We start from the raw sequence: 69727 nt of genomic DNA on the forward strand, positions 1-69727 counted from the left end.
AGGTTACAAGGTGATCAGGTTGTCCCATGGGGGGCTCCCAGTCTTCATCCCCATTTTACAGACGAGGGAACTGAGGCCCAGAGAAGTGAAGTGACTTGCCCAAAGTCACACAGCTGACAAGTGGTGGAGCTGGGATTTAATAATCATAATAATGATGGCATTTATTAAGCGCTTACTATGTGCAAAGCACTGTTCTAAGCGCTGGGGAGGTTACAAGGTGATCAGGTTGTCCCATGGGGGGCTCCCAGTCTTCATCCCCATTTTCCAGACGAGGGAACTGAGGCCCAGAGAAGTGAAGTGACTTGCCCAAAGTCACACAGCTGACAAGTGGTGGACCTGGGATTTAATAATAATAATAATGATGGCATTTATTAAGCGCTTACTATGGGCAAAGCACTGTTCTAAGCGCTGGGGTGGTTACAAGGTGATCAGGTTGGCCCACGGCAGGCTCACAGTCTTAATCCCCATTTTCCAGATGAGATCACTGGGGCACAGAGAAGTGAAGTGACTCGCCCAGAGTCACACAGCTGACAATTGGCAGAGCCAGGATTTGAACCCACGACCTCTGACTCCAAAGCCCGGGCTCTTTCCCTTGAGCCACGCTGCTTCTCTTGACCTCTGGCTCCAAAGCCTGGGCTCTTTCCACTGAGCCACGCTGCTTCTTAGTAAACGCTTAACAAATGCCATCATTATTATTATCCGGGCATTGACGGGAGGGGGAGGAACTCAGGCAGGGCAGGGGCAGGGGCAGGGGCAGGGCAAGGGTGAAAGGTCAAAGGTCAGATTGGCCCATGCCACGCTCTCTCCAAGGACCACGAGAGGTTGCTGTCAGCTCACCAGCTTTTAATGCCAACGGGTGCCCGATGCCAGGTGGTGGGAGGGCCGAGAACGGGGGGTGTCAGAGAATGGGGGGCAGACAACCAGGGGGTAGCGGAGAATGGGGGGAAAAGAACCAGGGGGTGGCAGAGAATGGAGGTGGCAGAAAACTGGGGTGTGCCAGGGAATGGGGGGCAGATAATCGGGGGTATTAGAGAATAGGGAGGCTGGGAACCGGGGGGTGTCAGAATTGGGGGAGCAGAGAACCGGTAGGTGTCAGAACTGGAGGGAGAGAGTCGGGGGCTGTCAGAGAATGGGGAGGGGCCCCGAAGCAGGGGGGGGGGGTCAACTAAGGGGGGGCAGAGAGCCAGGGGGTGTCAGAGAATGGGGGGCAGAGAGCCAGGGGGAGTCTGAACTGGGGGGGCAGAGAACCCGGGGGTGTCAGAGAATGGGGGGCAGAGAGCCAGGAGGAGTCTGAACTGGGGGGTCAGAGAGCCAGGGGGTGTCAGAATGGGGGGCAGAGAGCCAGGAGGAGTCTGAACTGGGGGGCAGAGAGCCAGGGGGTGTCAGAGAATGGGGGGCAGAGAGCCAGGGGGAGTCTGAACTGGGGGGGCAGAGAGCCAGGGGGAGTCTGAACTCCGGGGGCAGAGAGCCAGGGGGTGTCAGAGAATGGGGGGGCAGAGAGCCAGGGGGGTGTCAGAGAATGGGGGCAGAGCAGGGGGTGTCAGAACTGGGGGGGCAGAGAGCCAGGGGGAGTCTGAACTGGGGGGGCAGAGAGCCAGGGGGAGTCTGAAGTGGGGGGGCAGAGAGCCAGAGGGTGTCAGAGAATGGGGGGGCAGAGAGCCAGGGGGGTGTCAGAGAATGGGGGCAGAGCAGGGGGTGTCAGAACTGGGGGGGCAGAGAGCCCGGGGCATCAGAGAGCCGGGGGGTGTCAAACAACGGGGTGGAAGAGCTGGGTGGGTGGGAAGGCCAGGGGCAGGGAGCCGGGTTGGGGGGCGATTCCTCGGGCCCCGCCAGTGGGGTCCTGGAGAAAGGTTGGTGGCCTCCGGCGGGAGAGTGGGGCTCTCACAGCCGCTCCACGTAGAAAGCCTTGCCCAGCAGGCCGAGCTCCCGCTGGTGCTCCCGGTGCTCCATCTCCAGCAGGCGGAGGAGGGCGGCCTGGCGGACCTGGGGGGGACGGGGAGGGGGCCCCGAGGTCAGCGGACCCCCTCCCACAAACTGGACACACTCCTCCCCCGCCCTTGATCCCGGCGAGGAGCAGCTCGGAAGTCGGCCTGGAGGAGGGGGCCCTCCATCCTCTGCTCCCCCATCCCAGTATCCTCTGGTCCTCTTCTGCTCCCCATCACCCCCTCTGCCCTACCCTCCGGTTACCTTGCCAACTTGTACTTCCCAAGCGCTTAGTACAGTGCTCTGCACACAGTAAGTGCTCAATAAATACGATTGAATGAACAGTGCTTCGCACATAATAATAATGGTAGTTATTAAGACGTATTAAGCACTTACTATGTGCGAAGCACTGTTCTAAGCGCTGGGGAGGTTACAAGGTGATCAGGTTGTCCCACGGGGGGGGCTCACAGTCTTAATCCCCATTTCACAGATGAGCCAACTGAGGCACGGAGAAGTGAAGTGACTTGCCCAAAGTCACACAGCTGACAGTTGGCAGAGCTGGGATTTGAACCCGTGACCTCTGACTCCAAGGCCCGGGCTCTTGACGCTGAGCCACGCTGATTGAATGAATGAATACGATTGAATGAATGAACACAAATGAATGAATAAATAAATACGTTTGATTGAATGAATGAATACGATTGAATGAATGAATAAATACGATTGAATGAATGAATGAATACGATTGAATGAATGAATAAATACGATTGAATGAATACGATTGAATGAATGAACACGAATGAATACGATTGAATGAATGAATACCTCCTTACCTTCCCCACAGCGCCTGTATATATGTATATATGCTTGTACATATTTATTACTCTATTTATTTATTTATTTTACTTGTACATATCTATTCTATTTATTTTGTTTGTTAGTATGCTTGGTTTTGTTCTCCGTCTCCCCCTTTTAGACTGTGAGCCCACTGTTGGGTAGGGACTGTCTCTATATGTTGCCATCTTGTACTTCCCATATATACCTGTATATATGTATATACGTTTGTACATATTTATTACTCTATTTATTTATTTATCTTACATGTACATATCTATTCTATTTATTTTATTTTGTTAGTATGTTTGGTTTTGTTCTCAGACTCCCCCTTCTAGACTGTGAGCCAGCTGTTGGGTAGGGACTGTCTCTGTGTGTTGCCGAATTGTACTTCCCAAGCGCTTAGTCCAGTGCTCGCACACAGTAAGCGCTCAATAAATATGATTGGTTGATTGATTGATTGATTCCCAAGTGCTTAGTCCAGTGCTCTGCACTCAGTAAGCGCTCAATAAATACGATTGATTGACTGATTGATTCCCAAGCACTTAGTCCAGTGCTCTGCACTCAGTAAGCGCTCAATAAATATGATTGATTGACTGATTGATTCCCAAGCGCTTAGTCCAGTGCTCTGCACACAGTAAGCACTCAATAAATACGATTGATTGATTGATTGATTCCCAAGCACTTAGTACAGGGCTCTGCACACAGTAAGCGCTCAATAAATACGACTGATTGATTGATTGACTCCCAAGCGCTTAGTACAGGGCTCTGCACACAGTAAGCGCTCAATAAATACAATTGATTGATTGATTGAATACGATTGAATGAATGACTGACTAGGATTGACAGAATGAACATGAATGAATACGATTGAATGAATGAATACGCTTGAATGAATGACTGAATAGGATTGACTGAATGAACACGAATGAATACGATTGAATGAATGAATGAATACGATTGAATGAATGACTGAATAGGATCGACTGAATGAACATGAATGAATACGATGGAATAAATGAATGAATACGATTGAATGAATGAATGAATACGAATGAATGAATGAATGAACAAGAATGAACACGATGGAATAAATGAATGAATACGATTGAATGAATGAATACGATTGAATGAATGAATACGATTGAATGAATGAATGAATATGATTGACCGAATGAACACGAATGAATACGATTGAATAAATGAATGAATACGATTGAATGAATGAATGAATACGAATGAATGAATGAATGAACACGAATGAATACGATTGAATAAATGAATGAATACGATTGAATGAATGAATGAACACGAATGAATACGATTGAATAAATGAATGAATACGATTGAATGAATGAATGAATGAACACGAATGAATACGATTGAATAAATGAATGAATACGATTGAATGAATGAATGAATGATTGACTGAACACGAATGAATACGATTGAATGAATGAATGAATGATTGACTGAACACGATTGAATAAATGAATGAATACGATTGAATGACTGACTGACTGACTGAATGAATGAATGAATGAATGAATGAACGAAGAGGCGAAGCGGGAGACGTGCCGGGCGGGGAAGCGGCTCTGCCCGCGAACCTGAAACGCTCCCGTCTGCGCATGCTCCGTCCGTGGCGCAAGCCCCGCCCATCGTCCGAACCCCCGCCCCCTGACGTGCACCCCACCCTCTTACGCACTCCCCGCCCCTTTACGCACGCGCGCCCCGCCCCTTCACGCACGCACGCACGCACGCCCCGCCCCCCGGCTCACCTTCAGCAGCTGCTTGTTGGCGAGCGCCACCTCCCGGGCGAGGGTGGCCCGACGCGCTCTCAGGGCCTTGAGCTCTCCCTGCTCGCCCAGCCTCGCCGCCCGCAGGCTCTGCCGCCGCATCGTCTCCCAGCTGGACCGGACGGGCGGGGCAAGGGTTAATACGAGCATGGACCCCCCCCAACCCCCACCCCCGTCTGCTTATAATAATGATAAATAATAATAATAATAATGATGGCATTTCTTAAGCGCTTACTATGTGCAAAGCACTGTTCTAAGCGCTGGGGGAGGTTACAAGGTGATCAGGTTGTCCCATGGGGGGCTCACAGTCTTCATCCCCATTTTACAGATGAGGGAACTGAGGCCCAGAGAAGTGACCACCCCAGCGCTTAGACAAGTGCTTTGCACATAGTAAGCGCTTAATAAATGCCATCATTATTATTATATACATAAGTGTTGTGGGGGGAGAGCAAAGGGAGCAAGTTGAGGTGACTCAGAAGGAAGGGGAAGATGAGGAAAAAGGGGCTTAGTCTTCCCAGAGACTAAGCACATATTTGAGTACATAGTAAATGTTCAACAAATAATAATAAAAAATAATGATGGCATTTATTAAGGGCTTCCTATGTGCAAAGCACTGTTCTAACCGCTGGGGAGGTTACAAGGTGAACAGGTTGTCCCACGGGGGGCTCACAGTCTCAAACCCCATTTTACAGATGAGGGAACTGAGGCCCGGAGAAGTGAAGTGACTTGCCCAAAGTCACACAGCTGACAATTGGCGGAGCTGGGGTTCGAACCCATGACCTCTGACTCCAAAGCCCATGCTCTTCTCCACTGAGCCACAGTCTAGAAGATAATGATAATCTTATAATAAGATAAGATAATGATAATGATAATCCCAACAGCCCGCTGTTGGGAAGGGACCGTCTCTATATGTTGCCAACTTGGACTTCCCAAGCGCTTAGTACAGTGCTCTGCACACAGGAAGCGCTCAATAAATACCATTGATTGATTCCCAAGCGCTTACTACAGTGCTCTGCACACAGGAAGCGCTCAATAAATACGATTGAATGAATGAATGAATAATAATAATGATGGTGCTTGTTAAGCGCTTACTATGTGCCAACCAGTGGTCTCAGCGCTGGGGTAATAATAATAATAATGGCATTTGTTAAGCACTTACTATAGTAACAATATTGGCATTTGTTAAGCAGAGAAGCAGCGTGGCTCAGTGGAAAGAGCCCGGGCTTTGGAATCAGTGGTCATGGGTTCAAATCCCGGCTCTGCCGATTGTCAGCTGTGTGACTTTGGGCAAGTCCCTTCATTTCTCTGGGCCTCAGTTCCCTCATCTGGAAAATGGGGATGAAGACTGTGAGCCCCCCGTGGGACAACCTGATCACCTTGTATCCCCCCCAGCGCTTAGAACAGTGGTTTGCACATAGTAAGCGTTTAACAAATACCAATATTATTATTATTATTATTACAGATGAGGTAACTGAGGCTGAGAAGTGCAATGACTTACCCAAGATCTCACAGCAGACAAGTGGCGGAGCGGGGATTTGAACCCAGGTCCTTGACAGATCCCCCTGCTCTCAACACGTCCTCCCTCACGGGGGGTGGGAAATCGCCCCCTCCCTCTTTTCCTCGCACCTCTGTACCCATTCATTCATTCATTCATTCATTCAATCGTATTTACTGAGCGCTTACTGTGTGCAGAGCACTGGACTAAGCGCTTGGGAAGTACGAGTTGGCAACACATAGAGACGGTCCCTACCCAACAGTGGGCTCACAGTCTAGAAGCCCATGGTACAGAGCTCAGCATCCCCCCAGGAAGGAAAGAAGGGGTACCCGAAGACCTGCCCGGGTTGGGGGGCTCTGAGGGGGTGGGCCAGTTTCACCCCCCACCCCAGGGAGACGGGGGAAGGGTCTCAGTGGAAAGAGCCCGGGCTTTGGAGTCCGAGGTCGTGGGTTCAAATCCCGGCTCCGCCACTTATCAGCTGCGTGACTCTGGGCAAGTCACTTCATCATCATCAATCGTATTTATTGAGCGCTTACTGTGTGCAGAGCACTGTACTAAGCGCTTGGGAAGTACAAATTGGCAACATCTAGAGACAGTCCCTACCCAACAGTAGGCTCACAGTCTAGAAGGGGGAGACAGAGAACAAAACCAAACATACTAACAAAATAAAATAAATAGAATAGATATGTACAAGTTAAATAAATAAAAAAATAGAGTAATAAATATGTACAAACATATATCCATATATACAGGTGCTGTGGGGAAGGGAAGCAGGTAAGATGGGGGGATGGAGGGGAGACGAGGGGGAGAGGAAGGAAGGGGCACTTCCTTGGGCCTCAGTTCCCTCATCTGTAAAGTGGGGATGAAGACTGTGAGTCCCCTATGGGACAACCTGATGACCTTGTAACCTCCCCGGCGCTAAGAGCAGTGCCTGGCACATAGTAAGCGCTTAATAAATGCCATCATTATCAGCGCGAAGAACAGTGCCTGGCACATAGTAAGCGCTTAATAAATGCCATCATTATCAGCGCTTAGAACAGTGCCTGGCACATAGTAAGCGCTTAATAAATGCCATCATTATCAGCGCTAAGAACAGTGCCTGGCACATAGTAAGCGCTTAATAAATGCCATCATTATTATACTCCCTGGGGGTCAGTTACCTCAGGCAGGACTTCCGGAAGGCCACTTCCTGCTCGAACATCTGTGGGGGAAAGGTCTCTCCCAGTCAGCCCACCCTGCCCACTCTCTCCTCCGTCCCACCCCAGGAGGGAGCCGGGCAGGGGGCACGTACCCTTACTGGGGGTCGGGGAAAGGTTTTGGGGTGCGGGGGACAGCAGGGAAGGGCCCAGGGAGGTAAGGGGGGGGATGATTGGAGAAGGCCCGGAGCCCCAGGGATGGGGAGGGACAGTGTGGGAGAAAGGGACAGGATTTAATAATAATAATATTATTTTATTTTATTTAATAATAATAATGATGGCATTGGTTAAGCGCTTACTCTGTGCCAAGCACTGCACTAGCTAATCAGGTTGGACACAATCCCTGTCCCCCATGGGGCCCACACTCATCCCCATTTTACAGACGAGGTGACTGCGGCACAGAGAAGTGAAGCGACTTGCCCGAGGTCCCCCAGCGGATCAAGAAGCAGCATCTTCGGAGGCGGAGGGCGTGGGTTCTAATTCCGACTCCGCCGCTTGTCTGCTGGGTGACCTGGGGCAAGTCGCTTCGCTTCTTTGGGCCTCGGGTCCCTCATTTGGAAAGTGGGGATGAAGGCTGTGAGCCCCGTGGGGGACAGGGACTGTGTCCAACCTGATGACCTTGTATCTACCCCAGTGATTAGAACAGTGCCTGGCACATAGTAAGCACACAACAAATACTATAACTATTATCATTATTATTATTATTATTAAGTGGCGGAGCCCGTATTGGCTTCAGGGGAGGGGGGAAGAGGACAGGGGCCACTTGGGGGGGAGGGGGGAAGAGGACAGGGGCCACTTGGGGGGGAGGGGGAGGAGGAAGAGGAGGAGGGGGATGATGAGGAGGAGGAGAGGGAGGAGGACGAGGAGGAGAGGGAGGAGGAGGATGATGAGGAGGAGGAGAGGGAGGAGGATGAGGAGGAGAGGGAGGAGGAGGATGAGGAGGAGGAGGAGAGGGAGGAGGAGGAGGAGGATGAGGAGGAGGGGTAGGAGGATGAGGAGGAGGCAGAGGAGGAGGAGGGGGAGGGGGAGGAGTTGTTAATTAATTTATTTATTTTACTTGTACATATCTATTTATTTTATTTTGTTAGTATGTTTGGTTTTGTTCTCTGTCTCCCCCTTTTAGACTGTGAGCCCACTGTTGGGTAGGGACTGTCTCTATATGTTGCCAGCTTGTACTTCCCAAGCGCTTAGTACAGTGCTCTGCACACAGTAAGCGCTCAATAAATACGATTGATGATGAGGAGGAGGAGGAGGAGGAGGAGGAGAAGGAGGAGGTGGAGGAGAAGGATAAAGAGGAGAAGGGGGAGGAGGATGATGATGAGGAGGATAAGGAGGAGGGGGAGGAGGAGGATAAGGAGAGGGAGGAGGAGGATGAGGAGGGGGAGAGGAGGAGGAGGAGGAGGGGGAGGATGAGGAGAAGGAGGAGGAGGATGAGGAGGGGGAGGAGGATGATGATGAGTATAAGGAGGAGGAGGGGGAGGAGGAGGGGGAGGGAAGGGGGAGGATAAGAAGGAGGAGGAGGAGGAGGGGGAGGAGGATGATGATGAGGAGGAGTATAAGGAGGAGGGGGAGGAGGAGGAGGATGATGAGTATAAGGAGGAGGAGGGGGAGGAGGAGGGGGAGGGAAGGGGGAGGATAAGAAGGAGGAGGAGGAGGAGGGGGAGGAGGATGATGATGATGAGGAGGAGTATAAGGAGGAGGGGGAGGAGGAGGAGGATGATGAGTATAAGGAGGAGGAGGGGGAGGAGGAGGGGGAGGGAAGGGGGAGGATAAGAAGGAGGAGGAGGATGAGGGGGAGGAGGAGGATGAGGAGGAGGAGGAGTATAAGGAGGAGGAGGAGGAGGAGGGGGAAGAGGAGGAGGAGGGAAGGGGGAGGATGAGGAGGACGAGGACGGGGGTCTCGGGGCGGGAGTCTCGGGGGCAGGTTTGAGGAGTCGTCCGGCCGGCCGCCCGTCCGCACCTTCTCCTGGTTGATCATCTCGTCCAGACTGTAGTACTTGGGTTTGAACGCCATGATCCCAACCAAGCCTGCGGCTCCCGCCGCTCCCGGCCGCTCCCCTTGGCGTCCCCGTCACCATGGCGACGGCCCCACCCTTCCGACCTCATTGGGCCACGGCGTTGTCATGGAAACCCCCCTTTCCATCCCGAAGCTGGGGACGGCCTGATCCATAACCCATCAGTCCATCGTATTTATTGAGCGCTAACTGGGCGCAGAGCGCTGGACTGAGTGCTTGGGAGGCACTGGAGATGGCATTTATTAAGCGCTTACTATGTGAAAAGCGCTGGGGAGGCTACAAGGTGATCACGCTGCCCCACGGGGGGCTCACAGTCTTAAGCCCCATTTTATAGATGAGGTAACTGAGGCACAGAGCCGTTAAGTGGCTTGCCCAAAGTCACACGGCTGACAAATCAGCCTATTTCCTGAGCGCTTTCGTAAATCTGTAAAGTCAGCTATTTACTGAGCGCGCCTAAATCCGTAAGATCCTCCTGTTTACTGACCGCTTTCGGAAATCTGTCAAATCGTCCTATTTACTGAGCGCTCGTAAATCCCTAAAACCGTAATGACTGAGCAGTTTTGTAACTTTTTAAAATCAGCCCATTTACTGAGCGGTCTCGTAAATCCCTAAAATCAGCCTATTTACTGAACGCTTTCATAAATCCGTCAAACCGTCTTATTTACTGAGCGCTCTCGTATGGGTTTTGTTGCCTGTCTCCCTCTTCTAGCCTGTGAGCCCGTTGTTGGGTAGGGACTGTCCCTATATGTTGCCGACTTGTACTTCCCTAGCGCTTAGTACAGTGCTCTGCACACAGTAAGCGCTCAATAAACGCGATTGAATGAATGAATGAATGAAGTGGTGGAGGCGGGATTTGAACCCATGACCTCTGATTCCAAAGCCCGGGCTCTTTCCACTGAGTCACGCTGTTCTGATAACACTATAACAGATTCCCTGTCCACCATAATAATAATAATGGTATTTGTCAAGCGCTATGTGCCAAACATTGTTTTAAGCGCTGTTTCGTAACAAGTTTACAGTCTAGAGGGGAGACTGTTACTTATTTATAGCCAAGTCCGAGACTGTTCATTTATTTATTCCTTTACCTATTTTAAAGATCTATTTATTCATTTATACTAATATCCGTCTCCCCCTCTAGACCGTAAACTTATTGCGGTCAGGGAATTTGTCTGTTAAGAGTGCTATATTGTCCTCTCCCAAGTGCTTAGTGCAGTGCTCTGCACATGGTAAGCGCTCAATAAATGACTGAATGAATGAATGACACTAATATCAATAAATAAATGAGGAATATGGTTGTAAGTGCTGTGGGGCTGGGAGAAGGGATGAATGAAGTCAGGGGAGACACAGAAGGGAGAGCCTAATGGTGGGGGTCTTCAGTACCCCAATGCCCCCATTCCATCCTCTGGTCCTGCCCATCCTCTTGCAGGCCCTGCCCCCAGCCCCTTTTTTTCTTCATCATCAATTGTATTTATTGAGCGCTTACTGTGTGCAGAGCACTGTACTAAGCGCTTGGGAAGTACAAGTTGGCAACATACAGAGACAGTCCCTACCCAACAGTGGGCTCACCTGGTACTTGTTCATCATTCATTCATTTAATTGTATTTATTGAGCGCTTCCTGTGTGCAGAGCACTGGACTAAGCGCTTGGGAAGGACAAATCGGCAACATATAGACAGGGTGCCTACCCAACAACGGGCTCCTGGGCACTTAACTTCTCTGGGCCTCAGTTCTCTCATCTGTGAAATGGGGATTAAAACTGTGAGCCCCCAGTGGGACAACCTGATCACTTTGAAACCTCCCCAGCGCTTAGAACAGTGCTTTGCACATAGTAAGCCATTATTATTATTTTATTATTATTTGTTGAATGTTTACTATGTACTCAACTATGTGCTTAGCCTCTGGGAAGACTAAGCTCCCTTTTCCTCATCTTCCCCTTCCCTCCGAGTCACCTCAACTTGCTCCCTTTGCTCTCCCCCAACTCTGCCCAACAACACTTATGTATATAATAATAATAATGATGGCATTTATTAAGCACTTACTATGTGCAAAGCGCGGTTCTAAGCGCTGGGGTGGTTACAAGGCGATCAGGTTGTCCCACATGGGGCTCACGGTCTCCATCCCCATTTTACAGATGAGGTAACTGAGGCCCAGAGAAGTTAAGTGACCTGCCCAAAGTCACACAGCTAAGTGGCGGAGCCAGGATTTGAACCCATGACCTCTGACTCCAAAGTCCGGGCTCTGTATACATCTTTAATTCTGTTTACATTGATCCCTGTTTACTTGGATTGATGTCTGTTTCCCCTCCTTTAGACAGTGAGCCCGTTGTGGGCAGGGATTGTCTCTCTTTATTGCGGTATTGTACTTTCCAAGCGCTTAGTACAGTGCTCTGCACACAGTAAGCACTCAATAAATATGATTGAATGAATGACTAGGTGCCAGGCACTGCACTAAGCACTGGTGCAGATACAATATAATCAGGTTAGACATTGTCCCTGAACTGGAATGCCCTCCCTCCTCATATCCAAGGTACAATAATAATAATAATGGCATTTATTAAGCGCTTACCATGTGCCAAGCACTGTTCTAAGCGCTGGGTGGGATACAAGATGATCAGGTTGTCCCGCGTGGGGCTCACAGTTCTCACCCCCATTTTCCAGATGAGGTAACTGAGGCCCCGAGAAGTGAAGCGACTTGCCCAAGGTGACACAGCAGACACATGGTGGAGCTGGAATTCGAACCCATGACCTCTGAGTCCAAAGCCCAGGCTCTTTCCACTGAGACACAATGCCTCTCCCCCCCTTCAAAGCCTAACTGAAGGCCCACCTCCTCCAGGAGGCCTTCCCAGACTAAGCCCTCCTTTCCCCTTCTCCCACTCCCGAGTCCCCCTGACTTCCTCCCTTTATTCATCACACCCCCTCAGCTCCACCGTACTTGTGTACATAGCTGTAATTTTTATTTATTTAGTCATATTGTATCTTTCTTAGACTTTTACATCTCTTTTGAGACTGTGAGCCCAAGGTGGGCCGGGGATGTGCCTGTTTTTTGTTCTCCCAGGTGCTTAGTACAGTGCTTTGCACACAATCAGCGCTCCATAAATGATTGAATGAAATGAACGAAGGTCCCACCTGGGGCTCGTCTTAATCCCCATTTTACAGATGAAGTAACTGAGACAAAGAGAAATGAAGGCCTCCTTCAGCAGACCTTCTCAGACCCGAAGCAGAGCGGCTTAGTGGAAAGGGCCCGGGTTTGGGAGTCAGAGGTCGTGGGTTCTAATCCCGGCTCGGCCACTGGTCCGCTGCGTGAGTTTGGGCAAGTCACTTCATCATCATCCTCAATCGTATTTATTGAGCGCTGTGTGCAGAGCACTGTACTAAGCGCTTGGGAAGTACAAATTGGCAACGTAGAGAGACAGTCCCTTCACTCCTCTGGGCCTCAGTTACCTCATCTGTAAAATGGGGATGAAGACTGTGAGCTCCATGTGGCACAACCTGATCACCTTGTATTCCCCCCTCAGTGCTTAGAACAGTGATTGGCACATAGTAAGCGCTTAACAAATGCCATCATTATTACCACTCCCTTCTGCGTCACCCTGACTCACTCCCTTTATTCACCCTCCCCTCCCAGCCCCACACCCCTTATGTCCATATCTCTCATTTATTTCTATTCACATCCGTCTTCCCGCTCTAGACCGAAACCTCATTGTGGGAAGGGAATGTCCGTTTATTGTTGTATTGCACTTTCCCAAGTGCTTAGTACGGTGCTCTGGAAACAGTAAGCGCTCAGTTTAAAATGGATCATCATCATCATCATCAATCGTATTTATTGAGCGCTTACTATGTGCAGAGCACTGTACTAAGCGCTTGGGAAGTACAAATTGGCAATGAATGAATGAATGAATGAATGAATGAAAGAAAGTGACTTACCCAAGGTCACAAGGCAGAGCCGGGACTAGACCTCCTCCAGACAGCCTTCCTGATCGATCTGATTTCCTGGGAACTTTGAGAACTGATTAAAGACAACTGTAGGTCTGCCCTATCTCTCCCATCTCCCTCTTTCCACATCTGGTGTGTGTGGGGGGAGGTTCATTCATTCATTCAATCGTATTTATTGAGCGCTTAATGTGTGCAGAGCACTATACCAAGCGCTCGGGGAGTACAAGTCGGTAACATATAGAGACAGTCCCTACCCAACAATGGGCTCACAGTCTCGAAGGGGGAGACAAGACAACAAAACATGTGGATAGGTGTCAAGTCGTCAGAACAAATAAAGAGCGCTTACTGTGTGCAGAGCACTGTACTAAGCGCTTGGGAAGTCCAAGTCGGCAACATCTAGAGACGGTCCCTCCCCAACAACGGGCTCACAGTCTAGAAGGGGGAGACAAGATGACAAAACAAAACATGTGGACGGGTGTCGAGTCGTCAGAACAAATAAAAGAGCGCTTACTGTGTGCAGAGCACTGTACTAAGCGCTTGGGAAGTCCAAGTCGGCAACATCTAGAGACGGTCCCTACCCAACAACGGGCTCACAGTCTAGAAGGGGGAGACAAGATGACAAACCAAAACATGTGGACAGGCGTCGTCGTTAGAGCAAATAGAATTAAAACTAAATGCACGTCATTAACAAAATAAATACAATAGTAAAGATGTACAAGATAGAGTAATAAATCTGTACAAATATATATACAGGTGCTGTGGGGAGGGGAAGGAGGTGGGGGGGGGATGGGGAGGAGGAGAGGCTCTCCCCCCATAGTGTGTCCCACCTCTCCTGGACGAGGACTTTCCCCACACCCAGTCCACCCCACCCGTGAAGACCAGACCCCGTAATAACATTATTATATTATATAATATATAATACACATATTATATATTATATATATAATAACATCATAATAATATTTGTTGAGCTCTACGTGCCAAGCACTGGAGTAGACACCAGTCAATCAGGTTGGACAGTCCCCGCCCCACCCGGGGCTCACCCTCTTCAACCCCATTTTACAGATGAGTGAACCGTGGCCGGGGTTGGGGAAGTGATTTCATTTCGCAATAGCTTTCTTTTATTTAAATAACCCGTTTACGAAGTCAGGCCGCGGCATCCGTCTGTCCGGAGAGACGGGGGTGTCCTTCCCCTTCAGGCCCTCGGCCTGGAATGACCCCCTCCCCGATTCAGGGGTGCGGGGAATAACCAACTTGAGGGAGGTGGGTGGGTTAAGGGCGGCCGGGACGGGTGGGGATGAGGCGGGAAGGGAGGAGTGGGTAGGTGTGGGTGCGTTTTTTGGGGGGGTACGGGGGGGTGTCTCGTCACAGGGTGCTTTCCAGTGTATTGTAGCTGTCCTTGAAGCTCTTCAGCTCCAGGAAATGCTTGGCCCTCTTGCTCCTGTGGGCGGGCGGGAGGTACGTCACCTGGATGGTGGAGGGCGACGAGGGCGAGGGAGCCTCGGGCGACTGAGTCAGGTCCTTGGCCGCCGTCTGGTGCTGCCGCTGGGAGCCGGACCCCCGGGCCTTGACGCTGGGGAGAGCGAGGCCGCTGTGAGCCCAATGTTGGGTAGGGACTGTCTCTATGTGTTGCCAATTTGGACTTCCCAAGCGCTTAGTACAGTGCTCTGCCCGTAGTAAGCGCTCAATAAATACGACTGATGATGATGACCATCTTACCTCCTTCCCTTCCCCACAGCACCTGTCTATATATGTATATATGTTTGTACATATTTATTACTCTATTTATTTATTTATTTTACTTGTACATATCTATTCTATTTATTTTATTTTGTTAGCATGTTTGGTTTTGTTCCCTGTCTCCCCCTTTTAGACTGGGAGCCCAATGTTGGGTAGGGACTGTCTCTATGTGTTGCCAATTTGGACTTCCCAAGCGCTTAGTACAGTGCTCTGCCCGTAGTAAGCGCTCAATAAATACGACTGATGATGATGACCATCTTACCTCCTTCCCTTCCCCACAGCACCTGTCTATATATGTATATATGTTTGTACATATTTATTACTCTATTTATTTATTTATTTTACTTGTACATATCTATTCTATTTATTTTATTTTGTTAGCATGTTTGGTTTTGTTCCCTGTCTCCCCCTTTTAGACTGGGAGCCCAATGTTGGGTAGGGACTGTCTCTATGTGTTGCCAATTTGGACTTCCCAAGCGCTGAGTACAGTGCTCTGCCCGTAGTAAGCGCTCAATAAATACGACTGATGATGATGACCATCTTACCTCCTTCCCTTCCCCACAGCACCTGTATATATGTATATATGTTTGTACATATTTGTTACTCTATTTTACTTGTACATATCTATTTATTTTATTTTGTTAGCATGTTTGGTTTTGTTCTCTGTCTCCCCCTTTTAGACTGGGAGCCCAGTGTTGGGTAGGGACTGTCTCTATGTGTTGCCAATTTGGACTTCCCAAGCGCTTAGTACAGTGCTCTGCACGTAGTAAGCGCTCAATAAATACGATTGATGATGATGATGATGACCCCCCCCTCCCCGCCCCGTTGCCTCCCGCCCGGCCCCTCCGACCCCCTTGGTGCCCCCTCCCCTCGCGCCCCCGGCCCGGCTCACGTGGCGGCCAGCTCCCGCAGGGCCTCCTGGTAGCTCAGGTACTCGCTGCGGCCGAAAGCCTGAGGGAGCGACGGGGAGGCGGGTCAGTCCATCGTACTTACTGAGCGCCTACTGTGAACAGAAAACTGTAACGGGCACGTCACTGGCCCACAGCGAGTTTACAATCTAGGGGGGGAGACGGACATCACACGCTGAACGACGGATATGGCGACGATGGCATTTATAAGCACTGGGGAGGCTACAAGGTGATCAGGTTGTCCCACAGTCAATCCCCACTTTACAGATGAGGTCACTGAGGCCCAGGGAAGCGAAGTGACTTGCCTAGAGTCACACAGCTGGCAAGCGGAGGAGCCGGGATGGACAGAAGTAGCATGGGGCTGGGAGGGGGGATGAATGAGGAGAGCGAGTCAGGGTGATGCCGAAGGGAGTGGGAGAAGAGGAAAGGAGGGCTTAGTCTGGGAAGGCTTCTTGGAGGAGATGGGCCTTCAGTAAGGCTTTGGAGGTGGGGAGAGTCATTGTCTGTCATACAAAAGTAACTGTTGGATAGAAGCAGTGTGGCTCAGTGGAAAGGGCCCGGGCTTGAGCGTCGGAGGTCGCGGGTTCTAATCCCGGTTCCGCCACTTGTCTGCAGTGTGATTTGGGGCAAGACACTTCTCTGGGCCTCAGTTTCCTCATCTGTAAAATGGAGGTGAAGACCGTGAGCCCCCCGTGGGACAACCTGATCACCTTGTAACCTCCCCGGCGCTTACAACAGTGCTCTGCACATAGTAAGCACTTAATAAATGCCATCGTCACCACATCCGTCATTTATTACTTGTGTTATGTCTGTCTCCCCCTCTAGATTGTAAACTCATTGTGGGCCAGTAACGTGTCTGTTGTAGTTTTGCACATAGTAAGCGCTTAAACAGATGTCGTCAGTATTATTATTTTATGACAGAGGTGGTGAGAGAGACACTGGGGAGGACACAAGGTAACCAGGTTTTCCCATGTGGGGCTCACAGAGGAGGTGAGACCCCGGGGGGTGGCTGGCCGCCTCCCTCCCTCCCTCCGTGCCCGACTCGGCCCCGGCTCTCTCACCCCGGTGCCGTAGCGCGCCGTCTCGTAGCCGTCCAGGAGGGTGTCGACCAGGGCCTTGCGGACCCCCTTAAAGGGCGTGGCGGAGGTGCGCAGTTCCAGCAAGTAGGAGCGGAAACTGGTGCCCACCAGGGACCGTGGGTGCCGGCTGTCCACGTGGTGGAACGGGATCTCTGCCGGGGGCAGAGGGGACGGTGCCGCTGACCCCGGGCCCCCGGGCGGACCCGCCCGGGCACCCGATCTCTCCCCGTCGCGCCCGCCCCTCACCTGAGGTCCGGATGGCATCCAGGGCTTTCATCCGGTAAAGGTAGTTGAAACAGTCTGCCAACACAAGGCCGGCGTTAGACGGTCGGCTCCGGGACCTCAGGCCCTTTTCCGATCGGTCACCCCACGGCTCCCTGCCCTCCCTGCAAACCCGCCGGGCCACTGCTCTCCCCATCTTCAAATAATAATGATAACGGCATTTGTTAAGCGCTATGTGCAAAGCACTGTTCTAAGCGCTGTTCAAAGCCTCCTGAAAGCCCACCATATCAGTACATATTTATTACTCTATTTATTTATTTATTTTACTTGTACATTTCTATCCTATTTATTTTATTCTGTTGGTATGTTTGGTTCTGTTCTCTGTCTCCCCCTTTTAGACTGTGAGCCCACTGTTGGGTAGGGACCGTCTCTATATGTTGCCAATTTGTACTTCCCAAGCGCTTAGTACAGTGCTCTGCACATAGTAAGCGCTCAATAAATACGATTGATTGATTGATTGAGGATCCCTTCCCTGATTAATGCCCGCCGCCCCCAACATCCCCGGCACACCCTCCTACCTCGGCGCTTCTGCGCCAACTCCGTCCCTGGGCATCTCCGGGCACCTGCAGCTGTTCTGCCCAGGTTGAGTTACACACCTGTTTCCTCACGCAGTCAGTCAATCGTATTTATTGAGCGCTTACTGCGTGTAGAGCACTGTACTAAGCGCTTGGGAAGTCCAAGTCGGCAACAGATAGAGACGGTCCCTACCCAACAACGGGCTCACAGTCTAGAAGGGGGAGACGGGCAACAAAACAAACATGTAGACAGGTGTCAAAGTCGTCAGGAAGTCGTATTTATCGAGCGCATGTGTGCAGAGCGCTCTCAACTCTGTGCTCAGTGTGGGCAGGGAATGTGTCAGCTGACTGTTGTATTGTACGTTCCCAAGCATTTAGTACAGTGCTCTGCACTAAGCCTCCTTGCTGACCTCCCAGCCTGCTGTCTCTCCCCACTCCAGTCCTCACTTCACTCTGCTGACCGGATCATCTTTCTACAAAAATGTTCAGGACACGTCATCTCCCTCCTCAAAAATCTCCACACAAAAACTCCTCACCACTGGCTTTAAGCTGTCCATCCCCTTGCCCCCTCCTACCTCACCTCCCTTCTATCCTTCTCCAGCCCAGCCCGCACCCTCCGCTCCTCCGCTGCTAATCTCCTCACCGTTAGGCCTCGTTCTCACCTGTCCCGCCATCGACCCCCGGCCCCCGTCCTCCCCCGGGCCTTGAATGCCCCCAATCCCTCTGCCCATCCGCCAAGCTAGCTCTCTTCCTCCCTTCAAGGCCCTGCTGAGAGCTCACCTCCTCCAGGAGGCCTGCCCAGACTGAGCCCCTTCCTTCCTCCCCCCCTCATCCCCCCTCCATCTCCCCCATCTTACCTCCTTCCCTTCCCCACAGCACCTGTACATATGTATATATGTTTGTACAGATTTATTACTCTATTTATTTTACTTGTACATATCTATTCTATTTATTTTATTTTGTTAGTATGTTTGGTTTTGTCTCCCTCTTTTAGACTGTGAGCCCACTGTTGGGTGGGGACTGTATCTATATGTTGCCAATTTGTACTGCCCAAGCGCCTAGTCCAGTGCTCTGCACACAGTAAGCACTCAATAAATACGATTGATTGATTTAAGGCAGTTCATCACCTTGTCCCCTCGTACCTCACCTTGCTTTTCTCCTTCTACAACCCAGCCCGCACGCTTCGCTCCTCTGGGGCTAACCCGTCCTGCCTCCGGCCTGAAACGCCCTCCCTCCTCACCGCTGCTTCAAAGCCTTCTTGAAGGCCCATCTCCTCCAAGAGGCCTTCCCAGACTAAATCCCACTCTTCCACATCTCCCACTCCCTTCTGTGTCTCCCTTTCGTCTCCCCGCCCCAGCTCCACTCCGCAACACATATATATTATCTGTAATTTTATTTATTTGTATTGACGTCTGTCTCCTCCCCTCTAGATTGTAGGCTCACTGTGGGCAGAGAGTGTCTCTGTTTGTTGTCGTATTGTACTTTCCCCAGTGCTTAGTGCTCTGCACACGGTAAGTGCTTCGTAGATACTACTGAATGAATGAGTAAATATGATTGAACGAATGAGTGACAGTACAGTAAGTACAAGGGGAAACGGTAGAGCATGGGCCTGGGAATCAGAAGGTTGTGGGTGAGCCCACTGTTGGGTAGGGACTGTCTCTATATGTTGCCAACTTGTACTTCCCAAGCGCTTAGTACAGTGCTCTGCACACAGTAAGTGCTCAATAAATACAATTGATTGATTGATTGATTCTAATCCCAGCTCTGCCATTTGTCCGTTGTGTGACCTTGGATAGATCACTTCTCTGGGCTTCAGTTACCTCATCTGCCAAATGGGGATTATTGTGAGCCCCACGTGGGACAAGCACTGCGTCCAACCCGATTTGCTTGTATTCACCCCAGTGCTTAGTACAGTGCTTGGCACGCAGTAAGCGCTTAACACCATAATTATATTACAACAATATAACCAACATATTCCCTGCCCTCAGTGAGCTTACGGTCAGACGACTACTCACTCTGTGGACACTCCCAGGTCCTTAAAACAGCAGTCTACACCCAGCGGGCACTCGAAGGCTACGACTGATTCTCATCATCATCATCATCAATCGTACTTATTGAGCGCTTACTATGTGCAGAGCACTGTACTAAGCGCTTGGGAAGTACAAATTGGCAACATATAGAGACAGTTCCTACCCAACGGTGGGCTCCCAGCCTAAAAGGGGGAGAACCCACGACCTCCTTCCTCTGCCCACCTCTGTGACCCACGGAGTGTGAGTTTCTAGACTGTGAGCCCACTGTGGGGTAGGGACCGTCTCTAGATGGTGCCAACTTGGACTTCCCAAGCGCTCTGCACATAGTAATCAATCAATCAATCAATCGTATTTATTGAGCGCTTACTATGTGCAGAGCACTGTACTAAGCGCTTGGGAAGTACAAATTGGCATCACATAGAGACAGTCCCTACCCAACAGTGGGCTCACAGTCTAAAAGGGGGAGACAGAGAACAGAACCAAACACACCAACAAAATAAAATAAGTAGGATAGAAATGTACAAGTAAAATAAATAAATAAATAAATCAATAGAGTAATAAATATGCACAACCATATATACATATATACAGGTGCTGTGGGGAAGGGAAGGAGGTAAGACGGGGGGATGCAGAGGGGGACGAGGGGGAGAGGAAAGAAGGGGCTCAGTCTGGGAAGGCCTCCTGGAGGAGGTGAGCTCTCAGCAGGGCCTTGAAGGGAGGAAGAGAGCTAGCTCGGCGGATGGGCAGAGGGAGGGCATTCCAGGCCCGGGGGACAATGGCGGGACAGGCGAGAGCGAGGTACAGTAAGCGCTCAATAAATACGATCGAACGAATGCTGTCACTACCAGATTAGCACACGCCGCCTCTGCGGGCAGGGAGCCTATCTCAACCGGACTTTCTCCTTGTCGTGCCCCCCAATCCCCGGCACAGGCCTCTGCCCACCGTGCAGCTCTGCTGGGCACTGCCCGGGGGGGCCCCCCGCCCCACACCTGCCACGGTACATTGGTTTCCTTGTGCCTCCAGCTGCAGCAGCCTGGCGTCATCCTCGGCGAGGAGTCTCGGCTCGTATTTGACGTCTTGGACCTTGGACAGGCGAATATCTATCTCCTCCTTCAAGTCCTGCTCCCATGGTGATGGGGGGAGAGAGGAGGCAGGATTACACTCCAACACGTTACCTGGCCAGTTGCCCAGCCCAGATAAACAGCTTGACCTATTGGCAAGATCACGAGCTTGAGAGTCGGAGGGCGTGGGTTCTAATCCCGGCTCCGCCACTCATCTGCCGTGACCTTGGGCAAATCACTTCACTTCTCTCTGCCTCGGTTCCCTCATCTGGGGATTAAACCTGTGATCCCCACGTAGGACAGGGACTGAGTCCACCTGATTACCCTGAATCTACCCCAGTGCTTGGCACATAAGCGCTTAATATCATCATCATCATCAATCATATTTATTGAGCGCTTATTGTGTGCAGAGCACTGGACTAAGCGCTTGGGAAGTACAAATTGGCAACATATAGAGACAGTCCCGGCCCGACAGTGGGCTCACAGTCTAAAAGGGGGAGACAGAGAACAGAACCAAACATACTAACAAAATAAAATAAATAGAATAGATATGGACAAGTAAAATAGAGTAATAAATATGTACAACCATATATACAGGTGCTGTGGGGAAGGGAAGGAGGTAAGATGGGGGGATGGAGAGGGGGACGAGGGGGAGAGGAGGGAAGGGGCTCAGTCTGGGAAGGCCTCCTGGAGGAGGATTAATACCATAATCATCAACAAATACCATAATTACTATTATTGTGGCAGGACCTGGGGTCGGTGAGCGGCTGGGGACGGGACAGGGCACACCACTGCCCACCCCTCCACCCCACCGGTGGTTCAGCTGCAGCTGGAAGGCTTAGGGTGAGAGGCAGCGTGGCTTAGTGGAAAGAGCCCGGGCTTGGGAGTCAGGGGTCGTGGGTTCTAATCCCGGCTCTGCCACTTATCAGCCGTGTGACTTTGGGTTAGTCACTTCACTTCTCTGTGCCTCTGTGACCTCATCTGTAAACTGGGGATAAAGACTGTGACCACCCCCACCAACATGGGACAACCTGATTACCTTGTATTTCTCCCAGTTCTTAGAACAGTGCTTGGCACATAGTAAGCGCTTAATATATTATATTATATATATTATATTATATATATATAATATTATATTATATATCACATCTTTACCCTTTCATTGGATGGTATAATAGTAATAATGGCATTTATTAAGCACTTACTGTGGGCAAAGCACCGTTCTAAGCGCTGAGGAGTTTACAAGGTGATCAGATTGTCCCACGTGGGGCTTACAGTCTTCATCCCCATTTTACAGATGAGATAACTGAGGCCCAGAGAAGTTAAGTGACTTGCCCGAAGTCACACAGCTGACAAGTGGCGGAGCCGGGATTTGGACCGTTGACCTCTGACTCCAAAGCCCGTGTTCTTTCCACTGAGCCACGCTGCTTAGTACAGTGCTTTACACCCAACGGGCGCTCAAGCGATGCTGTTACTATGACTCTGTACTCGACTCCACCCTGCCTGGAGACAGGGGCGCGGCCAGAATGACCTCCCGAGGCCCCTTCCCAGGGCAGACTGGGCCGGGCCCCCCCCTTGGCGTGTGTGTTTTGGGGGTGGAGGGGGGGAGAAAATGACCCCAGCCCCACCTTGGGCGCGTTGTGTCCCACCGGGACATGGGGACCCCGTCGGGACTTCATCGCAAAGCGCATAATTTGCCTCTTCACAAAGATGAACAGCAGCACGAACACCTGAGGAGGAGAATGGAAAGAGCCCGGGATTGGGAGTCGGAGGTCAGGAGTTCTAATCCTGACCCCGCCACTTGTCGGCTGTGTGACCTCGGGCAAGTCACTTCGCTTCCCTGGGCCTCAGCTCCCTCATCTGGAAAATGGGGATGAAGACTGTGGGCCCCATGTGGGATAACCTGATTACCGTGTATCTACTCCAGCACTTAGAACAGTGCTTGGCACATAGTAAGCGCTTAACAAATACCACCATTATTATTATTATTATGATTATTTTTGGCACATAGAAAGCGCTTAACAAATGCCATCATTATTAGCATTATTACTAGAATAGTGCTTGGCACATAGTAAGCGCTTAGCAAATGCCATCATCATTATTATTATTATTTTTGGCGCATAGTAAACGCTCAACAAATGCCATTATTAGTAGCATTATTATTAGAACAGTGCTTGGCACATAGTAAGCGCTTAGCAAATGCCATCATTATTATTATTATTATTTTTGGTGCATAGTAAGCGCTCAACAAATGCCATTATTAGTAGCATTATTATTAGAACAGTGCTTGGCACATAGTAAGCGCTCAGCAAATGCCATCATTATTATTATTATTATTTTTGGCGCATAGTAAGCGCTTAACAAATGCCATCATTATTATGATGATTAGAGCAGTGCTTGGTGCATAGTAAGCGCTAAACAAATGCCATCATTATTCTAATTATTATTAAAACAGTGCTTGGCACATAGTAAGCGCTTAACAAATGCCATCATTATTGTTATTATTAGAACAGTGCTTGGCGCATAGTAAGCGCTTAATAATGCCATCATTATTAGAACAGTGCTTGGCACACAGTAAGCGCTTAATAATGCCATCATTATTAGAACAGTGCTTAGCACATAGTAAGCGCTTAACAAATGCCATCATTACTATTATGATTAGAGCAGTGCTTGGTGCATAGTAAGCGCTAAACAAATGCCATCATTATTCTAATTATTATTAAAACAGTGCTTGGCACATAGTAAGCGCTTAACAAATGCCATCATTATTGTTATTATTAGAACAGTGCTTGGCGCATAGTAAGCGCTTAATAATGCCATCATCATTAGAACAGTGCTTGGCACATAGTAAGCGCTTAATAATGCCATCATTATTAGAACAGTGCTTGGCACATAGTAAGCGCTTAGCAAATGCCATCATTATTATTATGATTAGAGCAGTGCTTGGCGCATAGCAAGCGCTTAACAAATACCACCGTTATTATTATGATTAGAGCAGTGCTTGGCACATAGTAAGCGCTTAACAAATGCCATCATTATTATTATGATTAGAGCAGTGCTTGGCGCATAGTAAGCGCTTAACAAATGCCATCATTATTATTATTATGAAACAGTGTTTGGCACATAGTAAGCGCTTAATAATGCCATCATTATTAGAACAGTGCTTGGCACATAGTAAGCGCTTAATAATGCCATCATTATTAGAACAGTGCTTGGCACATAGTAAGCACTTAATAATGCCATCATTATTAGAACAGTGCTTGGCACATAGTAAGCGCTTAATAATGTCATCATTACTAGAACAGTGCTTGGCACATAGTAAGCGCTCAACAAATGCCATTGTTAGTATTATTATGATTAGAGCAGTGCTTGGCGCATAGTAAGTGCTTAACAAATACCATCGTTATTATTATTATTATTAGAGCAGTGCTTGGCACATAGTAAGCGCTTAACAAATGCCATCATTATTATTATTATTAAAACAGTGCTTGGACCATAGTAAGCGCTTAATAATGCCATCATTATTAGAACAGTGCTTGGCGCATAGTAAGCGCTTAACATATGCCATCATTACTATTATTATTTAAAACAGTCCTTGGTGCATAGTAAGCGCTTAGTAATGCCATCATTATTAGAACAGTGCGTAGCACATAGTAAGCGCTTAATAATGCCATCATTATTAGAACAGTGCTTGGCACATAGTAAGTGCTTAGCAAATGCCATCATTATTATTATGATTAGAGCAGTGCTTGGCGCATAGTAAGTGCTTAACAAATACCACCATTATTATTATGATTAGAGCAGTGCTTGGCACATAGTAAGCGCTTAACAAATACCATCGTTATTATTATGATTAGAGCAGTGCTTGGCACATAGTAAGCGCTTAACAAATGCCATCATTATTATTATTATTATTAAAACAATGCTTGGACCATAGTAAGCGCTTAATAATGCCATCATTATTAGACCAGTGCTTAGCACATAGCAAGCGCTTAACAAATGCCATCATTACTATTATGATTAGAGCAGTGCTTGGAGCATAATAAGCGCTTAACAAATGCCATCATTACTATTATTATTAAAACAGTGCTTGGCGCATAGTAAGAGCTTAACAAATACCATCATTATTATTATTATTAAAACAATGCTTGGCACATAGTAAGCGCTTAATAATGCCACCATTATTAGAACAGTGCTTGGCACATAGTAAGCGCTTAATAATGCTATCATTATTAGAACAGTGCTTGGCACATAGTAAGCGCTTAACAAATGCCATCATTACTATTATGATTAGAGCAGTGCTTGGCGCATAGTAAGCGCTTAACAAATACCACCGTTATTACTATGATTAGAGCAGTGCTTGGCACATAGTAAGCGCTTAACAAATGCCATCATTATTATTATGATTAGAGCAGTGCTTGGCGCATAGTAAGCGCTTCACAAATGCCATCATTACTATTATTATCAAAACAATGCTTGGACCATAGTAAGCGCTTAATAATGCCATCATTATTAGAACAGTGCTTAGCACATAGTAAGCGCTTAGCAAATGCCATCATTACTATTATGATTAGAGCAGTGCTTGGCGCATAGTAAGCGCTTAACAAATACCACCGTCATTATTATGATTAGAGCAGTGCTTGGCACATAGTAAGCGCTTAACAAATGCCATCATTACTATTACGATTAGAGCAGTGCTTGGCACATAGTAAGCGCTTAACAAATGCCATCATTACTATTATTATTAAAACAGTGCTTGGCACATAGTAAGCGCTTAACAAATGCCATCATCATTATTATTATTAAAACAATGCTTGGACCATAGTAAGCGCTTAATAATGCCACCATTATTAGAACAGTGCTTGGCACATAGTAAGCGCTTAATAATGCCATCATTATTAGAACAGTGACTGGCACACAGTAAGCGCTTAACAAATGCCATCATTACTATTATGATTAGAGCAGTGCTTGGAGCATAGTAAGCGCCTAACAAATACCATCGTTATTATTATGATTAGAGCAGTGCTTGGCACATAGTAGGCGCTTAATAAATAGGATCGTTATTCCTGTTATGATGGTTATTATTACCAGGCTGCCGTAGGCCATCACCAGCACCACGTTCACCCCCGACAGCCAGTTGCCGCCACTACCGCCTCCTCCTCCTCCTCCTCCTCCTCCTCCGTTGTTGGTGGCCGCCATTTCCCCCGGGTCCCTTCTCCTTCTACCCCGGAGACGGAGGCGGCGGCGTCGGTTGCCGTCTTCCCCGTCCCCTCCCGGCCATTTCCTCAGCGAGGCCGTCGAGGCCCAACTGGGCCCGAAAACATGGCCGCCGCCTGAGGGGAGGAGAAGAAGGAGGGGCGACGCGGGCCACGTGACCCGGGGCCGGCGTGGCGGGAGGAAGGGCGGGAAGCGCGCGCAGGCGCGCCAGGAGCGCGTCACGTGACGCCCGCGCCGGCGCGGATTGGGGGAGAGCGACGCGGCGGGTCACGTGCCGGGGGGGCTCCAGAGCGCGGAGGGGGGGCCTGGTCACGTGACGGGGGCGGCGCGGCCCGGGGTGTCAGTGTGGAGGAGGCTGAGGTAAAGTTGGGAGCGGCGGCGGCGGCGACGAGAGCGGTGCTGGCGGCGGCGGAGGAGGCGCCGGGTATTGTCCGCCACCCCCGGCGGCGCGGGGGTCCCCGTCCCGGTCTCCCCCCGTCCTCATTAAGCGGCCCGAGGGGCGCCTCCCCCGCTCCTCCCGCCGGGGCCCCCTTGGCCACTGTCGCCGCGGGGGACTCTGGGACGGCAGTGCGGCCTAGTAGGCCGCGCCGAAGCCGGGCCCTCGCGTAGGGCGCGTGGCCGGCGGGCGAGGCGCGGACCCCAGCCCCCTTTGTCACCCCCTCCTCCTGCCCCCCCCCCCAGACGGCAGGCCTCGGGGGACGCCTCCGCCGGGAAGCCCTCCCCAAAATGGGGGGAGGGGGCGGATCGGGCCGGCGCCTTGTTATTGTTGTCGTCCCCTCCCCGACCGCCGCCCTCGTGGCCCCGGCTTGGCCGCCTCAGGGGTCTCCGGCCATCTTGGCTTCCTTCTCGGGCCCTGGGGGGGCTCCCCCTCTTCTCCCCCCCCCCCCAAAAAAAGACCCCAAATTTCCCACCCCCCTAAAGGGGGTCGGGGTGATTTCGGGAACGAAGAGGAACCTTCTCCCCCGACCCCCGTGGGCGGTAGAAAAGGGGGAGAAAACCCCCCCACCACTCCAGTCAGGAAGGGGCTACTAATAATAACAATAATGGCGTCTGTTAATCAATCAATCAGTCCATCAATCAACCGTATTTATTGAGCGCTTACTGTGTGCAGAAAACTGTACTAAGCGCTTGGGAAGTATAAGATGGCAACATCATCATCAATCGTATTTATTGAGGGCTTACTATCATCATCATCAATCGTATTTATTGAGCGCCTACTGTGTGCAGAGCACTGGACTAAGCGCTTGGGAAGTGCAAGATGGAAACATCATCATCATCATCAATCGTATTTACTGAGCGCTTACTATCATCATCATCATCATCAATCGTATTTATTGAGCGCCTACTGTGTGCAGAGCACTGGACGAAGCGCTTGGGAAGTACAAGATGGCAACATCATCAATCGTATTTATTGAGGGCTTACTATCATCATCATCAATCGTATTTATTGAGCGCCTACTGTGTGCAGAGCACTGGACTAAGCGCTTGGGAAGTACAAGATGGCAACATCATCATCATCATCAATCGTATTTATTGAGCGCTTACTGTGTGCAGAGCACTGGACTAAGCGCTTGGGAAGTACAAGATGGCAACATCATCATCATCATCAATCGTACTTATTGAGGGCTTACTATCATCATCATCATCATCAATCTTTATTGAGCGCTTACTGTGTGCAGAGCACTGGACTAAGCGCTTGGGAAGTACAAGATGGCAACATCATCATCAGCAATCGTATTTATTGAGCGCTTACTATCATCATCATCATCATCAATCGTATTTATTGAGCGCTTACTTTGTGCAGAGCACTGGACTAAGCGCTTGGGAAGTACAAGATGGTAACATCATCATCATCATCGATCGTATTTATTGAGCGCCTACTGTGTGCAGAGCACTGGACTAAGCGCTTGGGAAGTACAAGATGGCAACATCATCATCAATCGTATTTATTGAGCGCTTACTATCATCATCATCATCATCATCATCAATCGTATTTATTGAGCGCTTACTGTGTGCAGAGCACTGGACTAAGCGCTTGGGAAGTACAAGATGGTAACATCATCATCATCATCGATCGGATTTATTGAGCGCCTACTGTGTGCAGAGCACTGGACTAAGCGCTTGGGAAGTACAAGATGGCAACATCATCATCAATAAATACATATTTATTACTCTATTTATTTTACTTGTACATTCCTGTCCTATTTATTTTATTTTGGTGGTATGTTTGGTTCTGTTCTCTGTCTCCCCCTTTTAGACTGTGAGCCCACTGTTGGGTCGGGACTGTCTCTATGTGTTGCCAATTTGTACTTCCCAAGCGCTTAGTACAGTGCTCTGCACATAGTAAGCGCTCAATAAATACGATTGATTGATTGATTGATCATCAATCGTATTTATTGAGCGCTTACTATCATCATCATCATCATCATCAATTGTATTTATTGAGCGCCTACTGTGTGCAGAGCACTGGACTAAGCGCTTGGGAAGTACAAGATGGCAACATCATCATCATCGATCGTATTTATTGAGCGCTTACTATGTGCAGAGCACTGGACTAAGCGCTTGGGAAGTACAAGATGGCAACATCATCATCATCATCAATCGTATTTATTGAGCGCTTACTATCATCATCATCATCATCAATCGTATTTATTGAGCGCTTACTGTGTGCAGAGCACTGGACTAAGCGCTTGGTAAGTACAAGATGGCAACATCATCACCATCAATCGTATTTATTGAGCGCTTACTATCATCATCATCATCATCAATCGTATTTATTGAGCGCTTACTATGTGCAGAGCACTGTGCTAAGCGCTTGGGAAGTACAAATTGGCAACATCTAGAGACAGCCCCTACCCAACGGTGGGCTCACAGTCTAAAAGGGGGAGACAGAGAACAAAACCAAACGTACTAACAAGATAAAATAAATAGAATAGATATGTACAAATAAAATAAATAAATATTTATTTACAGTGGGCTTTCAGTCTGTTAAGCGCTTACTATGTGCTAAGCACTGAGGTAGGTGTAAAGGCCTAATAATAGTGACAATAACTGTGTTCGTTAAGCGATTACTAAGCGCTGAGGTAGATGTGATTGTCAGCCGTGTGACTTTGGGCCAGTCACTTCGCTTCTCTGGGCCTCAGTTCCCTCACCTGTAAAATGGGGATTAAGACTGTGAGCCCCCTGTGGGACAACCTGATCACCTGGTAACCTCCCTAGCGCTTAGAACAGTGCCTTGCACATAGTAAGCGCTTAATAAATGCCATCATCATTATTATTATTATTATTATGTAAGGCAAATCTGTTGTTCCACGCGGGACTCGCAATCCCCATTTTACAGTTGAGGGAACTGAGGGCACGGAGGATGGTGGTGGCATTTGTTAAGCGCTTACTACGTGCACTGTTCTGAGCGCCGGGGGGGGATACAGAGGGATAAGGTCGTACCCCGTGGGTCTCAAAGTCTTCCCCATTTTACAGATGAGGGAACTGAGGCACGGAGGATGGTGGTGGCATTTAAGCGCTTACTATGTGCACTGTTCTAAGCGCTGGGGGCGATGCAGAGTCATCAGATGTGGCTCACAGTCTTCATCCCCATTTTACAGATGAGGAAACTGAGGGCACGGAGGATGATGGTGGCATTTGTTAAGCGCTTACTATGTACACTGTTCTAAGCGCTGAGGGGGATGCAAAGTGATCACGTCGTACCCCATGTGGCTCACGGTCTTCATCCCCATTTTACAGATGAGGGAACTGAGGGCACAGAGGATGGTGGTGGCATTTGTTAAGTGCTTACTACGTGCACTGTTCTAAGCGCTGGGGGGGATGCAAAGTGATCAGGTCGTACCCCGTGTGGCTCACAGTCTTCATCCCCATTTTACAGATGAGGGAACTGAGGGCACGGAGGATGGCGGTGGCATTTGTTAAGCGCTTACTACGTGCACTTTTATAAGCGCTGGGGCGGGATGCAAAGTGATCTGGTCGTCCCCCGTGTGGCTCACACTCTTCATCCCCATTTTACAGATGGGGTAACTGAGGCACGGAGGACGATGGTGGCATTTGTTAAGCGCTTACTACGTGCACTGTTCTAAGCGCAGGGTGGGGATGCAAAGTGATCAGGTTGTACCCCATGTGGTTCACAATCTTCATGCCCATTTTACAGATGAGGGAACTGAGGGCACGGAGGATGGCGGTGGCATTTGTTAAGCGCTTACTCTGTGCACTGTTCTAAGCGCTGGGGGGGATGCAGAGTGATCAGGTCGCCCCCCTGTGGGGCTCACAGTCTTCATCCCCATTTTACAGATGAGGGAACTGAGGCACGGAGGATGACGGTGGCATTTGTTAAGCGCTTACTACGTGCACTGTTCTAAGCGCTGGGGGGGATGCAGAGTGATCAGGTCGCCCCCCTGTGGGGATCACAGTCTTCATCCCCATTTTACAGATGAAGGAACTGAGGCACAGAGAAGTGACTTGCCCAGAGTCACACAGCGGATAAGGGGCGGAGGTGGGATTAGAACCCACGACCTCTGAGTCCCAAGCCTGGGGTCTTGCCACTAAGCCACGCTGTTTAGCAAGCGCTTACTGTGTACGGAGTAATAATAATAATAATAATAATGGCACTTATTAAGCGCTTACTATGTGCAAAGCACTGTTCTAAGCTCTGGATTGTATTGTACTACAATACTGTAGTACTGTATAGTACTTACAGTACTAAGTACTGTATTGAGCGCCTGGGGAAGTGCCACAGAGTAGGCGGACGCGCTCCCTGCCTGCAGAGCGCTTGCGATCTGGGCTGGGAGGCGGCTAAAATAATAATGATAGTGACGGTATTTGTTAAGCGCTTACCGTGGGCCAAGCGCTGGGGGAGATACAAGGTGATCAGGTTGTCCCCCGTGGGGCTCACGGTCTTCATCCCCATTTTACAGATGAGGGAACTGAGGCCCAGAGAAGTGAAGGGACTTGCCCAAGGTCACACAGCTGACAAGTGGTGGTGCCGGGATTAGAACTCGCGACCTCTGGCTCCCAAGCCCAGCCACAAAGCCACGTTGCTGCAAGTGTGTACAGAGCACTTTATCAAGTGCCACAGAGGGGGATGCGCTCCCTGCCTGCAGAGCGCTTGCGATCTTCGGGGGGAGGCAGCTATAATGATAATAATAATAATAATTGTATTTGTTAAGCGCTTACTATGGGCCAAGCACTGTTCTAAGTGCCGGGGTAGATAAGGGAATCCGGTTGTCTCACGTTTTAATCCCCATTTTACAGAAAAGGGAACTGAGGCCTAGAGAGGTGAAGCGACTTGCCCAAAGTCATACAGCTGACTTGTGGCAGAGGTGGGATTAGAACCCACAACCTCTGACTCCCAAGCCCATGCTCTTTCCACTAAGCCACACTGTTTCCTGATATCCAAGTGGGTTAAGCGTGGTGGGGGGGGAATAATCGAGTCGATCCGGGTTGTTTTATTAATAATAACAATAATGGTGTTTAAATGCTTACTATGTCCCAAGCCCTGTTCTAAGCGCTGGGGTAAATACAGGGTAATCAGGCTGTCCCACGTGGGGCTCACAGTCTTCATCCCCATTTTCCAGATGAGGTAACGGAGGCACAGAGAAGTGACTTGCCCAAAGTCCACCAAGCACTTAGTACAGTGCTCTGCACACAGTAATCAATCAATCAATCAATCGTATTTATTGAGCGCTTACTGTGTGCAGAGCACTGTACTAAGCGCTTGGGAAGTCCAAGTTGGCAACACATAGAGGCAGTCCCTACCCAACAGTGGGCTCACAGGCTAAAAGGGGGAGACAGAACAAAACCAAACATATTAACAAAATAAAATAAATAGTAAGTGCTCAATAAATAAAAGATGGAATGAAAGTCACTCAGTAGACAAGTGGCAGAGGCAGGATTAGAACCCACGACCTCTGACTCCCAAGCCCGGGCTCTTTCCACATAGCCACGCTGCTTCCGCATACATACCTATTCTATTTATTTTATTTTGTTAGTATGTTTAGTTTTGTTCTCTGTCTCCCCCTTTTAGACTGTGAGCCCACTGTTGGGTAGGGACTGTCCCTATATGTTGCCAACTTGTACTTCCCAAGCACTTAGTACAGTGCTCTGCACACAGTAAGCGCTCAATAAATACAATTGATCGATTGATTGATTCCAACCTGGATGAGGGCCACCGTCTCTAGGAGAGAGGCTTCCAATCTTGCGACCCTGGGGGTCTCAGACCCCCCTCACCCGCTCCTTGGCCGGGTACCCGAGGAAATAGTAGTGCTTGCCAAACGCTCACTGTGGGCCGGGCACTGTTCTGAACGCTGAGTTAGAGACAAGATTAATCGGTTGGACACCGTCTTAATCCCCATTTTTCAGATGAGGTAACTGAGGCACAACCGAGGAAGTGAAGTGACTTACCCAAGGTCCCAAAGCAGGCCCGTGGCAGAGCTGGGATTAGAACCCAGGACCTCCGACTCCCGGATCCGTGCTCTTTCTACTAAGCCACGCTGGCCGAAGCCACCGGCCAACGTCCTCCCCGGCAGCCCGACCCGGACGGGGCCGTGGGCATCAATCTCCCACCACCCGCGGCTTCCCACCGCACCTCGAACCGTCCCCCAAAGTCAGTCTGCCCATCAGGGCTACTTCCTGGACACCTGCCATCCTGGGGAGGGGACTAGTCAGTCGTATTTACTGAGCGCTCACTGTGTGCAGACCACTGGACCGAGCACTTGGGAGAGGACCATGCAACAATAAACAGGCATTTCTGGCCCACGGCGAGCTTAACGGTCGTAATAATAATTATGGCATTTGTTAAGCGCTTACTACGGGCCAGGCACCGTACTAAGCGCCGGGGTGGAGATAAGCATAGTGGGTTGGACACAGTCCCTGTCCCATGGGGGGGCTCCCGGCTTCAGTCTCCATTTTACAGATGAGAGAACTGAGGCCCGGAGAAGTGAAGCGACTTGCCCAAGGTCACCCAGCAGACAAGTGGCAGAGCCAAGATTAGAACCCGTGATCTTCAGACGCCGGGGCTCTATCCACTAGGCCACACTGCTTCTTTTACAGCTTAGAGGTACTAGGGCAGCGAGGTAGCCGAGCGGAAAGAGCACGGGGCCGGGAGCCGGAGGACCTGAGTTTTAGGCTGGCAGTGCCACTTGGCTGTTGCGTGTCCTACGCTTCTCTGGACCTCACTTCCCTCATCTGCAAAATGGGGATAAGTTACTTCTTCCTCCCTCTTCGACACGCTCCCCACCTTGAAAGCCTTATTGAAGGCACAGCTCGAAGAGATCTTCTCCCACTCCCTTCTGCGGCGATTTGCACCCTTTATTCACCCCTCCCTCAGCCCCTATGTCCGTATCCATCATTTATTTACGTTACTGTCTCCCCTTCTGGACTGTAAGCTCACTGTGGGCAGGGAACGAGTCTGCCAGCTCGATCATTTTGTCCTCTCTCGAGCGCTTAGTACAGTGGTCTGCATACAGTAAGCGCTCCATAAATACAGCTGGTTGATCTGGGCCTGGTGCTTCTGCCCCAGTATTTAGCGCAGTGCCTGGCACACAGTAAGCACTTAACAAATCCCTGAGTTGTTAAAGTGACATCAAATGCCTGGTCCCCGCCCTCAAAAGGTCTAATGCGGAGGACAGTGAATTAACGATAATAATGGTATTTGAGTGCCTACTATGTGCCAAGCACTGTACTCAGTGCTGGGGAGGTTGCAGACAAATCGGACTGGACACAGTCCCTGCCCCGCACGGGGCTCACGGTCTTAATCCCCATTTTGCAGATGAGGTCACTGAGGCCCAGAGACGTGAAGTGACTTGCCCGAGGCCACGCGGGCACGTGGCGGAGCCGGAATTAGAACCCACAACCTTCGGAGTCCTGGGCCTGTGCTCCGCCCGCTGTGCCGTGCTGCTTCCCCAGGCAGATTTAGGGGACGCAGGAGGGAGAACAAGGAGATCCCGAGGGCTGGAAGGGTAAGGTGGCCAAATGAGCGTTAGAAGTCGCCAAGTATAAGTGCCCAAGTTGCGCCAAAGCCCGCATAAGCGGGCGAAGGGTGGCTAAGGTGGCAGTTAGTTGGCGATGAGGCCTCCCGGAGGAGGGGCTTTGGGGAGCCTGTGAATTGGGTTGGGGGGATGCAGAGGAATAGAACGAGCTTCCCCCCGGATTGTAAGCTCGGCTGCGGGCAGGGAACGTATCTGTTTATTGTGGTATTCGGCACACGGCGCTCGGTAAACACGCCGGAATGGGTGAATGAATGAGTCCCAGGTCAGGGGGACAGGGTGAGTGATGGGGGCGGTGGGGGTCTGTTCAGCGCTTAGTCCAGCGCTCCGTACTCAGTAAGTGCTCAATAAATATGAGCACTTGGCCTGGAATCATCCCCCGGGCCTGGAATGCCCCCAATCCCTCTGCCCATCCGCCAAGCTCGCTCTCCCTCCCTTCAAGGCCCTACTGAGAGCTCACCTCCTCCAGGAGGCCTTCCCAGACTGAGCCCCTTCCTTCCTCTCCCCCTCGTCCCCCTCTCCATCCCCCCACATCTTACCTCCTTCCCTTCCCCACAGCACCTGTATATATGGATATATGTTTGTACATATTTATTACTCTTTATTTTACTTGTACATATTTATTCTATTTATTTTATTTTGTTAGTATGTTTGGTTTGGTTCTCTGTCTCCCCCTTTTAGACTGTGAGCCCACTGCTGGGTAGGGACTGCCTCTATATGTTGCCAATTTGGACTTCCCAAGCGCTTAGTACAGTGCTCTGCACATAGTAAGCGCTCAATAAATACGATTGATTGATTGATTGATTGAGGGACAGGGTGAATGATTTGGGGGAGGGGTCTGTCTGTCAGACCCCAAGGTGAGGCGGACCGTCAGGAGCGTCTCTCCAGCCTCCCCGGGCAGCGTCCTAGGATCCTGCCAAATTCCAAGTCAAGCGACACGGTCCGAAGGGGGAGACTGAGAGGAAGGGGCTGCCCTGGGTACCCCGCCGCTCGACCGTATTGACTGAGGGCCTTCCGCACGCAGGGCACTGTACTGAGCGCTGGGAGGCCCAGTCCCCGCCCTTGGGGGGCTTCCGGGGTAGAGGATTGTAAAAGGACCCAAGCTGACCTGTGGGCAGTGCTTTGCCCATAGTAAGCGCTTAATAAATGCCATTATTATTATTATTATCATCCCACTCGCTCATTCAGTCGTATTTATTGAGCGCCTACCCGTGCAGAGCACTGTACTAGCACTTGGGAGCCTGCAGCACAATGGGACACAATCCCTGCCCTTAGCGAGCTTACAGTTGAGAACAGGGGAGGCAGATGTGACTAGAAGTAAATAAATGACAGAGATGGACATGAGTGAGGTGGGGCAGGGTGGGGGGAAGAACAAAGGAAGCGAGTCAGGGAGAAGAAGAGAGGGGGCTTAGTCTGGGAAGGCCTCTTGGAGGAGGTGGGCCTTCAATAAAACTCTGAAGGGACGGGAAGGAATCGTCTGTTGGATGTGAGGAGGGTGGGCGTGCCGTGGGTCATTGCACTGTCACTGGACAGTCTTTCCCAGGGCCGCTTTGGTCCAGGACCTCTCTCCTTCGTGATGTGGGTTTGTTTTCTTAATGGTATTTAAGCGCTTACTATGTGCCGGGCACGGTGTGAAGCACTGGGGTAGATACAAGCAAATTAGGGTAGGCACAGTCCCTGTCCCACAGGGGGATTGCAGTCTCAATCCCCGTTTTACAGATGAAGGAACTGAGGCACAGTGAAGTGACTGGCCCAAGGTCACCCCAGCAGACAAGTGGCAGAGGTGGGATTAGAACCCAGGTCCCCCCGGGCCTGGGCTCTATCCATTAGGCCGCACTGCTTCCTTTCTCTGATGTTCCTTCGCGGACATGCCATATCAATCAATCAATCAGTAGTATTTATTGAGCGCGTACTATGTGCAGAGCACTGTACTAAGCGCTTGGGAAGTAGAAATTGGCGACACATAGAGACAGTCCCTACCCAACAGTGGGCTCACAGTCTAATATATACTCTCAGTGGCTGGACTGACTGGTGGAGGCCCAGGGGAGCAGAGTCCTTGTGGAGCCCAGCCCAGGGTGGGGGAGAGGGGTCCCTAGAGCTGACTCGCCCAGGCGTGGTGAAGCGCTTAGTACAGTGCTCTGCACATAGTAAGCGCTCAATAAATACGATTGATGATGAGGATGGTGAACTCTGAGGAGGGGGTGAGGCAGTAGTCTGGCCCCTCCCAAGGAGGTTTGGGGGGGTCTCCTTCATCCCCACGGGTTTGTGCTCCGGCCAGGGGCGGCAGTTGCGTGACTCCGGGGACGGTGTGTGGTTTTGGGGACGGGGGGAACGCTCTTCAGCCCGGGCTTCGCAGTGGCCCTCGAACACCCATGTCCACACTGGTCATCATCATCATCAATCGTATTTATTGAGCGCTTACTATGTGCAGAGCACTGTACTAAGCGCTTGGGAAGTGCAAATTGGAAAATTGGGTCTTGGTCCCACCCAAGACCCCCACCCCAGGGTGGTGGCCCTGCGTACTGAAATGCTTGACAGCCTCCTTCCTTAGGGGAAATAGCATGGAGTGGGAGGGGCGGGGGAGGACCTTCAGTTCTGGGCAGGAGGTGTGTGGCCTTAAATAAGTAATTATAGTATTTATTAAGCGCTTACCAGGTGCCAGGCACTGTACTGAGCGCTGGGCTGGGTACAAGCAAAGCGGGTTGGCCACAGTCCCTGTCCCACATGGGGCTCGCGGTCTCGACCCCCATTTTTCAGATGAGGTCACTGAGGCCCGGTGAAGCGACTTGCCCAAGGTCACACGGCCGACCGGCGGTGGAGTCGCGATTCGAACCCGCGACCTTCTGGCTCCCAGGCCTGGGCTCTAGCCGCGTAGGCTGCGTCTCTCTCACTGGGCCTTATTCCACAAACTGCCTGCTAGAGCCAGTGGGATTGGTATGGGCTCCCCGGGGGGGGAACTGGGGAGGATGGAGATTTTGGAAGGTTTGGATTCTAAACGTACCGTCTCCCTCCCCCCGTCTCTGCGTGTGTGTCTCTCTCTGTCTCTGTCTGTCTCTGTGTGTCACTGTCTCGCTGCCGGGGCCACATGTCCAGCATTCCACCTTGTAAATACCGTTATTTGTATATACTGTAAATGATGACATCCGTGGGGCCTGCCCGGGCCCGGGGGACCTGGGAACAGACGCAGACACAGACCCAAACACAGCACAAGCAACGGCCACAGGTGAGGACGCTCCCCGGGGCCGGGGGGCCGCGGCGGGGTGGGGGGCGGCCACTCGCTCTTCTCCCGCGAGAGCCCACCGGCTGACGGGCTTGGAGGAAGCTGGCACGGTTGCCCCGGTCACCTCCCGAAAGACAGGCGCCGTGCTTCCCGGGCACGGCGGCGCCGGGAATTCCCCCGCCTCGGTGCGGGTCGCCGGGCCGGCCTGCCCGGCGGGGTGGTCGCCCGGGTTGTGTAGTGCCCGGTGGCCTGAGGGGATCAATCAATCATATTTATTGAGCGCTTACTATGTGCAGAGCACTGTAGTAAGCGCTTGGGAAGTACAAATTGGCAACATATAGAGACAGTCCCTACCCAACATTGGGCTCACAGTCTAAAAGGGGGAGACAGAGAACAAAACCAAACATACTAACAAAATAAAATAAATAGAATAGACACGTACAAGTAGAATAGATATGTACAAGTATGAATAATGGGCAGCCCCGAAGGAGCTGGGGGAGGCCGGGCCGGGGCCACTGGAGACCGAGGCACCGCTCTGGTCCCCAGGCCACGGCTGAGCAGATCCGGCTCGCGCAGATGATCTCGGACCACAACGACAGTGACTTTGAGGAGAAGGTGAAGCAGGTGAGTAGCACCTGCCCGGTGGTGGTGGGGGGCTGCGTGGACGGAGCGGCCCCGGGGCCCTGTTCCGGTCCTGGGAATGCGGTGGGGGTGGGCAGGGGCGGCGAGCCCCCCCGCCGGTGACCGTGTCCCTCCCGCAGCTGATGGACATCACGGGGAAGAACCAGGACGAGTGCTTGATCGCCCTGCACGACTGCAACGGGGATGTGAACCGAGCCATCAACGTGCTGCTCGAGGGCAGCCCGGACACGGTCAGGGCCCGACGGGCCGGGGGGGGGGTGGGACGGGGGAGGCGGCCTGGTCACGGCAAATCATCAATTGTATTTCATCATCATCGTATGTATTGAGCGCTTACTGTGTGCAGAGCACTGTACTAAGCGCAAATGGCCAGTACTAGTCTAGTTCTGACGCCTGGCGGGCGGGGCAGGCGCAGGAGGGTGTTGATAATAATCAAGGTATTTGCTTAGCGCTTACAATGTGCAAAGCACTGTTCTAAGCACTGTTCGATACAAGTCAGTCAGGTTGGAAACAGTTCCTATCCCACACTGAGGATACACGCTCTCAGTCCTCATCTTACAGACGAGGTCGCTGAGGCCCAGGGAAGTTAAGTGACTTGCCCAAGGTCACACAGCAGAGGTGTGGCGGAGCCGGAATTAGAACCCAGGTCCTTCAGACTCCCGGGCTCCGTCTTTTAAGCCACGTGACCCCCAGCCTGAGGGGGACGGGAAAGCGGGCCGTTTCCGGCCTGCTGGGTGACCTTGAGCCCGTCGCCGAACCTCTCTGGGCCCCAGTTTTCTCCTCCAGAGCGGGGAGAGGCCTGCCCTACCGCGGGGCGCTGACCAAGGGGAAGGCGGGAGCGCTTTCTGGATCCTCACGCCCCCCTGACTGGCTGTCTCCCCTGTCCTATCCTTGTCCCGTCCTCCGGCCAGCATTCCTGGGAGATGGTCGGGAAGAAGAAGGGCGTTTCGGGCCTGAAGGACGGCGGGCAGGCGGAGCCCAGCGAGGAGGGCAAAGAAGACCGGGACCGCGACCGGGACCACAGCCGGCGCCGGGGCGGACCCCCCAGGCGGGGGAGAGGCGCCAGTCGCGGACGAGAGTGTACGTCCCGGGGTCACCCGCGCGCCGCCCCGGCCTCCGGGATCTCCGGTCCCCATCGTCTCGGTCCCTCACCCCCGTCGTGAGCGGATGAGAGCGCGTGTCCCGGGATTCCCGGGTCACGGACGGGCCCACTTGGGGGGCGGGCAGGGGACACCCCGCATGGTGGGGCGCGGTACCAGGGGCGCGCCCTGTGTTCCAGTTCGGGGCCAGGAGAACGGAGTGGACGGGGTGAAGAGCGGGGGCCTGTCCGGCCGGGGGACGGAGCGAGGCAGGAGAGGCCGCGGGCGAGGCCGAGGTCAGTGGGGGCCCGGGGAGCGGGAGGGGGCTCTCTGGGGGCGGGGGGCCCTGACCGTCAGCCGTCAGCGCGGACCATCATCCTCATCAATCGTATTTATTGAGCGCTTACTGTGTGCAGAGCACTGTACTGAGCGCTTGGGGAGTACAAGTTGGCAACATATAGGGACGGTCCCTATCCAACAGTGGGCTCACAGTGGGGGGAGGAGATCGGCGGGGAGGTGGGGGGGTCTACACCTACACCCCTCCAACCTGTTCGTGCGTCACCTTCCTTCCAGGCGGCTCTGGGCGGAGAGGAGGAAGGTTTTCGGCCCAAGGCATGGGGTGAGTGATAGCCCCGTCCTGCCACCTCATTCATTCGTTCAGTCGTATTTATTGAGCGCTTACCGTGTGCAGAGCACTGTACTAAGCGCTCGGGAACTACAAGTTGGCAACATACAGGGACGGTCCCTACCCAACAGTGGGCTCACAGCCTGTCTTCTTCCGGGGACCCATTTGCCCCCCGGCTGGTCGCACACTCGACCATTTCAGTCATTCATTCGTGTTTGTTAAGCGCTTACCGGGTGCAGAGCTGTGTAGTAAGCGCTTGGGAGAGTACAGTGCGACAAAACAGCAGCGTGGCTCAGTGGAAAGAGCCCAAGCTTGGGAGTCAGAGGTGGTGGGTTCTAATCCCGGCTCCGCCACTTGTCAGCTGTGTGACTTCGGGCGGGTCACTTCACTTCCCTGGGCCTCAGTTCCCTCATCTGGAAAATGGGGATTAAGACTGTGAACCCTGGGCTTTGGAGTCAGAGGTCATGGGTTCAAATCCCAGCTCCGCCCCTTGCCAGCTGTGTGGCTTTAGGCAGGTCACTTCACTTCTGTGGGCCTCAGTTCCCTCGTCTGTAAAATGGGGATTAAGACTGTGAACCCTGGGCTTTGGAGTCAGAGGTCATGGGTTCAAATCCCAGCTCCGCCCCTTGCCAGCTGTGTGACTTTGGGCAGGTCACTTCACTTCCCTGGGCCTCAGTTCCCTCGTCTGTAAAATGGGGATTAAGACTGTGAACCCTGGGCTTTGGAGCCTGAGGTCATGGATTCAAATCCCAGCTCCGCCCCTTGCCAGCTGTGTGACTTTGGGCGGGTCACTTCACTTCCCTGGGCCTCAGTTCCCTCATCTGGAAAACGGGGATTAAGAACATGAACCCCACGTGGGACAACCTGATCACCTCGTATCCCCCCCCAGCGCTTTGAACGGTGCTTTGCGCATAGTAAGCGCTAAACAGATACCGTCATTATTATTATTATAGCAGACACATTCCCTGCCCGTAATGAGCTTACAGTCGGGCAACCCCGTTGGGGTATCCCAGCCTCCGGCAGGGTGGTGGGAGGAGGGGGATGCTGGCGGAGGAGGCTTCGGAGTCCCCCCTATCCCCGTGACCCACCCGCGGGGACCCTTATCCCAAAAGGACCTTCAACCCGGCCGACTACGCGGAGCCGGCCAGCGCGGAAGAGAGCTACGGCGGCGGGGGCGGAAACACGTGGAACAGCACCGGGAGCTTGGAGCCGGACGACGGGGCCAGTGAGCGTTCTCCCGGGGGGTTGGGGGGGACGGCGGGGAGACCCGGGGGGGACCCTCTGCCCCCCGAGTGCCCGGGGCGCTCAGCCCGATGCGGTCGGCGGTCGGGCCTGGACCTGAGGCAGGGACGAGGCCCCGGGGGAGGCCCGGGTGGTCCCACGACGCTCGGTCACCGGGGTGTCTGTTTCAGGACTTGACTTCATGGGCGTGGAGGGGTCAAACTATCCCCGAAAATTTGAGACTGCTCCTGGTAGGCACTGCTTCATTCATCGTTTACCGAGCGCCTACTGTGTGCAGAGCGCTGTGCTGAGCGCTTGCTTACCGCGTGCAGAGCACTGTACTAAGCGACTGGGAGAGGACGGAACAGCAGTAAGCGGACACGTTCCGTACCCACAACGAGCTGACAGGCTCCTCGCCCCCCGCGCCCCTAATTCTGGGTTTGGGGGGAGCTGGCAAGGGGGTGGCAGTGGCCGTGCGGACTGGCCTTCTGGGCCGCTCCGGGGCCCCGTGGTGCCCCTTGCCCGGCGCTCTGCGCCCGAGTCAGATCGGAGGCCACGGTGCCGGGTTGTGCTGGCCTGCGGGTAGGCCGGCCCCGTGGGGGCCCCAGGAGGTGGCAGAGGATCGTCTGACCCCCAGCCCTCCCCCCAAAATGACAGAAGGCCAGCCAAGCCCAAGCCCTTTCCCCCCCCACTGGGCGTCTCTCTGGTCCAGGACCCCCCCCCGCCCCCCCACGCACACCCATCTCAGAGCTGGCAGCGGGTCACTTCCCATCTCAGCACCAAAACTGACCCTGACTTCCTGCTTTCTCCCCAGGTGCGTGGAGGAGCGCGACAGAGGAGTGGGGAACCGAGGACTGGAATGAAGATGTGAGTGCCCCCCTGCCCCCAGATTCTGGAAGCTCAACTCCATCATGGCATACCCCTTTTCTCTCCTCCCCTCCTATCCCCCTTCTCCCTCCTCACCTCCTATCCCCCTTCTCCCTCCTCTCTTCCTGTCCCCCTTTTCCTCCTCTCCTCCTACCCCCCTTCTCCCTCTCCTCCTACCCCCCTTCTCCCTCTCCTCCTACCCCCCTTCTCCCTCTCCTCCTACCCCCTTCTCCCTCTCCTCCTTCTCCCTCCTCTCCTCCTTCTCCCTTCTCTCCTCCTTCTCCCTTCTCTCCTCCTTCCTCTCCTCCTCCTTCTTCCTCTCCTTCTCTCCCTTCTCCTACCCACCTTTTCCTCCTGTCCTCCTAGCCCCCCTTTCCTCCTCTCCTCCTACCCCCCTCCCTCCTACCCCCCTCCCTCCTCTCCTCCTTCTCCCTCCTCTCCTCCTTCTTCCTCCTCTCCCCTCCCCTTTCCTCTCCTTCTCCCTCTCCTCCTTCCCCCTCCCCTCCTTGCTCTCCTTCTCGTTCCTCTTCTTCCTGTCCTCCTTCCTCTCCTTCCTCTCCTCCTCCTTCCTCTCCTCCTCCTCCTTCCTCCCCTCCTCCTTCTTCCTCTCCTCCTCCTTCTTCCTTTCCTCCTCCTCCTTCCTCCCCTCCTCCTTCTATCTCTCCTTCCTCTTCTCCTCCTTCCTCTCCTTCCTCTCCTCCTCCTTTTCCTCTCCTCCTACCCCCCTTCTCCTTCCCTTCCTCCCATCCCCCTTCTCCCCCTTTTGTCCCCTCTCACCCGGCTCCCTGGCCGGCAGCCTCACTACCGGGGAAGTGGGATCATCCAGTCCAGCCCCGGCCCCCCGCGCCCTGGGAATGGATGGCCATCCAGTCAGCCGGGCCCCCTGGGGTCAGGTCCAATCAGTCCAATCTCCGTCCCCTTCCCCCTTCCCTCCCCCCCGCCCCGCGAACTGCCGGTTTTCCCGTCGGCCGGGTCTTCAGCCGTGACCGGGCCGTCCTCGTTCCCCCCCCACCCCCTGTCCCACCCCCAACCCTCAGCTGTCGGAAACCAAGATCTTCACGGCCTCGAGCGTCTCTTCTGTCCCGCTGCCTGCAGAGAACGTGACCATCACCGCCGGGCAGAGGTGAGCGTCCCCGCCCGCCCCGCCCGCTGCGGGTGCTGGGGGGAGGGCGACGCGCTCCTCGACGCGGGCAGCTCGCGGCGGGGGCTCCTCCCCGTGACGACCGGGCGGTCCGGCGCCGGGGACCCCGCCGGACGCCTGAGTCTCTGCCGTCCCCAGGATCGACCTGGCCGTGCTCCTGGGCAAGGCCCCCGCGTCCCTGGAGAGCGAGCCGCCCACCCTGGACCCCTCCCAGGCCCCCTCGCTGTCGCAGCCGCTGGTGTTCAGCAACTCCAAGCAGAGCACCGGGTCCCAGCCGCCCTCCAGCAGCGCCTTCGCCCACCACAACATGGTGAGGGGGCACGAGGCCGGGGGACGGCCGGGGGCAGGGGTTCAGAGCTAATGGCAGATGATTGTGGTACTTGCTAGTGCTTACTATGTGCCAAGCGCTGTTCTAAACGCTGGGGTAGATACAAGCTAAACAGATTGGACACAGTCCCTGTCCCACTTGGGGCTCTCACAGTCTTAATTCCCATTTTGCAGATGAGGGGACTGAGGGAAGCGACTTGCCCAAGGTCGCCCAGCAGACTTGTGGCGGAGCCGGGATTAGAACCCAAGACCTCGGACTCCCAAGCCTGCGCTCTCGCCACTAGGCCAGGCTGCTGCTTTACGTTGGCCACACTAGCTCAGGGAGGACCCGTGAGGGCCTGGTTGGGGTGGATCCGGCACAGTGCTTAGTACAGTGCTCTGCACACCGGAAGCGCTCGATACGACTGGCCGACCGAGTGTGGTGCCTCAACCCGGGCGTGGGTATCGGGCCTTCCCTGGCACCCAATGGCACGGGACTCCTTGGAGGGCTCCCCTTCCCGGCTCAAGGCTGGGACGCGGAGCCATTGGGCAAAGCAGCGTGGCCTAGAGGACAGATCGCCGGCCTAGGACCCGAGTTCCAATCCCGCTCCGCCATTTGCTGGGTGGCCCTGGGGACTTCTCTATGCCTCAGTTTCCCCCATCTGTAAAATGGGGATGAAGACTGAGCCCCGTGTGGGCCAGGGATCGCGTCGAGTCCGATCCGCCTGTATCCCCCCCCAGCGCTTAGTACGGTACCCGGCAGGCGGTGAACGTTTAATAGATACCGTTAAAAAAATAAAGACCTGGCCTGACTGAACTGGACGTCAGCCGGGCCTCGGTATGGGAGGGTGGCGCTGGCCCGATGGGGGGTGGGAGGGGTCGCCCCTTCTACTCGCCGCTCGCCCGGCAGACCCGTGGGTAGGAGGGGAAAGCCCGCGCCGGGGCAAACCGGCCTCGGCCCGTCCCTCGTGGAGAGGGCGGCCCGTGACGCCCCCGCCCTTCCGGCAGGTGGGCATGCTGGGCAAGGGGTTCGGCGACGTGGGCGAGGCCAAGGGCGGCACCACCGGCTCGCAGTTCCTGGAGCAGTTCAAGACGGCCCAGGCCCTGGCGCAGCTGGCGCAGCACGCCCCGCCCGGGGGGCCCACGGCCCCCCCCACCCCCGCCGCCGCCGCCTCCTGGGACCTGGGCACCGCCGCCACGACGCAGGCCCCGGCCCTGGGGCCGTACGGTGAGGCACGGGGCCGGCCGGAGGGGCGGGGGCGGGAGCGGTTCACGGCCCCTCTCACGGCCGCCCGCCCGCCCGCCGTCTCCCCGGCAGACCTGAAGCCCCCGGCGGACTCGGCGGTCCACAGCCCCTTCGCCAAGCACCAGGCCTTCCCCACGTCGGCGACCATGATGGAGGTCTTCCTGCAGGACAAGGCTCCGGCCGTGGCGGCCGCCCAGGCGCCCCCGGCCTCCCCGCTCCCCAGCAAGCCGCCGCCGCCGGCCGCCGCCCCCCAGGGCTCCCCCGGCGCGTCGGACCACCCGCCCTCCAGCCCCCAGCCCGCCCACCAGAAGCTCCGGCCGCAGAAGAAGAAGGCCTCGCTGACGGCCAAGGTAGCCACCCCGCCGCGGGCCCCCCGTCCGGAGGTTCTCCGGACGCTCCAGAGATGGAGGGAGGCGAGGCGATCCGTGCCCGCGGAGAGGTGCCACTCTAATCGGGCCCGGTCAGCTCGGATGAGAGGAGGGAAAGGCGGAGAGACGAGAGGGCCGGGCGCGGGGGTGTCATCCGAGGGATGCGGGCGCGCGTGACCCCGGCGGGTGCCCCCCCCAGATTCCCACGTTGGCGGTGGAGATGCCCGGCTCGGCCGACATGTCCGGACTGAACCTGCAGTTCGGGGCGTTGCAGTTCGGGTCTGAGCCTGTGCTTCCGGACTATGAGATAGCCGCCGTCGCCGCCGCCGCCACCGTGACCACCCCGGGGGCCAGTCAGCCCCCCAACAGCTTGTTCACCAGCACGGCCAGGTAACGCCACCCACCCGCCTCCCCCGCTCCCTCGCTTGGGGCCGGGCACCCAGAAGCAGCGTAGCGGCCCGGTGGGCACAACCCGGGCCTGGGTTTTCATCCCGGCTCCGCCACTCGTCACGTCCCGGGGAACCGGAGGACCTGGGTTCTAATCCCCCGCTGGTCCACTGTGTGGCCTTCGACCAGTCGATTAACTTCTACGCTTCAGCTTCCTCGGCTGTAAAAATGAGGATTTACCCCTTCTCCCTCCTACTTAACCGTGAGCCTCATGTGGGGCAGGGACCGTGTCGGTTCCCTCGACTGGAAGATGGGGATTAAGACTCTGAGCTCGATGGGGTGCGGGGACTGTGTCCGGCCCGACTGTCTTATATGCGCCCCGGCGCTTAGTACAGTGCTGGGCACGTGGAAGTGTGTAACAAATACCACGAAAAGAAAATTGAGGCTGGGGCCCAGTTTCTGCCGGGGATTTTGGAAGCCCTGCTAGGGGTCTCGGGCTCAGGGGTCCTGTGGGTCGGGGGGCGGCTCAGGCCTCGAGGGGGTCGCCCCAAGGGCCGGAGCTCGCGATCCTGGGCGCCGAGGTGCCCGGCGGGTTCGGAGGGGAACCGTGAGCTGGGTAGAATGGGTACCCGCGGTAGAAGGCCGTGGCTTCTGATCCCGTCATCATCATCGTTATCAATCGTATTTATTGAGCGCTTACTGTGTGCAGAGCACTGGACTAAGCGCTTGGGAAGTCCAAGTTGGCAACATCTAGAGACGGTCCCTACCCGACAGCGGGCTCACTGTCTAAAAGGGGGAGACGGAGAACAAAACCAAACATACTAACAAAATAAAATAAATAGAATAGATAGGGACAAGTAAACACTTGTCTGCTGGGTGACCTTGGGCAAGTCATTCACTTATCTATCTGTAAAATAGGGATTAAGCCGCGACCTCCATGTGGATCAGGGACTGTGTCCAACCCGAATTCCTTGTCCCCCGCCCAAGTGCTTAGTACAGTGCCCGGCACATAAGTAAGCGCGTAACAAATACCCTAGTTGTTGTCATTATCTTTATTATTATTATTATTACTGTCTTGTGCGTGACCTTGGGAAAGCCGCTTTGCTTCTGGGCCTCACTTCCCTCATCTGTAAATTTCAGTCATGTTTATTGAACGCTTACTGCGTGCAAAGCACTGCACTAAGCACTGTACCGTACAACAGGCAGGTACATTACCAGTGCACAGCGAGCTCACAGTCGAGAGGGGATTAAGACCCTGAGTTCCTCGCAAGACATGGAATATGTCTGAACTGATTCGCTTCTACCTACCCCAGTGCTCGGCACCGTGCCGGGCACATAATAAGCGTCATCCATCGTATTTGTTGAGCGCTTACTCTGTGAAGAGCACTGTACTAAGCGCTTGGGAAGTCCAAATTGGCAACATCTAGAGACAGTCCCTACCCAACTGTGGGCTCACGGTCTAAAAGGGGGAGACAGAGAACAAAACCAAACGTACTAACAAAATAAAATATACACATATATACATATATACATTATATATATATGTACGTTATTTGTGCATATATATAAGCGCTTAGTACAGTGCTCTGCACATAGTAAGCGCTCAATAAATACGATTGATTGATATATATATATATATACACACAAATAATAATCAATCAATTGTATTTATTGCACCTAACAAATGCCTTAAAAAATGACAAAGACAAGACCGGGTCCGGCGGACGGCGAAGAGGGTGGGATGGGGACCCCTGACCGCTCCCTCCTCCGTCCGCCCCCGCAGCGACGCTCCGTCCACGATCTCGTCCAGCCAGAGCCAGGAGTCCGGCTTCCCGAGCGGCCCCGCGGTGCCGGCTACCTTCCCCTCGCAGGGCAGCGGGGCCGGCCCCCTGTACGAGCAGCGGGCCACCCAGACCCGCCACTACCCGGCCTCCATCTCCTCCTCCTCCATGTCGTCCTCCATCTCCTCCTCGCCCCAGAAGGATCTGGCCCAGGCCAAGGTAGCCCCCCGCCCCGGCCCGACGGGTCCTTCCTCCGCCCCGCACGGCCGTAGACCTCGCCTGTCCCCGTCCGTGGCCCGGCGAGGGGGACAGCGCGTGCCACAGGAGCCGCGGAGCCGCCCGCCCGGCCGACGGAGGCCGGCCTCACCGCGACGGCTCCCACAAAACCCCCCGGGGGGGTCGTCGAAGGGGAAGGGACGAGGGAGGGGACGGTCGGACCGCCTCCCCACGCCCCCGCCCGTGTCCCGTCTGTCCCCAGAACGGCTTCGGCTCGGTGCAGGCCTCCCAGTTACCCACCGCCCAGGCCACCGAAGGTGAGCAGCGTGGGGTCGTGGGATCGGCCGCTGGCCCCCGGGCTTCCCCCGCCGCGTTTCGGGTGGGGGCGGGTCCGGCCGGGTGGCGAGCCCGGGCTTTGGGATCGGAGGTCATGGGTTCAAGGCCCACCTCTGCCAGCTGTCAGCTGGGTGACTTGGGGGGCAAGTCACCTCGAGCCCAGGCTTTGGAGTCAGAGGTCGTGGGTTCAAGCCCCGGCTCCGCCGGTTGTCAGCTGGGTGACCTTGGGCAAGTCACTGCGCTTCTCTGGGCCTCGGTTCCCTCATCTGGAAGATGGGGATGAAGACTGTGAGCCCCCTGTGGGACAACCCGATCACCTTGTGACCTCCCCAGCGCTTGGAACGGTGCTTTGCACGTAGTAAGCGCTTAACAAATGCCATTATCATTATTATTATTATTATTCTCTGTGCCTCAGTTACCTCATCTGTAAAATGGGGATTAAAACTGTGAGCCCCCTGTGGGACAACCTGATCACCTTGTAACCTCCCCAGCGCTTGGAACAGTGCTTTGCACATAGTAAGCGCTTAACAAATGCCATTATTATTATTATTATTCTCTGTGCCTCAGTTACCTCATCTGTAAAATGGGGATTAAGACTGTGAGCCCCCTGTGGGACAACCTGATCACCTTGTAACCTCCCCAGCGCTTAGAACAGTGCTTTGCACATAGTAAGCGCTTAACAAATGCCATTATTATTATTATTCTCTGTGCCTCAGTTACCTCATCTGTAAAGTGGGGATTAAGACTGTGAGCCCCCCGAGGGACAACCTGATCACCTTGTAACCCCCCCAGCGCTTAGAACAGTGCTTTGCACATAGTAAGCGCTTAACAAATGCCACTGTTATTATTATTATTATCTGTTCTGCACAGTACAGTGCAGCGCTCTGCACACAGTAAGCGCTCAATAAATACGATTGATTGATTGATCTGCTGAGTGACCCGGGCAAGCATTTCACTTCCCCGCGCCTCAGTTAACTTATCTGCAAATGAGTCAGTCAGTCAATCGTATTTATTGAGCGCTTACTGTGCAGAGCACTGTACTAAGCACCTGGGAAGTCCCAGTTGGCAACATAGAGAGACGGTCCCTACCCAACAGTGGGCTCACAGTCTAAAAGGGGGAAACAGAGAACAAAACCAAACATACTAACAAAATGAAATAAATAGTAAAATAAATAAATGAAAAGAGTAATAAATATGTACAAACATATATACGGGTGCTGTGGGGAAGGGAAGGAGGTAAGACGGGGGGATGGTGAGGGGGAGAGGAAGGAGGAATGCTCAATCAATCAGTCATTTGTATTTATTGAGTGCTTACTGTGTGCAGAGCACTGTACTAAGCGCTTGGGAAGTCCAAGTTGGCAACATATAGAGACAGTCCCTACCCAACAGCGGGCTCACAGTCTAGAAGGGGGAGACAGAGAACAAAACCAAACAAACTAACAAAATAAAATAAATAGAATAGATATGGACAAGTAAAATGAGGATAGCGACCGTGAGCCCCACGCGGGACAGGGACCGCGTCCGATCCGATTTGCTTGGATCCGCCCCCAGCGTTTAGTACTTCGCCTTGGCACGTAGTAAGCGCTTAACCAGTAGCGTTGATTATGATAGTACCACAAGTTTTGGTATCGTTAAGCGCTCACTTCGTGCCGGGCCCCGTATTAAGCGATGGGGTAGATCCAAGATAATGGATGTCCCCCGGTCCGAGGAGGAGTCGGGGCCCGGGCCCCAGTCCGGTCAGGCGCCCGGCCCGCCCCCGGTCTGGCTCCCGGTTGTCCAGCCAGCGCCCTGACCGCCGCCCGCCCTAGGTGCTCCCGGCCCCGCCGCCAAGGCCGACTCGTCCTCCAACCCCGGCCTCGCCTCCCTGCCGGACGCCGTCCCCCCGGCCTCGCTGCTGACCACCGCCAACCCGCACGCGGCCACGCTGAGCGGCCTGAACCACAGCGAGGAGCTGCCCACCACCACCGCCCCCCCCGCACAGGTGGGTGGCCCGGCCGGGCGGGAGGCGGGCGGCCCGGGAGGGGGGGCCGCGACTGAGCGGTGCCCACCCCTCTGTCGTGTCCCCCCTCCTCAGCGCGCTGTCCACGCAGCAGAGCACGCTGTCGTCCTCGACGCCCTCCGGACGCACTTCAACAGCCGCCCTTTTGGTGAGCACCGGGTCCCCGCCGGGGCACGGGGAGCTGGAGGGAGCCCGGCCTCTGCCCCCGGGGGGTTGCCACTCTGGGCGCGGCGGCGGACCAGTAGACCCCACCTGGCTCTGCCATAGCCACGTGGGGGGGACGGTACCCGCCAGAGGAGCCACGGGGGGCCGCGGCCCGGCACCGTCGGGCCGCATCCGTGTCCGATTGGAGCCGCCGCCTCCCCCGACACGCGCCACCCGTGCCCGGGTGGCGGGTCGTGCCCTTCGGGAGATGGGTCGGAGCGATGGGCACGTGGTCCCCAGGCCTTTCGAGCGACCCGCTCGAGGAGGCCTTCCCAGACTGAGCCCCTTCTTTCCTCTCCCCCTCGTCCCCCTCTCCATCCCCCCGTCTTACCTCCTTCCCTTCCCCACAGCACCTGTATAGATGTATATATGGTTGTACATATTTATTACTCTATTTTACTTGTACATTTCTATCCTACTTATTTTATTTTGTTGGTATGTTTGGTCCTGTTCTCTGTCTCCCCCTTTTAGACTGTGAGCCCACTGTTGGGTAGGGACTGTCTCTATGTGATGCCAATTTGTACTTCCCAAGCGCTTAGTCCAGTGCTCTGCACATAGTAAGCACTCAATAAATACGATTGATTGATTGATTGATTGACCCAGGGGGCCGATTCCTGCTCACGGCGGGGCGGCCCCGGGCAGGGGTCCCGGGGGGAGAGTCGGTCATCGTCCCGAGCGTGATCCAACTCTGCGTCCCCCTCCCCGGTCTGTCGACAGCACACGAGCGTGGAGAGTGAGGCGACGCTCCATTCTTCCGCCAGCACTTTCTCCACGGTGTCCAGCTCCGCGGCGGGGCCCCCGCCCGTGGTCAGCGCCTCGGCCAGCCTGGGCCTCGGCCTGGGCAGCACCTCCTCCGTCACCGCCTCCACCCGCGGCTCCGTCGCCACGACTTCAGGTGGTCGCGCCCGCCGCCCGGTTTGGGGGGGGGCGGGGGGCCGAGGGACCGCGCCCGCGGCGGGGGGCCGGGCGTGCTGCCGGGGAGCCCCCGTGGTGACGGGCCCGCGTCTTCCGTCTCGCCAGGAAAAGCCCCCCCGAATCTCCCACCCGGGGTGCCCCCGCTGTTGCCTAACCCATACATCATGGCTCCGGGCCTGCTGCATGCCTACCCGGTGAGCGGGGCGGGGCGGGGCGGCCGGGGAGGGGGCGGGCACCCGGGCGGGCATCCGATCGGGCGGCCGGCCCGCCCTCGGCTGACGCCCGCCCCCGTGTCCCCAGCCCCAAGTGTACGGTTACGACGACCTCCAGATGCTCCAGACAAGGTTCCCTCTGGTGAGTGGCGGGGAGCGGGCACGGCCGTAGACCTCGCCCGGCCTCACCCGCGGCCCGGCGCGGTGGGGGGACGGCCCTCGGACCCCTCCCCGCTGACTGTTTCCGTCCCCTCCGTGCCGCCTTCCAGGATTACTACAGCATCCCATTCCCCACGCCCACCACCCCGCTGACCGGGAGGGACGGCAGCCTGCCCAGCAACCCTTATTCCGGTAGGCCGGCGGGCGGTCGGGTGCCGGGGGGGGGGCCCGGGCGGGGCCGAGGAGTGGGACCGCCGGGTGGGAACCCCTACGCCAGCCTCCCCCTCGCCCGCCCCGGGCCCAGGTGACCTCACGAAGTTCGGCCGCGGAGACGCGTCGTCCCCGGCCCCGGCCACGACGCTGGCCCAGCCGCCGCAGCCGAGCCAGACGCAGACGCACCACACCACGCAGCAGACATTCCTCAACCCGGCGCTGCCGCCCGGCTACAGCTACACCAGTCTGCCCTACTACACCGGGGTCCCGGGCCTGCCCAGCACCTTCCAGTACGGGCCCGCCGTGTTCCCTGTGAGTCCTCGCCCCGGAGACCCCCGCCCCGTGCCTGGGGAAGGGCGCCCAAACCCCTCCCTGCCTTCGCCCCTCGGCCTCCTCTCGGGCACGAATCCGTCTCCGCCGCGTTGCGCTCCTTCCCAGCGCTCACTAGTAATTGAAGCAGCCTGGCTCAGCGGAAAGAGCCCGGGCTTCGGAGTCAGAGGTCAGGGGGTTTTAAGCCCGGCTCCGCCGGTTGTCGGCCGTGTGACCTTGGGCGAGTCACTCCTCTGAGCCTCGGTGATCTCATCTGTCCAATGGGGATGGAGACCGGGAGCCCCTTGTGGGACAACCTGATCACTTTGTATCCCCCCCGCAGCGCTTAGAACGGTGCTTGGCACAGAGTACACACTTAACAAATACCATTACTGTTATACCCTCCCTGCCTTTGCCCCTTGGCCTCCTCTAAAACTCAGCTCGGGCACGAATCCATCTCCGCCGCGTTGCGCTCCTTCCCAGCGCTCACTAGTAATTGAAGCATTGTGGCTCAGCGGAAAGAGCCCGGGCTTCGGAGTCAGAGGTCAGGGGGTTTTAAGCCCGGCTCCGCCGGTTGTCGGCCGTGTGACCTTGGGCGAGTCACTCCTCTGAGCCTCGGTGATCTCATCTGTCCAATGGGGATGGAGACCGTGAGCCCCTTGTGGGACAACCTGATCACTTTGTATCCCCCCCGCCCCGCAACGCTTAGAACGGTGCTTGGCACATAGTACACGCTTAACAAATACCATTACTGCTATATTATAGTAATATAATTACTATGCTTGGCACATAGTACACACTTAGCAAATACCATTGCTATTATATTATAATAATAGTATACCATTGCTATTATATTATAATAATATAATTACTGCATACCATGTATAATAATTATAATGGCATTTGTTAAGCACTTAACGCACACAATATAATTACTGTGCTTGGCACATAGTACACACTTAGCAAATACCATTACTATTATACTATAATAATATAATTACTGTATACCATATATAATAATTATAATGGCATTTGTTAAGCACTTAACGCTTAGAACAGTACTTGGCACATAGTACACACTTAACAAATACCATTGCTGTTATAGTAATATAATTACTATGCTTGGCACATAGTACTCACTTAGCAGATACCATTATTATTATATTATAATAATATAATTACTATATACCATATATAATAATTGTAATGGCATTTGTTAAGCACTTAATGCTTAGAACAGTGCTTGGCACATAGTACACACTTAGCAAATACCATTACTATTATATTATAATAATATAATTACTATATACCATATATAATAATTGTAATGGCATTTGTTAAGCACTTAATGCTTAGAACAGTGCTTGGCACATAGTCCACACTTAACAAATACCATTACTGTTATAGTAATATAATTACTATGCTTGGCACATAGTACACACTTAGCAAATACCATTACTATTATATTATAATAATATAATTACTGTATACCATGTATAATAATTATAATGGCATTTGTTAAGCATTTAACGCTTAGAACAGTGCTTGGCACATAGTACACACTTAACAAATACCATTACTGTTATAGTAATATAATTACTATGCTTGGCACATAGTACACACTTAACAAATACCATTACTATTATATTGTAATAATATAATTACCATATACCATATACAATAATTATAATGGCATTTGTTAAGCACTTAACGCTTAGAACAGTGCTTGGCACATAGTACACACTTAACAGATACCGTTACTGTTATAATAATATAATTACTATGCTTGGCACATAGTACACACTTAACAAATACCATTACTATTATATTGTAATAATATAATTACTATATACCATATACAATAATTATAATGGCATTTGTTAAGCACTTAACGCTTAGAACAGTCCTTGGCACATAGTACACACTTAACATACCATTACTGTTATAATAATATAATTACTGTGCTTGGCACATAGTACACACTTAGCAAATACCATTACTATTGTAATAATATAATTACTATATACCATATACAATAATTATAATGGCATTTGTTAAGCACTTAACGCTTAGAACGGTGCTTGGCACATAGTACACACTTAACATACCATTACTGTTATAATAATATAATTACTGTGCTTGGCACATAGTACACACTTAGCAAATACCGTTACTATTATATTATAATAATGACTATGCTTGGCACATAGTACACACTTAGCAAATACCATTACTATTATATTATAATAATATAATTACTATGCTTGGCACATAGTACACACTTAGCAAATACCATTACTATTATATTGTAATAATATGATTACTATATACCATATACAATAATTATAATGGCATTTGTTAAGCACTTATAATAATATTAATAATAATGGTGGTATTTGTTAAGCTCTTACTATGTGCCAGTCACTGTCCTAGGCATCGGGATAGATTCATTCATTCATTCAGTCGTATTTATTGAGTGCTTACTGTGTGCAGAGCACTGTGCTAAGCGCTTGGGAAGCACAAGTTGGCAAAATAATACGAGACGTAATAGACGATAGATACAAGACAATCCGGTCGGACAGTGTCCCGGTCCCACAAGGGGCCCCCAGTCTTCACCCCCACTTTACAGATGAGGGAACTGAGGCCCTGAGAAGTTTTTAAGTGACTTGCCCGAGGTCACCCAGCAGGACGCGGCAGGGCCGGGATCAGAACCCATGACCGTCGAACTCCCAGGCCTGGGCCTCTATCCGCTTGGCCATGCTGCTTCTCTCCCTGCATTCAGTCATAGCTATGGAGCGCTTCTTGTGTGCCAAGCACTGTGCTAAGCGCTTGGGAGAGGACAATAGGGGAATAAACGGGCGCGCGGCCTGCCCGCCCCGCGCGCTCACTCAGTACCGCCGGTCGGTTTCCCCCCAGGTGGCTCCTACCTCTTCCAAGCAGCACGGTGTGAATGTCGGGGTCAGCGCCTCGGGGACCCCCTTCCAGCAGCCCAGCGGCTACGGCTCTCACGGATACAACACTGGTGAGCGCGCTGGGGGGGGGCGGGGGGGCGCGGGGTTTTGGGGTGGGGGGTCCTCAGGGTCCCCGCCCTGCTCTAGACGGTCAGCTCGCCGCCGTGGGCGGGGAATATCCGTTTATTGTCGTCCCGCGTGCTCAGTCCAGAAGCGTTCGATAAATAACATTCGGATGAATGGCCCGGTCCCATTCCGAAGCAGAAGTAATAACAGTGATGGCGTTTGCTAAGCGCCTACGATGTGCTAAGCGCTGCTCTAAGGAGAGAAGCAGCGTGGCTCAGTGGAAAGAGCACGGGCTTTGGAGTCGGGGGTCGTGGGGTCATCCGAAGCAGAAGTAATAACAATGATAGCATTTGTTAAGCGCCTACTATGTGCAAAGCGCTGCTCTAAGGAGAGAAGCAGCCTGGCTCAGTGGAAAGAGCACGGGCTTTGGGGTCGGGGGTCGGGGGTTCATCCGAAGCAGAAGTAATAACAATGATGGCATTTGTTAAGCGCCTACTATGTGCAAAGCGCTGTTTAAGGAGAGAAGCAGCGTGGCTCAGTGGAAAGAGCACGGGCTTTGGAGTCGGGGGTTCATCCGAAGCAGAAGTAATAACAATGATGGCATTTGTTAAGCGCCTACGGTGTGCTAAGCACTGTTCTAAGGAGAGAAACAGCATGGCTCAGTGGAAAGAGCACGGGCTTTGGAGTCGGGGGTCGTGGGGTCATCCGAAGCAGAAGTAATAACAATGATGGCATTTGTTAAGCGCCTACTGTGTGCAAAGCACTGTTCTAAGGAGAGAAGCAGCGTGGCTCAGTGGAAAGAGCACGGGCTTTGGAGTCGGGGGTTCATCCGAAGCAGAAGTGATAACAATGATGGCGTTCGTTAAGCACCTACTATGTGCAAAGCACTGTTCTAAAGGGAGAAGCAGCGTGGCTCAGTGGAAAGAGCACGGGCTTTGGAGTCGGGGGTCGTGGGGTCATCCGAAGCAGAAGTGATAACAATGATGGCATTTGTTAAGCGCCTACTATGTGCAAAGCGCTGCTCTAAGGAGAGAAGCAGCGTGGCTCAGTGGAAAGAGCACGGGCTTTGGAGTGGGGGGTCGGGGGTTCATCCAAAGCAGAAGTGATAACAATGATGGCATTTGTTAAGCACCTACTATGTGCAAAGTGCTGTTCTAAGGAGAGAAGCAGCGTGGCTCAGTGGAAAGAGCACAGGCTTTGGGGTCGGGGGTCGTGGGTTCGAATCCCGGCTCCGCCAGCTGTGTGACTTCGGGCAAGTCGCTTCACTTCTCTGGGCCTCAGTTCCCTCACCTGTAAAACGGGGATGAAGACTGTGAGCCCCCCCCGTGGGACAACCTGATCTCCTTGATGGTTCTCCTGATGATCTCCTGATCATCCTGATCCTGATTCTCCTGAATGATCACCTGATCATTCATCAAGCGCTTGACATTTTCAGCCAAAAGCAATATTTTCCTCGGACTACCGAGACTTTATATTTCCCCAGTGCTTAGAACAGTGCTTGGCACATAGTAAGCGCTTAATAACTGCCATCATTATTCATTCATTCATTCAGTCGTATTTATTGAGCTCTTACTGGACTGAGCGCTTGGGAAGTACAAGTTGGCAACACGTAGAGACGGTCCCTACCCAACAGCGGGCTCACAGTCTAGAAGCCTAGATTCTAGAAGTCTAGAATCAATCAATCAATCAGTCGTATTTATTGAGCGCTTACTGTGTGTAGAGCACTGGACTAAGCGCTTGGGAAGTCCAAGTTGGCAACATCTAGAGACGGTCCCTACCCAACAGCGGGCTCACAGTCTAGAAGGGGGAGACAGAACAAAACCAAACATATTAACAAAATGAAATAAATAGAATAGATATGTACAAGTAAAATAAATAGAGTAATAAATACGTACAAGTATATATCAATCAATCAATCGTATTTATCGAGCGCTTACTGTGTGCAGAGCACTGTACTAAGCGCTTGGGAAGTCCAAGTTGGCAACATATAGAGACAGTCCCTACCCAACAGTGGGCTTACAGTCTAAAAGGGGGAAACAGAGAACAAAACCAAACATACTAACAAAATAAAATAAATAGAACAGATAGGTACAGGTAAAATAAATGGAGTAATAAATAAGTACAAACGTATATACATAGATACAGGTGCTGTGGGGAAGGGAAGGAGGTAAGATGGGATGGAGAGGGGGACGAGGGGGAGAGGAAGGAAGGGGCTCAGTCTGGGAAGGCCTCCTGGAGGAGGTGAGCTCTCAGCAGGGCCTTGAAGGGAGGAAGAGAGCGAGCTGGGCGGACGGGCAGAGGGATTGGGGGCATTCCAGGCCCGGGGGAGGACGTGGGCCGGGGGTCGATGGCGGGACGGGCGAGAACGAGGTACGGTGAGGAGGTGAGCGGTGGAGGAGCGGAGGGTGCGGGCTGGGATGGAGAAGGAGAGAAGGGAGGGGAGGTAGGAGGGGGCCAGGGGATGAATGGACAGCCTGGAAGCCCAGGGTGAGGAGTTTCTGCCTGATGCGCAGATTGATTGGTAGCCACTGGAGATTTTGGGGGATAATAATATACAGGATAATAATCATTATCGTTATTATTATTATCATCACCCCCGCCTCTCGTTGCAGGAAGAAAATACCCCCCTCCGTACAAGCATTTCTGGACGGCCGAGAGCTAGTCGCGCCCGAGACCGCGGGCCGTGTTTTGTGTGTGTGTGTGTGTGTGTGTGTGTGTGAATTTGCACTGAAGTCTCGTTTCAGACCACCGAGGAGCCGGCCAGCCCGATGACCCCCCCCCCAACCCCCCCCCCCGGTCCTCCCCCTCGGCCCCCCACCCACACCCCCAGCCCCGGGGCAGGCGTTCGGGATGGGGCGGGAGGGGGCGGGGGGCGGGTCTGGGGACGGGGGGGAAAGGCCGCCTCGCCCCCCCCGCCCGGACCCCCCATCCCCTCCCCGCCGTCGTCCCGCGCCCCCCGCCCACCCCCCCGTGTGTCTGACCCGTCTGTACCGTTTCCCGTCCAAGCTGTGCAGCGGTTCCGGGGCGGGACTGCACACACGCGCTGTTGCTTTTGATTTCCGGAAGGCATGTAGTTGCAACTGTAACAAAATATTTGTAGTCTTCAATAAACTGTGGTATTTCTTTAGCTAACGCTGGCGTTCTTTCCGTGCCTGTCTCTGAGAGGGGGAGCCGTAATAATGGCTGGTATTGAAGTCTTTTAGACTGTGAGCCCACTGTTGGGTAGGGACTGTCTCTATGTGTTGCCAATTTGTACTTCCCAAGCGCTTAGTACAGTGCTCTGCACATAGTAAGCGCTCAATAAATACGATTGATTGATTGATTGATTGATTTAGGCGCTTACTGTGTGCCGGAGATGAGCAAATCAATCAGTCGTATTTATTGAGCGCTTACTGCGTACGGAGCACTGGACGAAGCGCTTGGGAAGTACAAGTCGGCAACATATGCACCTGTATATATGTATATATGTTTGTACGTATTTATTACTCTATTTTACTTGTACATAGCTATTCTCAATCAATCAATCGTATTTATTGAACACTTACTGCATGCAGAGCACTGGACTAAGCACTTGGGAAGTACAAGTTGGCAACATATGCACCTGTATATATGTATATATGTTTGTACATATTAATTACTCTATTTTACTTGTACATATCTATTCTATTTATTTTATTTTGTTAGTACGTTTGGTTTTGTTCTCTGTCTCCCCTTTTTAATCAATCAATCAGTCATATTTACTGAACACTTACTGCATGCAGAGCACTGGACTAAGCGCTTAGGAAGTACAAGTCGGCAACATATGCACCTGTATATGTGTATATATGTTTGTACATATTTATTACTCTATTTATTTTACTTGTACATATCTATTCTATTTATTTTATTTTGTTAGTATGTTTGGTTTTGTTCTCTGTCTCCCCCTTTTAATCAATCAGTCAATCGTATTTATTGAGCGCTTACTGCATGCAGAGCACTGGACTAAGCACTTGGGAAGTACAAGTTGGCAACATATGCACCTGTGTATATGTTCGTACATATTTATTACTCTATTTTACTTGTACATATCTATTCTATTTATTCTATTTATTTTATTTTGTTAGCATGTTTGGTTCTCTGTCTCCCCCTTTGAATCAATCAATCAATCGTATTTATTGAGCGCTTACTGCATGCAGAGCACTGGACTAAGCACTTGGGAAGTACAAGTTGGCAACATATGCACCTGTATATATGTATATATGTTTGTACATATTACTCTATATTTATTTTACTTGTACATATCTATTCTATTTATGTTATTTTGTTAGTATGTTTGGTTTTATTCTCTGTCTCCCCCTTTTAATCAATCAATCAATCGTATTTATTGAGCGCTTACTGCATGCAGAGCACTGGACTAAGCACTTGGGAAGTACAAGTTGGCAACATATGCACCTGTATATATGTTCGTACATATTTATTACTCTATTTTACTTGTACATATCTATTCTATTTATTCTATTTATTTTATTTTGTTAGCATGTTTGGTTCTCTGTCTCCCCCTTTGAATCAATCAATCAATCGTATTTATTGAGCGCTTACTGCATGCAGAGCACTGGACTAAGCACTTGGGAAGTACAAGTTGGCAACATATGCACCTGTATATATGTATATATGTTTGTACATATTACTCTATATTTATTTTACTTGTACATATCTATTCTATTTATGTTATTTTGTTAGTATGTTTGGTTTTGTTCTCTGTCTCCCCCTATTAATCAATCAATCGTATTTATTGAGCGCTTACTGCATGCAGAGCACTGGACTAAGCACTTGGGAAGTACAAGTTGGCAACATATGCACCTGTATATATGTTCGTACATATTTATTACTCTATTTTACTTGTACATATCTATTCTATTTATTCTATTTATTTTATTTTGTTAGTATGTTTGGTTCTCTGTCTCCCCCTTTGAATCAATCAATCAATCGTATTTATTGAGCGCTTACTGCATGCAGAGCACTGGACTAAGCACTTGGGAAGTACAAGTTGGCAACATATGCACCTGTATATATGTATATATGTTTGTACATATTACTCTATATTTATTTTACTTGTACATATCTATTCTATTTATGTTATTTTGTTAGTATGTTTGGTTTTATTCTCTGTCTCCCCCCTTTTAATCAATCAATCAATCGTATTTATTGAGCGCTTACTGCATGCAGAGCACTGGACTAAGCACTTGGGAAGTACAAGTTGGCAACATATGCACCTGTGTATATGTTCGTACATATTTATTACTCTATTTTACTTGTACATATCTATTCTATTTATTCTATTTATTTTATTTTGTTAGCATGTTTGGTTCTCTGTCTCCCCCTTTGAATCAATCAATCAATCGTATTTATTGAGCGCTTACTGCATGCAGAGCACTGGACTAAGCACTTGGGAAGTACAAGTTGGCAACATATGCACCTGTATATATGTATATATGTTTGTACATATTACTCTATATTTATTTTACTTGTACATATCTATTCTATTTATGTTATTTTGTTAGTATGTTTGGTTTTATTCTCTGTCTCCCCCTTTTAATCAATCAATCAATCGTATTTATTGAGCGCTTACTGCATGCAGAGCACTGGACTAAGCACTTGGGAAGTACAAGTTGGCAACATATGCACCTGTATATATGTTCGTACATATTTATTACTCTATTTTACTTGTACATATCTATTCTATTTATTCTATTTATTTTATTTTGTTAGCATGTTTGGTTCTCTGTCTCCCCCTTTGAATCAATCAATCAATCGTATTTATTGAGCGCTTACTGCATGCAGAGCACTGGACTAAGCACTTGGGAAGTACAAGTTGGCAACATATGCACCTGTATATATGTATATATGTTTGTACATATTACTCTATATTTATTTTACTTGTACATATCTATTCTATTTATGTTACTTTGTTAGTATGTTTGGTTTTGTTCTCTGTCTCCCCCTTTTAATCAATCAATCGTATTTATTGAGCGCTTACTGCATGCAGAGCACTGGACTAAGCGGTTGGGAAGTACAAGTTGGCAACATATGCACCTGTGTATATGTATATATGTTTGTACATATTTATTACTCTATTTATTTTACTTGTACATATCTATTCTATTTTATTTGTTTTATTTTCTTAGTATGTTTGGTTTTGTTCTCTGTCTCCCCCTTTTAATCAATCAATCATATTTATTGAGCGCTTACTGCGTGCAGAGCACTGGACTAAGCGCTTGGGAAGTACAAGTTGGCAACATATGCACCCGTATATATGTTTGTACATATTTATTACTATTTATTTTACTTGTACATATCTATTATATTTATTCTATTTATTTTATTTTCTTAGTATGTTTGGTTTTGTTCTGTCTCCCCCTTTTAGTCAATCAATCGTATTTATTGAGCGCTTACTGTGTGCAGAGCACTGGACTAAGCGCTTAAGCCCTTTTAGACTGTGAGCCCACTGTTGGGTAGGGACTGTCTCTATATGTTGCCAACTTGGACTTCCCAAGCGCTTAGTACAGTGCTCTGCACACAGTAAGCGCTCAATAAATATGATTGATTGATTGATTTAGAGACGGTCCCTACCCAACAGTGGGCTCACAGTCTAGAAGGGGGAGACAGAGAACAAAACCAAACATACTAACAAAATAAAATAAATAGAATAGATATGTACAAGTAAAATAAATAGGGTAATAAATATGTACAAACATATATACAGCAAATGGGGTTGGACCCAGTCCCTGTCACACACACTACCGTGAATGCACTCTGAACTTGAAGTTTGAAGGCTCAGTTGGAGATATTAACTTTGAGGATGCTACTAGACGTTTTTTGGTTTTTTTAAAAATCAATCAATCGTATTGAGCACTTACTGTGTGCAGAGCACTGTACTAAGCGCTTAGGAAGGACAAGTTGGCAACATATAGGGGTCCGACTGTAATAGAAGCAAATTTGTAGTTCATTTTGTTCAGCTCTTCAATAACAATAATAATAATCAAGGCATTTATTAAGCGCTTACTATGTGCAGAGCACTGTTCTAAGCGCTGGGGGGATACAAGGTGATCAAGTTGGCCCACGTGGGACTCACAGTCTTCATCCCCATTTTACAGATGAGGGAACTGAGGCTCAGAGAAGGTAAGTGACAATAAGTTAAGAGTCCTGAATATCTGTGGCTTGACATTTTCAGCCAAAAGCAATATTTTCCTTGGACTACCGAGACTTTACATTTTAAATCCAATTCTCTCAATGCCTAAAATTAATCTTTCGTTGTGTTAGCCTCTTTGGAAAGGTCCTTCACTCTGCTGGCCCGCTAGTGGACTATTCCTTTTGTTAATGATCATCATCATCAACATCAATCGTATTTATTGAGCGCTTACTATGTGCAGAGCACTGTAGTAAGCGCTTGGGAAGTACAAATTGGCAACATATATATATATATAATGATGTGCATTATAGCTATAATTCTATTTGTTCTGACAATTTTGATTTCACCTGTCTACATGTTTTGTATTGTTGTTTGTTTCCCCCTTCTAGCCTGTGAGCCCGTTGTTGGGTAGGGACCGTCTCTAGATGTTGCCGACTTGGACTTCGCAAGCGCTTAGTACAGTGCTGTGCACACAGTAAGCGCTCTTCTATGTGTTCTGACGACTTGACACCGGTCCACATGTTTTGTTTTGTCGTCTTGTCTCCCCCTTCTAGACTGTGAGCCCGCTGTTGGGTAGGGACCGTCTCTAGATGTTGCCGACTTGGACTTCCCAAGCGCTTAGTCCAGTGCTCTGCACACAGTAAGCGCTCAATAAATACGATTGAATGAATGAATGAATGGTTGGACCCAATCCCTGTCCCACGTGGGGCTCAGATGAGGGAACTGAGGCACATGCCGGTGAAAAGGACTTGCCTAAGGTCACACGGCGGGCAGGTGGTGGAGCCGGAATTAGAACCCAAGACCTTCTGATGCCCAGGCCCGGGCTGTCGCCACTGCGCCACACTGCTTCGAGGGCAAGGGGCTTCGTTGGCCCGTGATTCTGGCGCGAGGGCCGACACAGGACTCTGGCAAGTGGGGAGGGGGCTTGCTTGCTCTGCGATGACTGCCTGTTGTTGCCAACTTGTACTTCCCAGGCGCTTAGTACAGTGCTCAGCACACAGTAGTCGCTCAATAAATACGATTGATTGATTGATTGCCTGAGGAGAGGGAAGTGGGCCTGGTCTAGTAGAAACAGCACAGGCCTGGGAGTTGGAGGGCGTGGGTTCAAATACTGACTCCACCATGCCTGCTCTGTGACTTTAATGATGACGATGGTATTTCATTCAATCGTATTGAGCGCTTACTGTGTGCAGGGCAGTGTACTAAGCGCTTGGGAAGAACAAGTCGGCAACGTTCATTCGTCCAGTCGTATTTATTGAGCACTTACTGTGTGCAGAACACTGTACTAAGCGCTTGGGATGAACAAGTCGGCAACATTCAATCGTATTTATTGAGCGCTTACTGTGTGCAGAGCACTGTACTAAGCACTTGGGAAGAACAAGTCGGCAACATTCATTCAATCGTATTTATTGAGCACTTATTGTGTGCAGAGTACTGTACTAAGCACTTGGGAAGTACAAGTTCATTCAATTCAATTGTATTGAGCACTTACTGTGTGCAGAGCACTGTACTAAGCACTTGGGAAGTACAAGTTCATTCAATTCAATTGTATTTATTGAGCGCTTACTGTGTGCCGAGCACTGTACTAAGCGCTTAAGTTGGCAACATCTAGAATGAATATCCTGTATATATGTTTGTACATATTTATTACTCTATTTTACTTGTACATATTTATTCTATTTTATTTTGTTAATTTGTTTTGTTCTCTGTCTCCCCCTTCTAGACTGTGAGCCCGCTGTTGGGTAGGGACCGTCTCTAGATGTTGCCAACTTGTACTTCCCAAGCGCTTAGTACAGTGCTCTGCACACAGTAAGTGCTCAATAAATCCGATTGATTGATTGATGTGACTTGCCCAAAGTCACACAGCTGACAAGTGGGAGAGGCTGGATTTGAACCCACGACCCCGGACTCCAAAGCAGCGTGGCTCAGTGGAAAGAGCCCGGGCTATGGAGTCAGAGGTCATGGGTTCGAATCCCGGCTCCACCACAAGTCTGTTGTGTGAGCTTGGGCAAGTCACTTCACTTGTCTGAGCCTCAGTTCCCTCACCTGTAAAAATGGGGATTAAGACTGGGAGCCCCACGTGGGACAACTTGATCACATTGCATCCCCCCAGCGCTTAGCACAGTGCTTGGCACATAGTAAGCGCTTAACAAATGCCATTATTATTATTATTATTATTTCCATTGAGCCACGCTTAGGGCGGTGCTCTGCACACACTTCGCGCTCAATACATACGACTGAATGAAGGAATTTTACGGCCGCGTGACGTAAACCGGGTCTCTCTTTCCGGCGGCGTGGCAGCCCTCGCCTTTTCAGCAGAAGGGCGCCGCGCCGCGGTCGCGCTTTACGGCAGCGCGTGGGAGGGGGGCCCGCCGCGGACTCGCTTTACGGCAGCGCGCGTGCGCGCTGGCTTCTTTACGACGGCGCGGCGCTTTTCCGGCAGTGTGGCCGGCCGGGTCCTAGCCTCGCTTTCCGGCGATGTGGCGGAAGTGGAGGAGAAGGAGGAGGAGGTAGCCAGGAGGGCGGCCGGAGGAGGCGGCGGGCCCGGGCAGCTATTGGGGATGAGCCTCTTCGACCTGTTCCGCGGCTTCCTCGGCCTCCCGGGGTCCCGGAGGTGAGAGCGACCCCCTCCCCACCCCACAACCGGGGGTCTTCACACCTGGCCACGTGTTTTGTTTTGTTGTCATCATCATCAATCGTATTTATTGAGCGCTCACTATGTGCAGAGCATCATCATCAATCGTATTTATTGAGCGCTTACTATGTGCAGAGCACTGGACTGAGCGCTTGGGAAGTACAAATTGGCAATATCTAGAGACAGGCCCTACCCAACAGTGGGCTCACAGTCTAAAAGGGGGGGGGGGGGGTTCTGTGTCCCCCTTCTATCAATCAATCAATCAGTCGTATTTATTGAGCGCTTCCTGTGTGCAGAGCACTGGACTAAGCGCTTGGGAAGTCCAAGTTGGCAACATAGTCAATCAATCGTATTTATTGAGCGCTTCCTGTGTGCAGAGCACTGGACTAAGCGCTTGGGAAGTCCAAGTTGGCAACATAGTCAATCAATCAATCGTATTTATTGAGCGCTTCCTGTGTGCAGGGCACTGGACTAAGCGCTTGGTAAGTACAAGTTGGTAACATAGACAGTCAATCAATCAATCGTATTTATTGAGCGCTTACTGTGTGCAGAGCACTGGACTAAGCGCTTGGGAAGTCCAAGTTGGCAACATATAGAGACAATCAATCAATCGTATTTATTGAGCGCTTACTGTGTGCAGAGCACTGGACTAAGCGCTTGGGAAGTCCAAGTTGGCAACATATAGAGACAGTCAATCAATATCAATCGTATTTATGGAGCGCTTACTGTGTGCAGAGCACCGTACTAAGCGCTTGGGAAGTCCAAGGTGGCAACATCTAGAGACGGTCCCTACCCAACAACGGGCTCACAGTCTAAAAGGGGGAGACGGAGAGCAAAACCAAACATACTAACAAAATAAAATAAATAGAATAGATATGGACAAGTAAAATAAATAAATATCATCATCAATCGTATTTATTGAGCGCTTACTGTGTGCAGAGCACTGGACTAAGCGCTTGGGAAGTCCAAGGTGGCAACATCTAGAGACAGTCCCTACCCAACATTGGGCTCACAGTCTAAAAGGGGGAGACGGAGAACAAAACCAAACATACTAACAAAATAAAATAAATAGAGTAGATATGTACAAGTAAAATAAATAAATAAATAGAGTAATAAATCTGTACAAACATACATCTGTGCAGGTGCTGTGGGGAAGGGAAGGAGGTAAGATGGGGGGATGGAGAGGGGGATGATGATGATGGTATTCATTCATTCATTCATTCAATCGTATTTATTGAACGCTTACTGTGTGCAGAGCACTGGACTAAGCGCTTGGGAAGTACAAGTTGGCAACATCTAGAGGCGGTCCCTACCCAACAATCAATCAATCAATCGTATTTATTGAGGCCTTCCAGGAGTCCTTCCCAGACTGAGCCCCTTCCTTCCTCTCCCCCTCGTCCCCCTCTCCATCCCCCCAATCTTATCTCCTTCCCTTCTCCACAGCACCTGTATATATGTATATATGGTTGTACAGATTTATTACTCTATTTATTTTACTTGTACCTATCTATTCTATTTATTTTGTTTTGGTAGTGTGTTTGGTTTTGTTTTCTGTCTCCCCCTTCTAGACTGTGAGCCCACTGTTGGGTAGGGACTGTGTCTAGATGTTGCCAGCTTTTACTTCCCGAGTGCTTAGTACAGTGCTCTGCACACAGTAAGCGCTCAATAAATACGATTGATTGATTTTATTGAGCGCTTACTGTGTGCAGAGCATTGTACTAAGCGCTTGGGAAATACAAGCACTCTGTGAGCCCACTGTTGGGTAGGGACTGTCTCTATGTGTTGCCAACTTGGACTTCCCAAGCGCTTAGTGCAGTGCTCTGCACACAGTAAGCGCTCAATAAATATGATTGATTGATTGATTAGAGAGGGGAGACAGAGAACAAAAAATATTAACAAAATAAAATAAATAGAATAAATATGTACAAATAAAATAAATAAATAAATCCGTACAAACATATATACATATATACAGGTGCTGTGGGGAGGGGAAGGAGGTAAGGCGAGGGGGAGGGGGAGGAGGGGGAGAGCGCTTACTATGTTACTATGTTAAGCGCATACTATGTGCAAAGCACTGTTCTAAGTGTTGGGGGTATACAAGGTGATCAGTTTGTCCCACGTGGGCTCACAGTCTTAACCCCCATTTTACAGATGAGGGAACTGAGGCACAGAGAAGTGAAGTGACTTGCCCAGAGTCACACAGCTGACAGTTGGCGGAACCGGGATTTGAACCCATGACCTCTGACTCCAAAGCCCGTGCTCTTTCCACTGAGCCACGCTGCTTCATGCTGCTTAGTACAGTGCTTTAGAGTCCCCTCCTAGACTGTGAGCCCGCTGTTGGGTAGGGACCGTCTCTAGATGTTGCCAAGTTGTACTTCCCAAGCGCTTAGTACAGTGCTCTGCACACAGTAAGCGCTCAATAAATATGATTGAATGAATGAATGGGAGGCAGCAGGACCTGGGTTCTAATCCCGCCTCCACCACTTAAAAATAATAATGGTATTTGTGCCAGGGACTGTACTGAGTGCTGGGGTGGATCCAAGCAGATCGGGTTGGACACACAGGGGCTCAGTGGAAAGAGCCCGGGCTTTGGAGTTGGAGGTCATGGGTTCAAATCCCGGCTCTGCCAATTGCTCAGCTGTGTGACTTTGGACAAGTCGCTTCACTTCTCTGGGCCGCAGTGACCTCATCTGGAAAATGGGGATGAAGACCGGGAGCCCCCCGTGGGGACAACCCGATCACCTTGTAACCTCCCCAGCGCTTAGAACAGTGCTTTGCACATAGTAAGCGCTTAATAAATCAATCAATCAATCGTACTTATTGAGCGCTTACTGTGTGCAGAGCACTGGACTAAGCGCTTGGGAAGTCCAAGTTGGCAACACATAGAGACAGTCCCTACCCAACAGCGGGCTCACAGTCTAGAAGGGGGAGACGGAGAACAAAACCAAACGTACTAACAAAATAAAATAACTAGAATAGATAGGTACAAGTAAAATAGAGTAATAAATACGTACAAACAATACATAATAAGAATAGTAAATGCCACCATCATCATCGTGGGGCTCACAGTCTCCACCCCCATTTTCCAGATGAGGTCACTGAGGCCCAGAGAAGTGAAGTGACCGGCCCAAGGTCACACAGTTGTCAAGTGGCGGAGCCGGGATTAGAACCCATGGCCTCCCGGCTCCCAGGCCCGGGCTCTAGCCACTAGGCCATGCTGCTTCGCTGCGTGACCTGGGGCAAGTCACTTCACTTCTCTGGGCCTCAGTTCCCTCATCTGGAAAATGGGCGTGAAGGCTGGGAGCCCCGCGTGGGACAGGGGCTGGGTCCGACCTGATCACCTTGTATCTACCCCAGCGCTTAGTACGGTGCCGGGCACGTAGTAAGCGCTTAGCAAACGCCACGGTCATTAAGGGCAGGGATTGCACCTCCCCCGGGGAGGCTAACGGCCCCCGCGCCCGCAGCCGCAGGGACCCCTTCTTCGGCGGGATGACCAGGGACGACGACGATGAGGACGACGATGAGGAAGAGGACTGGGGAGGGGGTCCCCCCCGGGCCCCCCGGCCCCCCGAGGAGTTCGCCTTCGGGTTCCGCTTCGGGCCCGGCGGCCAGGGAGGGGGGCTGCGTTTCCACGACGGCTTCGACGAGCTCGTCCGAGATTTCAACCAGATCTTCAGCGAGATGGACACCTGGACCCTGCCCGCTCGGCCCCCTGGTAAAAATAATAATAATAATAATAATAATGATAGCATTTATTAAGCGCTTACTATGTGCAAGCCACTGTTCTAAGCGCTGGGGAGGTTACAAGGTGATCGGGTGGTCCCACGGTGGGGGGCTCACAGCCTTCATCCCCATTTGACAGATGAGGGAACTGAGGCCCAGAGAGGTGAAGAGCCCACTGTTGGGTAGGGACTGTCTCTATATGTTGCCAACTTGGACTTCCCAAGCGCTTAGTACAGTGCTCTGCACACAGTAAGTGCTCAATAAGTACGATTGATTGATTGATTAAGCACTTACTATGGGCAAAGCACCGTTCTAAGCGCTGGGGAGGTTACAAGGTGATCAGGTGGTCCCACGGGGGTGCTCACAGCCTTTATCCCCATTTTACAGACGAGGGAACTGAGGCCCAGAGAAGTGAAGAGCCCACTGTTGGGTAGGGACTGTCTCTATATGTTGCCAACTTAGACTTCCCAAGCGCTTAGTACAGTGCTCTGCACACAGTAAGTGCTCAATAAGTACGATTGATTGATTGATTAAGCACTTACTATGGGCAAAGCACCGTTCTAAGCGCTGGGGAGGTTACAAGGTGATCAGGTGGTCCCACGGGGTGGGAGCTCCCAGCCTTCATCCCCATTTGACAGACGAGGGAACTGAGGCCCAGAGAAGTGAAGAGCCCACTGTTGGGTAGGGACTGTCTCTATATGTTGCCAACTTGTACTTCCCAAGCGCTTAGTACAGTGCTCTGCACACAGTAAGCGCTCAATAAATACGATTGATTGATTGATTGATTGAAGTGACTTTCCCAAAGTCACACAGCTGACAAGTGGCGGAGCCGGGATTTGAACCCATGACCTCCGACTCCAAAGCCCGGGCTCTTTCCACTGAGCCACGCTGGTACCCTTGGCGCCCCTCCCCATCCCCCAACGCCTCCCCCTCCCCACTGAGAATCTGTCGATTGTATTTATTGAGCGCCCACCGTGTGTCGAGCACTGTCCTACGCGCTTGGGAGAGGACAACAGAGCGCTATAACAGACTGTGACTTTAGACTTAGTCTTTTAGACTGTGAACCCACTGTTGGGTAGGGACTGTCTCTATATGTTGCCAACTTGTACTTCCCAAGCGCTTAGTACAGTGCTCTGCACATACTAAGCGCTCAATAAATACGACTGATGATATAACAGGCTCATTCCCTGCCCACAAAGAACTTACAGTCTAGAGGAGCAGTGGGTAGAACACAGGCCTGGGATTCAGAAGGACCTGGGTTCTAATCCCGGCTCCGGCACTTGCCTGCCGTGTGACCTTGGGTAAGTCGCTTCACTTCTAGGCCTCAGTTTCCTCGTCTGTACAACGGGGATGGAGACCGTGAGCCTCACGTGGGACGGGGACGGTGTCCAACCCGATTTGCCTGGATCCCCCCCCGTGCCTGGCACATAATAAGCACTTAATTTAAAGGGAAAGGAGTGGTCCCCCCCTTCCCTGTTAGGATGCCCGGCTCTGCCCCTCCACCCTGACCCCGTGCGACCCGCCCCGCACAGAGCTCCCGGGCGCCGAGGCGGAGCCGGGACCCCCGGGACCCTCAGGATCCCCGGGCGGCCGGCGGGAGACGCTCCGGGACTCGATGCTGAAATACCCCGACAGCCAGCGGCCCCGGATCTTCGGCGGGGGCGAGGGGCAACGCGGATCCCCCGGCCCCCAGCCCTTCCGCGGGGTGAGCGAGGGCGGGGGCCACTG

At 51.8% G+C, this 69727-nt stretch overlaps 4 protein-coding genes across 10 annotated transcripts in view; 2 read left to right on the forward strand and 2 right to left on the reverse strand.

The window, feature by feature from the left end:
- Positions 1–1587: 1587 nt before the first annotated feature.
- On the reverse strand, positions 1588–9290 carry CY4H1orf189 (chromosome Y4 C1orf189 homolog). The gene is made up of 4 exons (XM_038769053.1): positions 9205–9290; positions 7209–7249; positions 4536–4665; positions 1588–1983 (listed from the first exon to the last, which is right to left on the reverse strand). The coding sequence occupies exons 1-4, from the start codon at positions 9256–9258 to the stop codon at positions 1882–1884; spliced, it is 327 nt and encodes a 108-aa protein (XP_038624981.1). The 5' UTR covers positions 9259–9290; the 3' UTR covers positions 1588–1881.
- Positions 9291–14278: 4988 nt separating this feature from the next.
- CY4H1orf43 (chromosome Y4 C1orf43 homolog) lies at positions 14279–26147 on the reverse strand. Of its 6 annotated transcripts, none has more exons than XM_038769023.1 (7): positions 25894–26146; positions 22434–22535; positions 20734–20863; positions 17164–17217; positions 16900–17069; positions 15823–15930; positions 14279–14763 (listed from the first exon to the last, which is right to left on the reverse strand). In XM_038769023.1, exons 1-7 carry the CDS (start codon positions 26002–26004, stop codon positions 14386–14388), a joined length of 1053 nt encoding a protein of 350 aa, XP_038624951.1. In that variant the 5' UTR covers positions 26005–26146; the 3' UTR covers positions 14279–14385. The 6 variants fall into 6 exon arrangements, with proteins under 6 accessions (XP_038624951.1, XP_038624952.1, XP_038624953.1 ...); XM_038769024.1 differs by having other exon boundaries at positions 20746–20863; positions 25894–26145; XM_038769026.1 differs by having other exon boundaries at positions 14457–14763; positions 15823–15881; positions 25894–26145.
- Positions 26148–26365: 218 nt separating this feature from the next.
- UBAP2L (ubiquitin associated protein 2 like) lies at positions 26366–57271 on the forward strand. Its single transcript, XM_038769055.1, has 25 exons — positions 26366–26446; positions 37107–37236; positions 37780–37857; positions 37995–38105; positions 38784–38952; positions 39152–39247; positions 39525–39570; positions 40689–40801; positions 41612–41664; positions 42702–42787; positions 42944–43115; positions 44120–44339; positions 44430–44707; positions 44925–45115; positions 46896–47112; positions 47372–47426; positions 49254–49426; positions 49518–49592; positions 50366–50543; positions 50669–50757; positions 50864–50917; positions 51045–51126; positions 51239–51459; positions 54373–54478; positions 57086–57271. The coding sequence occupies exons 2-25, from the start codon at positions 37147–37149 to the stop codon at positions 57133–57135; spliced, it is 3003 nt and encodes a 1000-aa protein (XP_038624983.1). The 5' UTR covers positions 26366–26446; positions 37107–37146; the 3' UTR covers positions 57136–57271.
- A 6907-nt stretch (positions 57272–64178) lies between these two features.
- HAX1 (HCLS1 associated protein X-1) overlaps positions 64179–69727 on the forward strand; it is an 8957-nt gene continuing 3408 nt past the window's right edge. The window contains exons 1-3 of one of the 2 annotated variants that reach the window (XM_038769034.1): positions 64179–64255; positions 67741–67991; positions 69532–69704. In XM_038769034.1, the coding sequence (XP_038624962.1) occupies positions 64203–64255; positions 67741–67991; positions 69532–69704 (477 nt within the window). In that variant the 5' untranslated portion in view covers positions 64179–64202. The remainder of the gene's footprint in view (positions 64256–67740; positions 67992–69531; positions 69705–69727) is intronic. The other variant, XM_038769035.1, reaches the window with a different exon arrangement.

The sequence above is a fragment of the Tachyglossus aculeatus genome, chromosome Y4 (assembly GCF_015852505.1).
Source record: "Tachyglossus aculeatus isolate mTacAcu1 chromosome Y4, mTacAcu1.pri, whole genome shotgun sequence".
NCBI lineage: Eukaryota > Metazoa > Chordata > Mammalia > Monotremata > Tachyglossidae > Tachyglossus > Tachyglossus aculeatus.

What these genes read in the sequence shown, in the direction of transcription:
- CY4H1orf189 (XM_038769053.1), bottom strand. Translation starts at nt 9,258, where the DNA reads ATGGCGTTCAAACCCAAGTACTACAGTCTGGACGAGATGATCAACCAG. An exon ending in AGATGATCAACCAGGAGAAG is followed by an intron (nt 7,250 to 9,204) that starts GTGCGGACGGGC and finishes TTTCCCCCACAG; the next exon opens with ATGTTCGAGCAGGAAGTGGC. An exon ending in TTCCGGAAGTCCTGCCTGAG is followed by an intron (nt 4,666 to 7,208) that starts GTAACTGACCCC and finishes CGTCCGGTCCAG; the next exon opens with CTGGGAGACGATGCGGCGGC.
- CY4H1orf43 (XM_038769023.1), bottom strand. Translation starts at nt 26,004, where the DNA reads ATGGCGGCCACCAACAACGGAGGAGGAGGAGGAGGAGGAGGAGGAGGC. An exon ending in AAACCAATGTACCGTGGCAG is followed by an intron (nt 17,218 to 20,733) that starts GTGTGGGGCGGG and finishes TTGTGTTGGCAG; the next exon opens with ACTGTTTCAACTACCTTTAC. An exon ending in CGGCGCGCTACGGCACCGGG is followed by an intron (nt 15,931 to 16,899) that starts GTGAGAGAGCCG and finishes TGTTCACAGTAG; the next exon opens with GCGCTCAGTAAGTACGATGG.
- UBAP2L (XM_038769055.1), top strand. Translation starts at nt 37,147, where the DNA reads ATGATGACATCCGTGGGGCCTGCCCGGGCCCGGGGGACCTGGGAACAG. An exon ending in TTGTTCACCAGCACGGCCAG is followed by an intron (nt 45,116 to 46,895) that starts GTAACGCCACCC and finishes CCGCCCCCGCAG; the next exon opens with CGACGCTCCGTCCACGATCT. An exon ending in AGGATCTGGCCCAGGCCAAG is followed by an intron (nt 47,113 to 47,371) that starts GTAGCCCCCCGC and finishes GTCTGTCCCCAG; the next exon opens with AACGGCTTCGGCTCGGTGCA.